This window comes from Ostrinia furnacalis, unplaced genomic scaffold, assembly GCF_004193835.3.
Source record: "Ostrinia furnacalis isolate ACB-3 unplaced genomic scaffold, ASM419383v2 OfSCF2054, whole genome shotgun sequence".
NCBI classification, from domain to species: Eukaryota; Metazoa; Arthropoda; class Insecta; order Lepidoptera; family Crambidae; genus Ostrinia; species Ostrinia furnacalis.
In genome coordinates, this window is record NW_021132293.1 from 808,902 (window position 1) to 869,849 (window position 60,948).

General features: G+C 35.9%; 1 protein-coding gene across 1 annotated transcript; it reads right to left on the reverse strand.

The window, feature by feature from the left end:
* Positions 1-20,227: 20,227 nt before the first annotated feature.
* On the reverse strand, positions 20,228-57,971 carry Schip1 (Schwannomin interacting protein 1). The gene is made up of 14 exons (XM_028306900.1): positions 57,732-57,971; positions 38,888-39,287; positions 38,280-38,440; positions 37,033-38,081; positions 36,447-36,562; positions 35,479-35,576; positions 34,216-34,342; positions 33,719-33,925; positions 33,049-33,221; positions 29,602-29,769; positions 26,246-26,265; positions 26,036-26,051; positions 24,513-24,586; positions 20,228-23,431 (listed from the first exon to the last, which is right to left on the reverse strand). Exons 2-14 carry the CDS (start codon positions 39,279-39,281, stop codon positions 23,350-23,352), a joined length of 2,685 nt encoding a protein of 894 aa, XP_028162701.1. The 5' UTR covers positions 39,282-39,287; positions 57,732-57,971; the 3' UTR covers positions 20,228-23,349.
* Between the last annotated feature and the right edge of the window lie 2,977 nt (positions 57,972-60,948).

Consider the following 60,948-nt stretch of genomic DNA (forward strand, 5'->3'; position numbering starts at 1 on the left):
AGCGTGGGGGTGCGGGTGGCAGGTGGCTCTACCTTAGGGATGCTACGGGAAGGTATCGACGTCGATTTTAGACCTAATACGAGATTTTCGGGATTTGTGATTTGATTTCTTGAATATAAAAAACATAAAAACAGGTAATATGTTGGTTTAAGTAACACTACGTATATACTTTACTTAAGATCATATCAAAAATCATAACACAAAAACTCTTTGCTCTACTTTTTATGGCTTGGCTATAAAAGCCAATTTTTTATTTATAACCTAACTTTACTACGCTGATGCATTTTTTAAACCGTACTGTCTGTTCCGTCAAAAACTAATGCCTCTTCAGACTTGCATTAGATGAATTTAGATTTTGATTAGAACTTCTTTCTTTAACTTTCACTTTAGAATTAAAAAAAGATGGAAAGTATCGATAAAAAACTAAATGTCTTGGCCGTTGCCTTTCGACAACGGGCAAGATTCTCGGCACGAGTCGCCCACGTCGCGGCATCTGCACTCTTAACCGATTTATTCAAACGTTTGCGCGTGCCACTGCCACGCTTGCGCCCGCGTCGCTCACCGTTCCTTGTCTTCATTTGTCTTGCCTCAGGGCTCAGAACTTATATCCTCAGTCTCTTCAAACCAATGTGTAAAACAAAACAACACACTGCTGTTACCCGAACTTTTCGTTATCGGTCAATGAACTGGTGATTTTTTCAAGAAATAGGTATGCCTACCTACATACTCGTCGGTAAAACAACATCATGAAATTCAATACAAAACATATCGAGTTTCTGATATTTGTAATAATAGTACCCAGTTTAAGAAGATAAACTAATTGTTTGTTTCGATTTAAAGTGAGGGTTATTGGGATCACAAAGTAGAGTTTTTTTTTTTTAAATACTGCATTTTATTTTGCAGCCCTGAATAGGTAGTAGGTATTAAATCATAACAACTGCGTTACAATCAAGTTATTATTCACATTTTCATATTTACAATGCAATCGATATGTAGACAAATATTTGGTGAGTACGGCACGTGTAGAGTAATGTCACCTAGCATTGCCAGCTATACGAAGTAATGTAAGGTAGGTAAATAATTTTGTAATGAGTTTGTATGACTGAAGATCAAATATTTTTTTGGCCTTGTCAACTTTTATTTTAGTATCCTCGCCGACATTTATTTAACCTATGTCCGAGTATGTCACTAGTATTTCGGTACAACGTCAACCCATACCTACAAATTGGTAGGTAATTTTATTTTTCCTCTAATATAACCAATTTTCGTTAAAGAGTAGGTACGTAGGAGGTTCGAACTTCCAACCCGTCTTAAATTCCATTACTTACCGAGCTAATCTCAATGTAGAGACGTGGATGTTGGTTAACAATTTGATCAACATACGTCGTATCTCAAGATAATTTAATAGTTAACGAACTATAGTTTAGTTTCGGTAATTGCGTATATACCTAAGCAGGAGGACAAATATAAACAGTTCAGAACTGATTCAGGTATCATACTTAATTACAATAAACTTAATGCTGAAAATTAGCATATCAACTAATTTAAATTACAAATTCACGAAGAAAATTAGTCATCGTATTTGTAAGGTAAATACATCTCATTTCTCAGTAAATACGACTTGAAAAAATAAGCCAGTGAATAGGTAGGTATGTATTGCATTACGTAAACATAATGATTTATTCGATCCATTGCCGCCGCGTCGGAGCCGACACTCCTTTGGTTTTTATTAACTTAAAAGCAATTTCTCAAACACTCTGATCCCAGTACCTATATTGAGACTAATTTGAGGTAGATAAACTCATTTACAGTAGGTTATTTATAACTAATGTTAACAATTTAAGATAAGGAAGCAATAATAAATGTGATTTGATGTATGAGTAACTAGGTATAGGAGAAACTTGAATGGCAATATATGTTTTTATCTTTATTTATTAATAACATAATAAGCTACGAGCACTAAATTAGCACCATGTTATGGAGCCTTTTGTGCGTTTCATAATAGAGTCGGTTGTATTTTTAATTTGCATGTGACTTATCTTTCATTATCAAGTTACTCGCATGCAATTGTCGTCAAAAGTGGTCGCATAATGAAGCAAGAATTATGACTAACAAAAGGATAAGTGACTATAATTTAAACTTAATCGATGGCAACAATCTTAAAGAAAGAAATCTTAAAGAAATAAATCAAATGTGGGTAGGTGGTTACTGAGGTTATAAAAGTACCCGCATTTATTACTATTGTATGACATCTGAATAGGCATGATATTTAACATTTTTTTCAATTATCTAGCTCTAAACTACGCATAGGTTGTACTTTTGTTTGATAAATGGGTAGAAAACATTTTATCTCCGGGTAGGCTCGTGTTTGTCATGCTTATACCGGGATTTGAATTGGCAAAACAGCTGGCTGTAGTCTGGTTCGATATCTACCAGGTCAGGCGTCTTTACAATTAACTCACAATTAAAAGTTTACAACTTAATAAGACGCAATAAAACGGTAATTTACCACTAAGGAGAACACTTGTCGACTCTACAAGTTACTATTGACACAGAATAAAGCTATTGAGTAAGAATGCCTTCTCAAATGATTATGAGATTTGCTGAAATGTAGAGCTTTTCATACCGAACATTGGAGCTGAGGCAGTAATCAAATGTGTAAGAAACCTTAGTATTCTAATCAAATTAGATGAGACCCATACGTACGGGTACACTCTTCTTATTTACAATAACTGACCACCCAAGTTCAATACCCTAACGGTGGGTTGATAAGTTATGAAAACTGGACAGTATAAGTGCGTGCGAGAACCTGCTTCGAATGACTTTATTACGATCCCGTAACCAAAAGTGAAAACGCGGAGCATCGGCGTAAGTAAGGAGTCAACAGTTAGGCGCGAGTCATATGGCGGGCGCGCGGAAACCTTAAAGCTTCGCAGGGGCACGCATGCGCCGCTCGCCGAACAAAGCTGCGCATTATCTACGGACTCGAGCCACGCCTGTCTAAGGCGTGCATCCACTGCAAGAGATAGTTTGGAAATGTGTAGCGTCCTATTACCTCTGTAGTCCCATTCTCATTACTATCTACTAAATAATTAATAATAATAATCTTTGGACAATTTCACACAGCGCCAGCTAGCCCCAAAGTAAGCAATTTAATGCTTGTGTTATGGGTGCTAGCTTAGCGGTTATACTACTTATATACTTTTTTTTTAAATACATACATAATATACATAGTAACACCCAGACCCGTCACAGAAATTAAAATTCATCATTTCAATTTCTGCCCGGCCGGGAATCGAACCCGGGACCTCTCGGCATAGTAGTCCGTTCTGAACCACTACACCAAACGGCCGACAGCTACTACTACGACATGTTTAATTTAAACGATCTCTAAAGGATATAATTATGTACGTCATTTGTTACAATTGAGTGGATTTGCACGACGACTTCGAGGTGCTTATCAATGGATTGACTTGACAAGATGACTAGAATTAACAGGCGTGAGATTGGCGACACGTGTTGCGGCAAGTAAGGCTTTTAATTGAATAAGGCTTTATTTACATGAATTTGAAGATGCGAAAAACAGAAATACCAATTTGTAGAGCACATTTTTATCCAACTTATAGCCTCCTGTTAAATACCTACTTTACTCATTTTTACGCTAAATTAATCTTATTTCACCTCTACGGACAATTAGAGCCCCATGACTGCAGTGGATGCCGCCCTTACGCCGCGAAACTGAGCTCTTCTCCGCTAATTGCAATCTTATGCGCTCCCATATTGAGTGAGCACATGTTCTGCCGAGGCCGCAGACTGCTGCTATGTTGCGGTTACTGATTACGGCGCTGTAATTGTGAAATGGCTACGCACACTCCCGGCAAAAACTTACGTTTACGCTATTCATATCTTATTTTATATCTTTTATTAATAATTTTTAAACACACAGCATTTACGGTTTTGCGGTGGCCGTTGCCGGGGTTTTGGCGCTGTGTGCGTAAAGTTCAAGCATGTGCAGCCTTTGAAAGAACGTAAGCGCTTGACTTTTGATATTGGTAGCTATCAGAGGCCTACACAGGCATGCGTACGTGTGTACTTTGACAATTTAATAGCATATGCAGTTGCACCTGCCATTGCAAAAAGTAGGCGCACGCTTCAGGCTGTGAAGCGCGGAATTCGTCGCCGCAGTCGCGTCCTAGCCTATCTTATACGCTATTTATTGGTAATTGATTGGAAAGGTGCGCTAGTCGTTTGCGATATGTTTTTATAACGTATAACCATACTTGGATTTTTGCTTTCGATCATTTGTTCTTCAAGAGACTTAAGTATTTATCTACTCATATTATTCTAACAGTACCAGAATTACATTGTAGATAGTATATTTATAAAATGCTGAATTATTATTGACTCATTTATCACATGTGGGTAGAGAACAAGAATTCTTTACTCTGTGGTTTTAGTATTTAAGTATTTATTAGTTTTAGCCAAAATATAAGACAAAATTTACATTACTCTACAGTCTACATACACGAAACACAAAACACTAACTAATAATAACATAATTACTAATATCAGCATCAGCATTATGTAGATACTTAAGCAGTAAACATATTGAGTATTGAGTAAATAAATGTGTCCATATTATTGCTCACAAGATAAATAGATATGTTGTCCACTATCACATGAATTAAAATGTAAATTTAATTATGTGTTTTTATTTAAATCCTTTACATTAGAGAGAAAGTAAAGTTTTTCTCTATCGTGACATTGCTTAACTTAAGAAAGGCCGTTATAATATCAGAATATGCTGAAACTTCGTAATATTTCCGAGACAAAAAGGTTTTTAACTGTAAAAGGATTCATAAAGATGGATCATAGTTACTTGTTACAAACAATTTCAGCGGACCTTACAAGCGTTAGGAATGCAAAATTTAAATGAGGAGTAGGTAATTCGTGCATTTTAACTGTGGCAGGTAGCATTCCTTAGTCTCTTCTTTTATATTTATCGATTTGCCGTAAAAGATTAAATTCCATCAAAATATGATAAGTTCTGGAAATACGATGGTGAATTCATTATAAAATCATGATGCAAACCGCATAAATGTGGATAAAAGTGGATGTGTAATGATGCATTTACGAGCGGAGGCTGAATTAAAAATGTCTCATTTTGTTTTCTCTGGGGCGATGCGGTGGCGCAGGCGCAGCCGATGCGCGGTGAAGACGTCGGCGGCTAACTGTGCCCGCGGGCTGCGGTCGCGGCCCTTGTCCGTTTAATGAGAGTTTTAACTACTGTTGGTAAATCATACTCCACATGCATATTACGCACTATATTTCCAATGAAACGTAATGTAGGTAGCTTACACGATAAAAAAAAAAAACAAATAATTGCCAAGGGAGTATTCAGTTACTTTACATAAAATATATTATTTAATTTCACCCTGGACAAGTTAATTCAAAACGGTTTGGTTTGAATAATTTATTAAATGCATAGCCAAGTACCTAAGATAGATATTGTTCCGTAGAAGTTTTCGCTTTACATGAGTCTCAAGATGTTTGGTAGGCTCTACCAATAACATTTATTTTAAAGTAAAAGAAACCCCGTTGCCATTACGAAAGTTTCCACATAATCAAGTTAAAGCTGAACAAAACAGCACACGCAATAACTCTGCTCGCCTCAAAAATATTTGGGTTACAGTTCGTAATTAAGGAATAAAGGTGCCATGATTCTGCATACAGATAATGAATGGGCAATCACGCTCTTCTTAGGTACGTGTCATCCAAAGTATTTTGGTCTCTTTATTTGTGAGCGTGTGCCCTTTAGTGGTGCGTGGAGGAGTGTTAAATGGGGGGCGGGGTAGGCCAAGTTTGGCTGGGTGGTGTTTCTCAGTAGGGCGCAGGCGCTGGCGCAGGCAGGTGGCGCGAAGGCCGGGGACCGGGAGCGCTTAATTGATTCCAATCTGAGACGAGCCCCGCGATAATTCACTCCGTAAGTACGACCACTCTCGCTCTCCAGCAATTATGAGACGGCCGCCCGATAGCGGTCTTTACGCCGCATTGATAAAAATATTTTTTAAAATACCTACGAGAATTCTTAGAGAATTTGAGAACATTTAATGTGTGCGTGTTTTAACATTTTTCTTACAGAACCCCAGTTCAGATTGATATCAATCGATTATAAAATTGAAAACTTATTTTATTATAATGAATTCATAATACCTATTTAATTATGTTCTGATCATAATTAATTATGGCTCAGAAATTTTTAAATACAAATCAATAGGGTATTTATTACTGTTACTAATTTATAGATCATAACAAATGAAAGTGGTAGCATAAAATCAAAAGTTTATCTACATTCCTAGCCAGGGCACTGACTAATTTCGTAGCCGTCTACGCTACACTACGCTACAAGACCTAACGTTGTGCTACGAAAGCTAACGCCTCCGCGGCCATTACACAACTCGTAGCAGCACACTGCGTTAGATGTAGCTCTGGAAAGTAGGAAACACACAAAACGATTGTTGTTCGACTCTATGGATTTTTTTTTAGTTTTAACGTGACTTGATCTTTGCTTATTAAGCTTTCAACTTCTTCATAATTTGAGAGACATATATAATAAGCCTCGAAAAATCTATGAAATTGTTTTGTTAAATATATCAACCAATACATCTCCTATTACATATGACATCTACTAAGTATGCTAAAAATGCAGCATCAAACCTGTCCCAAAGGAAAATATAAATCATATTTTTATTGCAATAAGTCATAAAAGTAACGTCGGACAACTGGACACGGGTACAGAAGCGAAAGAGCGTCGTTAAACGTAATCTGAGGAACAAAACGAGTCGGCCGCCGAAGTGAATCGATTTAATTGCACCCATTAATCCGCGGACATGGCCATTTCCTCTGCCCATTGATTATTTAAATCACACAACGTAGTTTTTTATAGTCATTTCTGTTTTAATGACAATGCCAATTTCATTTTATTCCATCTTTACCAGACAACTCTTGCCGCCGGCGTCTCCTCCGGCATTGTAGGTACCCACTTAACATATTTTGATCAAATCAACTCATTAAGAAATGTTTTTATGCACTTTTCAATCATTTAGCTCATTTCGATGACTGTACAAATAACAAAAATAGACAAAGATTCTTGTTTTAGCCTCTAATTATCTTTACAACTGTCAGTACTTGATAAAAGGACGAGAATAATTTTGCAACTTTTTGCGTAGATAAACGAACGATTGTGTTTTTAAAATACTGTTAATAGTTCGATTAAAATCAAACGCAAAAAATGCTAATCAAAGGGCGAGTGCGCTGTAAAGTAGCGCTTTCCATATCTGTCGTGCAGACAGCAGTCGCAGCTAGCCGGCTACAGTCACCACAAGTTATGTTTTTACGGGACGTCATCAACGAGCCACAGAATAAGTTTAAAAGATCAAATGAACACCTCATTTCAACTAACATCATCTACATCAATAAAAACGACAATGAAGACATTGGAATTCATGTTATTTTTGAGGTTTCAGTGTGTCTCTGTACATTCTAGTTGGGACTCGCATTGTTTTTATATCCTGAATTTTATGTTATTTTTTGGGTTTCACTGTCTATTTGTACACTAGATTAGACTCACACTGTTTATAGGGTTTATAGGAAATGGTAGAAATGCTTATTTCATTCAACAGAATATGCGATGCGTTGTAAGCCAGATCCCTGCGATTAACTATTGTTATGTCTTTGATTTATTTTAAGGTTAATGGTCTCAGGACTAGGTTGAAAGGTACATTTCCTTGAATGAAAAGTCCCGATACAGTGAAAACTGTTCCTGGCAACACTAGGACGTACGGGTTGCGCGGCTGCGTGCGTTTCGCGCACGCGCCTTGCAATTACGCGCAAAGGTCGCGCGCGCACATTGCGCCGCGGCAGCCCCACTCGCCGTGCCTCCGCCGCAGGCTCTACTGCCCTGATCGCCGGATATGAACGAGCCATTTCATTTAGATTCATGGATCTAGCGACAATTAGCGTATAGAGTAGCTATAGGTTACACATAACATGGTTATGATTATAAGTTTTTATGTTTCGCACACTAATTTGTACCCGCAAACGTCTCTATTATAGATTATTACCTTATTTATTACTTAATCGATGTTGAGAATAAGTAATCACCATAAATACAAAAGAACTTTCATCCTGTTAAATTGAATCTCCATATGGTAATTACAAGATGTTTTATTTCCTTAAAATATATTTAGGTTTAGGAATACCGTAGTACCTATACAAAACTATAAAATATTTTGTAAAATGTAGGTAGCTCTACCTAATTTAAGTGGAAGGGTTAAAATTATATTGAGATGAGTAAAATGATTTTTAAAAGGAAAATACAAATAAAACAAATGGAACACCAATACAGCTAGCAAGTAAACTAGGATTTCGATAGTCTATGAATTAATATTTACCCTCAGTACATCTGCCGTAGCAAAGATTTTATTAATAATTGTTAATAAATTCTGATGATCATTACGATACAGATTATGGCTAGTTGTATATCAAAACAATCTTGCATATATTTAACCATTTAATGAACAGGCTGCGTTCGCAACAAGATTCTATATTTCATTTAAATTATCATATTTTTGTCATATATGCTCAACTAAAGAAAGTATAGTTTAATGTTATTACATGACTTATTGCTCTGCTTAACATAAGAAAAATATAATAATATTGTTTGTTACGGTATAACGTCCTTTAAGATAATGATATGTGTCGGCTGTAGGTTGTAAGGTAGTCCGGCTTTTAGAGACGGCCAAACTTCATTGCTGTTTGCATTAAATATTTTGAAGCTTTTATAAACCATTTTCTAAACACTATTCGTAGATTAGCACAGTCATAATAAGTAAAATACTTTGTAACTACCTACGAGTTATTTTCAATATTATATGGGACGATAAAATTACATGAAAAGCTTTAGGAAAACTGCTAATTAGAAACTTGGATTTTATTATACCCTATTTGAAAAAAAAACGATATAAGATTGTTAAAGTTCGTACTAAGTTCAGTTTGTAAATCAAATGAAATTCGGATATAAGCGAATACTTGTCTACTTTATAAAATCGTATTTACTAACTTCTAAATTAATAAGTTATAAAATGTGTGTATTTACTAACTTCTAAATTAATAAGTTATAATATGTAAATGTTAATGTGTATGAAAGGCATATTAAACTTAATTCAACCTATATAATTTTTGATCAATTTAAGAGGTGATGTTCAAAATTAATTACAAAAATAACTCTACAAAATGTTTTTATCCATGCATTGGAATCTCCAGCAAAATATGATTTCATCTTAAGAGCCGTTGTCGTTTAACTTGGAACTGGTTTTTAATTCATTGATCAGAATTGCCGCGGGAGCATAATCTGTAATTTCGCTAGTGTCGTTTATGCGCCGAGGAGCTGCGATCATCTCGGTAATCCCGCGCTGTCCATCGAGCCGTCAACGGAACAATAAAGATGTTTTCCGATAAACTGTTCGGTCGCCACGGACGCTCGGTCCGGTTAATTATTAAAAGCCAATTGCAATTACGTGTCGGCGACGACGGCATGTGGTGGCACAACAAAGCCACAATTACGCACGACCATGAATTTCATGTGTTATGATTGTGGACGACGACCACTAGTAGCTAGTGCTGTTCCAGCTTTTTACATCGTTTAGCTAACGGTTTATCGATAAGTTTTACCGGTTAGTTATAAAGATGAAATTGGGTAATTAACACTTTCATTAGGTCGCAGTAAAAACAATTGTCACGAGCCGCCGGATAGTAACGCGATCAAATGTCAAGGCGTTATAAACCCTTTAAACCTGTAAATGATAATCTATACTAATATTATAAATGCTAAAGTAACTCTTGTTGGTCTGTGCTTTCACGCCTAAACCACTGAACCAATTTTAATGAAATTTGGCATAGAGATAGTTTGGGTCCCGGGAAAGGACATAGGATAGTTTTTATCTCGGTTTTTGAAAAACTGACGCGCGCGATAAAGTTTTTCTATCACAGACAAAATTCCACGGCGGCGAAGCCGCGGGCGGAAAGCTAGTGATTATATGTATATATTGCCAAGACTTACTGGGTAGGTAGGTACATTGTACAGATTAAGCTCCATTGATCAAGAGAGCCTCACAGCCTCAGGTGAGATCACATGAAATGATAATGATAAACGCTCGATATCATGCAATACTTACCATTTGAAGCTCAATTTAACCGTAATTTTAAATTTGTTTAATTAAGACGTTTTATTCGGATAGAAAAAATATGAAAGAATAACAACACTATTAGTACAATATTAATAAACCATGTCTCCACCAATACCAATACAGTGAAAATTCTGAAAATGTTCAGCATTGATTTTGCTTTACAGTTGAATGGAATGTTAGGTTATTTATTTCAAAACTAAGATCCGATTATAATTACGGGACTAAAAGGGACAGCGCAAGTGGTCAGACGACCAGAGTGGTTGCATCTGCCACCGCATCAAGTCGATAACAAACTTAATTATCTACTAATCTAGGCGTGTGTAGAAGACAATTTTATTTCTGCATCGATGCGAAACACGCAAAAAGATGCTTATTTAGGACTCCGCAAATATATACAATTGGCATCGTAATTAATTGTAGCCCAGGAGCTATGCACTACCCAGGAGTTCGCCTGCCCGAGTTTAAAGCTTGCATGAGGATTAATAAAATCACCGCATGTGGTGATGTGGTTCCATGGAAAATATTTTAACCGCTATCAATTCACAGGATAAAATTACACACTTTTATAAACCTTCAACTTATACACAGGTACCTGTTGTTGGTTTTTAATTGCTAATCATTCATTTTCAAGTTCGTAATGAGTAGACCAAAATAATCACCAACAATTAACAGGACGCTTCTGTTAATGGAAAGAGATAAACAGTTTAATTTCGATAAAAAGTTACTTTGTTTCAATGTCTCTTTGACGGCAAATGTAAACCAAGATAACTTTTACGACTGCAATCAAATAATTCTAAAATACTTAATATTGATACTCGTATCATGATTGTTTGTAAATAAGTATGTTTGTAAGAGGCAACGAACTAAAAGAGGTAAAAGTTTTCCATTCTAATAAAACTGGCAAGAGCTACTTGTTATTATCAAAAATAGCAAAAACTACTAACGTACGCTTAAGTTATTTGTGTAAATATTTATGTTTATGGTTAAACGCGTCGATATTTCTGGAAGTGGAACTTTCAAGTGTATTAACACTTGTACACATTTCCAGAAATATTTACACTGGCTTTCCTGGACAAAGGTCCACGTAGAGCCACGCGTCAAGTGCTAGTTTTTTTAACACGTAGACTGCCAAAGTAAATTTACGAATTCGCCAAAATTGAATTTTTTGTTATTCGATGTGTAATGGCTTGAAATGAATAGTTATTGATAAAAAATATTTTTTTACTATTTATATTGATATATTATAACCATAAAAAAACTGTCAGCCACCCGTGGCTGACGCGGCCCGAATCAGTCACAGCGCCATGTCAAGCATTTTGTCAGGCACAACAAAATCACGCTTCTGCGTGATTTGCGGGAACTACCGTGTCGCATCGCTTTCCTCGTTTTAGCCCTCGTGAATACTATCGCTCTGTCCGGCTGCTGTCGGTCAACTGTCAAATTTCGTGTCGTGTAAAGTCGAGAAAGACAGCAAGTTATAACTTACTCTATTCAAAGCCCTAATCAGCCTCATTTTTGTCTGTAATGTTTCAATTTTGTACACAAATAATAATTTTAATATTTATGCTTAATAATTTATTCTGAAATATATCGTAAACTTGTGATTTTCAAATATTTGTCGTGTTTTTACTAAAATTTTCATTAAAACCTGTGTTAATTTTTATTTAGGTACAAGAGTTGCAGGCCATGCTGAACATACTTTGTTGGGGGCCACGTCAGTCATTTAAAATAGGAAGTAACGCATTAAACGTGCCAGGCGGCCTACTGCGGTCGTTTGATTTAGATGCTTCAGTGTCAGGCTCCAGTGACTGACATGGCCCGAATAGGTTGCATGTTTGTCAGTCACCGGTGACTGTCATGGCAGTCTACGTGTTAATAAAGTCTATTCAATACAGTAGTACGTACCATATATCCAGTAAATCTGGTCGTAACACGACGATGAACCTTTGCAAGGCTTTATATTGTCCTCAACCATTATGCGGAAATGATTGCTTTTACAATAAATTCTAAATAAAATATTTAACATCTAGTTACATTTACTATACCTATTTAATAGATTTATATTTTTACTGTACTAAGTACATCACTAATCCGCATCGTTAGGAATATTTTTAGGAAATATTATTTCTAATAGTCGAAATGAACCTACGAAAAAAAGTTTTGTATATCAAATTGTTATGAAGTTAGCTAACTGAGTAATATGAATAACGAAACTAGTAGATTTTTATAAGCAGTGATAATGAAAGTGTATTAAGAATCATGGAGTAAAAAAGTTTTAATTTTAGCGTGAGGTGTTATTTTTACCAAATTACAAGGCTTTGTGACGAGTAATCGCTGCAACGCGGACGCACGCGGCTATAAATAAAAACTTTCGCAGCGCAAGCGCGTTAAATCGAATCCTGCGAAGAACTCGTCCCCGCGCACCTGCGACAATTTTTATAGTATAAATTTGCATTAATTCATTTAGTCCTGTTTTCAACGCAGCGTATAAATGGGTTAGCTGGTAAGTGAAGTGGTGGGATCTAGTCCTGCCAGTGCAACGGGTAATTGACGGGGCGCGCGCGCAGCCGCGTCGCTGGACTGACGACTGGTTCCGACGCATCTTGCAAATCTATTGCCACATTGCCATAGACGTGAATGCTGATGGCTTTACGGTAATGACTGTCTTTGTCCGACAGTTAGCTTTTGTTTGACAGCTTGTCCAGAAACACAGCTACGGTTCAGCACAGCCAGAAACGCGTTTCTATAATACAACTTAACATAAGTACGAGTACCTACTTTGATAATTTTTAGATTGCTAGAGAAAACAAGCTTTGTTTTTCACTTAATTTGAGTATCTACTTTTAAAACGATGTAGTACGTTTTCAACATGTGCATTTCCTTGTTTATCTAAGTATGTCCATTACATGATAATTATTAGAGTAGAAATCATCGAGTTCGTGAGAATTTTCGTCCAACGTTTCCACACGTGTTGTCTAACAAGAAAAAGCACTTAGACCGTGAGCCCTTATAAATAACGAATCGTTGTTGAGTTACACGTACGCAATAAAAGTTCAGTCGTTACAAGGATCCGGGCTAACCGACGCAGGCGACCACGTAATTGTGATGCAGAACTTGTATCATGAAACCAACACTTTCTCATGAACTACCACAAGGTAAGAATAGACGTTGGAAACTTACTTTTTCAGTCTATTGAGCTTTTCACTTTGTGAGAGTTGTTTAAATAGGCTTCTTACTCTTGATTGTATCAGCTGTTTGGTTAGAGAGACAACTTTTAATTAGTTACCTTTCATATAAATATTTTGAATAGTTATAAAAATCAGGTCGCTTTAATGTCGATTATAAAATTTAATGGCATGTCTTAAGCTTGTTAAATCTAGCAGGCACCTGCCGCCTCACGCGCTCTCTGCTCGTAAAGAAACCCGCTTAATCCATAAGTAATTTTATTTAAAGCTTACACGGTCAGCTTCGTTGGTGTAGTGACATTTTTTTACAAAATTATATTTTTGTTTTAAAATAACTTGTAACTACTTTCACAAATTACCAGCTATGCCATTGGAAGAGCTATATTAAGTTAAAACATAATGTAAATCATAACAAAACTTTAATATCAACCGGTATTAATGCAATTCTGAATTTCATGTATAAACGCAATTTCAAGCCATAAAAGTGTCTGCACTTCATATTGTCTATGCATGAGAATGCAGCTTTGATATCAGACGGCTGATACATTTTTTACGTTGCTGAGAATAAATCGTATGGGTGTTGGCGTTACTCGCGCTAAAAACGAGGTGCGAGGCGCCGCTGTCACCACGACGCGTCGCTGGCACCTGTGTGCTTCGAGCAAAAACCGTCAAAGTCCACCGATACATTGTAAGCTTTAGTTTTGAGCAGCTTTATGTTTCCTTTGATCAACATGCCCGTAGGTGACGTTTTCGATACCACTGCATATTTAAGTCACGCAACTTTTTACACATAATTTACTCAAGTTTTACTTATCTTTTAAACAAAACGTCCATATTTTAGTTCATTGAACACTGAATTCCAGAGAGAAACAAGTAAGAGTACCTACATCTGTAAATCTTTTGAAATAGCATCTGTAGAGCGAGGGTCGTGATGTACCGTGATTCGTTGATGTCTTTTGTACTGAGACGTTTTGTCGTGATTTTTTTTCGTTTCAATGACGCATGTTACCTACAGAAATTGATGTAATACGTTACGCGGTGGTTATTATACATATTAGGTAGTTATGAAAGTAAACAAAAGGCCTGACGTATTTCTCATCCTAACTTTTTGTGTTTTTATATCAAAAAACTTTCTCTTCGCATTAAAGGCATATGTAAAACAAAACCGCGACAGTTTTTATAAGACGCCTTATGATATTCGAAAAAGTTAAAGAAGTTTTTCGTTATGCTAAAAACTCTTGGGGTAGCACGTTCGTCATAGCTATAGGAGCGATACTCAAATTACTGGAAAGGACGTGAGTAGCAGTGATATTATCATTCAGAATCAGTCACTTCTTTAGAATTAGTGCCAGGGTAAAATGCAATGTATAGGCTCTACAAATAAATAAGTACTAACATTTGTAACAGTTTAGTCTGTAGTCTTAATTTGAAGCTTGCAATGCATCTAGGAATTTTGTATTTTTTGAGATTTACATTATCATCATTGTTTAATTATTTCAGTTTTAGCTGAGAAACATTCATCATCATCGTCATCATTTCAGCCATAGGATGTTCACTGCTGAACATAGGCCTCCCCTAATGCTTTCCACATTGATCGATTGGTAGCGGCCTGCATCCAGCGCTTCCCTGCTACCTTTACGATGTCGTCGGTCCACCTTGTAGGTGGACGTCGCACGCTGCGTTTTACGGTACGCGGCCTCCATTCCAGAACTTTGCTGTCCCATCGGCCGTCAGTTCTGCGTACTATATGCCCTGCCCATTGCCACTTCAGCTTGCTAATCCGTCGGGCTATGTCAGCGACTTTAGTTCGTTTACGGAATTCCTCATTAACATAGAAACATTAACTAATCATTTATCTCGCTGAAGTTTAAGTTATCATGAGTTTCAATTCAAAATCGAAAGTTTCCTATTAAAAACATGCGTTTCAGGAATAGTAAATTTTCAGTATAGGTACATAATACTCGTATATGTATTCCTGTCCTCCTTTGAACTTAATTTATTTATCTACCTTAATAGTAACTAGATGTCTATTCCAGTTTCTAACGCTATATCTAGTGCAAGGCTTAGCAGTGATCCATGGATCGCGCCATATGTCGCGACAGGCGCGGGCGCTCGTCGCGCGCTCAAATTGCAGGTTCCAGGGCCTCATTGAATTCGGGGGAAGTAACGTTTGATGCCAAAACGGTTGCCAACCAAATCTTATGATTTACGGTTATTTTACCTTTACTTTGTACAGGATGTCCAAGTAAACGGGACAGCTGCATATTGACCAAACACTGTATCCAGAAATATTAATGTAAAGGCATGTAACTAATGCGGCACGATTTTGGAGAACGCAAACCTATTTGCAAAGTGCAAATATATCTTTGTCGTTCTGAAATACATGAAGCAAACCTTAGGTAGGTCATGTTTTATGAATTTCAAGCTTTTTGCAATTTTGGTACTCGGTAGGTAACCATAACCAGTTAAGTGGCATGATATGAGTAGCGTTAGGAGGACCCGTAAATACATGTGTTATACCATGCTATAATCAAGCTGAAAAAATCCCCTATGCAATTTGCTACGAAATTAATAACATCTCGAATATCTGCCGAAAACCGTAACGAATCGTGCGCGAGAGTACCCTTGTCGACTTGTTAATTGTTGCACATTGTTTTAGATCGTATGCCGGAGGCGGTGGGCCGTTATCTGATGAGTTATGTCCGTTATGATTGGCAAACAAACAGTATGGCGCCGCCATATGTCGCGGCACGTGCGCCCGCGCATCGCGCCCGCTCTGCTCACTCATCGGTAAAACTATAGACTTAAATATGTGACTTCGATTTGTTTTTAGGATCAAACAATTTACATTTTTGCTACTTAGATATTAGAAAATGTATATTTAGGAAAAGTAAGTAAGTAACACAAGACAAGGCACAAAATTATAGGTAGGTACTCTACTTTCATTTTGTCTCGCTAACTTTACGTGGGTAAAATTGCATACCTACTTCTATTGCTAGAATAGGATCTTTATCAAGGTGAGGTTGAGTTCAAACGTTAACTTAGCCTCATGTAAAATAACAGTGCTTACTGCTTAGATCATTCCTCATTCTCGTTACCTATGTTTTGAATTTTTCAGTATTATCATTATTTCCATAACCCCCATCACACTGAAAAGACAGGGTGGCCATACATTACCTATGGTTCACACATTTTCATGTTCTTCGTAATATGTATGGATTTTATTTACTTCTTATTTTTAACAATTCACTGAACACATTTTAGCCAGCTCTAAACAGTGTTCAGTCTACGCAGAGAGAAGCCAGTGCGCGCGCGCCGCCCATCCGTCAGTGTAATCGCTTGTTAATCATTTTTCGGTTGATGGGGTTCATTGTGCTGCCCGCCACGGATTATAATATCACAAGCATGCAAAATTTTTCAAATTGCTACATCCACCCCTCATATATTTCATAATATTAAATATTGCCTATATTTCAGATATTATTTCCATTTTTTTTTTCAGAACCATTGATCTGAATAAATAAACAGTTCTGTTCGTGACATTTATTATATTTTAGAAAGTGGGATGCCCATGCTTATGATTAGAATTTTACTTTCAAATTTTTTACAATGCCTAGTTAATGGAACTGCAAAACTTAGTCTAATAAGAATGAGATAAACTTCTGAAAACTTGCTAGGAGTAACTTTAGGTTTTAGGTTACTCTATTCCATAGACTCGAGTTAGAAAAAATGAGGCAATGGAATTGTAAAGTATCCTTGTTTATTTTACTTACTAGAAGGTTCATTCAGCAAGAACTTGCATAAGAAATAGAGAGATGTAGCTTGCTTGGCGCCTTTGCACTCATTGGAACCTGTAATCCACTGCCTGGCATTTAATACTCGTATCACTGGAAGTTAAATAAACAAATCGAGTCAATTTATTTTGTTATCTTTTTTAAAAAAAACATTCGATGCTTGTTAAATGTTCAAAGTTATCGTGAGAACTTCTGAGTCTAGAATCTACGAGTTTTTATTATAAGGCGTTTTACAATCAACAAGTCAATGGAGGCGGGTAATCAAGTTACAGTGAGGAGCAATAAAATCGCGTCGAGCTTCGGTCGAGCCCGTATCCGCAGCCGCGAGTCGCGACCCTACCATTGACATTGAACTCGTATAATAGCTACCATCGAGTAGGATGGGGCGAAGGGTCAGTCAGGACAAAATGCTATTTACATTACTTTAAGCAACTGAAAAACTAAGGCTAAATCTAAACGCTTGAATTTGTTTGAATTCCTCATATTCAGTCCAGGTATGTGCTATTAATAATATCCTGAATATGACCAATCTTCATAGGAAAATGCGTTCATTTTCCTAGAATGTAGTCATAGTTAGGTGGTTCGCGTGCCGGACTACTATGCCAGAGGACGCGGGTTCAATCCTTGAACTTATGCTAGCTATATCAGTGTGGCCTGACACCCAAATACTCTACGTATAAATTAGGAATTGATAGCTTAGTGTAAAATGTCCAGATATTTGTTGAGTAACTTCCATATATTAACGTTTCCCGCAAGCTATCTAGAGCTTAAAAAACGCTGTTTTCTTCTCAAACTACGTTCCAAGGTGTTAGTTAAGAAGGCCAAAGCTTTCATTCTATATTGGAGCGAGATCAAACGCGAAGCTCAAGACTGAACGCGATGAAGGACTGTTGTGGACGCCGTCTGCCTCATCTAGGGGGGGACATAGGACTTTGTCAAGTAAGTCAAAACTTTTATACAGTAGGTAGGACTTAGTAACTTTTCTAGAAGGCTATTGTACTGTCTAAGAACAAACTTTCTTTGAATTTAAAGGAAGTTATTTGTTGAGTTGCAAACCTTCCCAAGCCTCCCCATGCGGTCGGCCGGGCCCGCATGTGGCCCGTGCCGCGGTGATTTGCATGCCCCGCGATACCATCGGCCATTACTCTATGTTTCACCGCTTTACGTTCCTAAAATAAAACATTTGCTCTTTTGTTTGCTACTATGCTTACGAGTACGCGGTTTTTTTTAAACATAATGCATTACCTACTGTTTATAACCAGTCATTTATTTTAATTTGATGAAACCTTCCACTATTAAATATCTTGTAAATATGTTAGCTTACAAACTTCTTTAGTGTTTTTCTAATATTAGCAATCAATATATTATCACTCATTAATTAAAATGTCGAGACACCTAATAAAAGGCCTACTCATAAAATATAGACCCATTACACCTTCCTATATCTAATTTAAAAATATTGATTCCCACAGGAAATCAATTTGCCCAAACAACAGTATCCAATAAACAGATAAGATTGCAAATGTCCTTTCTCACAATTAATACCACCCTATAAAAGCACTTCAATGTCGATTAAGATTAAATGTGGGGCAATATAGGGGAGAATATAATAAATATTTGCGAGAAAGGAAGCATTTATCTTGGTTAAAAGGGTCTTAAGCGAAAGTCCTAGAGTGCGATGAGGACAATAAAACAAATAAATTGTGAGGTGTATCTATTATTAGAGGATGGTATTAATTGCGCAAGCGCACCTGGGCGCGCAGGTGACCGCTTCAATTTGGGGTCACGGAGTTTTGGCGCGCGCGCCTGTCGCGGCATCGTGGTCGCATCGCTGTGGGAACGACCCGTTAGGACATCACTGCTAATTGTCCCCTTTGTGGTTATTACAAATAATCACGCAATAATAAACATTATAGTAATCTATTTTTATCAGTATCGTAAATTACAACCAAATCCAGTAGATATAAAAATACGTGGGATCCTATGAGACAATTCCTACTGTTACGCAAGATTTTTCACGTTTTCCAAAAAGTTTTTCATTCAATTTTACAAATTCATAATTATTACGAGCTTTGAGGATTTTTTCTTAAAACTATTTATCGATGCATCTGCTGTTGTATAAAAATAAAACGACAATTTAAACACTTTCCCCTTTATTTAGAATAGTACAATAGTATTTATCACATGTCGGTAAGATTTTTTAAGCGCGCCAAGCATTCTTTTCGCTAACTGTAGTTAACGACGTACCTACTCTCAGCTGCTTAGTTCAATACCTTAAAATACAGAGACAAAGTTTAACCTGAATTTACTATGATGGTCAAAGAACAAAGAATAGTCAGATAAACCACAACCGATTACTTTACGAAGATATTATCTGAAAATTAGTCACTGAGATATAAAAGTAGTTTGAGGTACACGTAATTAACATAAGTTTCGTCGATTTAAAATGAAATAAAGGTAGAAAAGAATTCTTAGCAGCAGTTTAAAAACTTTTAATGTCAACGCAGTCACGTTTTAATCTTTAACGGCTTGTAAATGTGATAGGTTTTGATCGAAGATACGAGCCCGCAGGGCTATCTTATTAAATATTACCAAACCGTAAGTACAGATGCGTACACTCCATTTGTATAGGAGACAAGTCAAGTAAACTGCAGCTGCGTCGCATGCACCTACTCGCCGCGATGTATACATATAGGTACCCAGTGGGGTTACAGCGGAGGCATGTGGGTACTACCCACATGCCTCCGCTGTAACCCCATCGTGAATAATTAGAATAAGAAGTCTACAGTGAGTATCAATAAGAATTTAATACGATCCATTAATGAAGTATAAAAATCCTTTGACAGAACGAATGCCTGCAATGAATATTTTAAAAACATGATTGAGACCGACTTATTAAGATCGTAAAACTAAGGGGAAAATAAATCAAAAAATATCGAAGTACGGCTCTGCCTTTTGCATGTTGGTGATTTACTTCACATCATTTATAGCTGTTTACACATTTTTTTTTATTATACAGTTATTATTTGCTCCCATGTTATAAAGATAGAGGGACGAATATTTAACCGAAATGAAACATAATGATGTTAAAATAAATTCCAACAAGTAGGCAAAGGGTAATCAAATTAATAAAGAAAAAGCTAATACATATTCTTAGATAGAAAATAATTTGGGAGCAAAGAACTAATTAATCCCACTAAAGTAACACACAAGAAAGGTAACTACACATTGAATCAATCTAGCAAACTAAATTAACAACAACCTAAGGATGTACATAAATTTAAATTTCAGTAAGTTTAAGGAACTCCGAGAAATATCATATAATATCAAGTAGAAAAAACTAAGAGATCTGGAATTGTTTAACTTTATATACATACAAACAAGTAAAACAGTACATAAAGAACATCGTTTAAAATAACTAATTAATGTATGGAATATAAACCTAAATAAATTCGGTTGGGAGAACGCTTGTATGTATATTTAAATAATATAATAAAATTAACTTATCATGCTGCAGTTTTAGATTTTTTGAAATACATCGAGTTATGTTATCGATTGGGAATGCAATTTATGAATAACGAAAAACGTCATAAACTATCAGGAAAAAATATAACGTAAAATTATCCTATGTATATTGGTCTAATTAACAACTATTAATTGGGCTTTGCACAGGCGTCTTTTAAGAGCACTAGGAGAGGCGTCGAGATTTTTAGAATGAGGTAATTATTATGTTACTACAAAGTCGTATTATTTTATATTTTCCTAGTTTCAAATATTCAACTTGAGCTGGTTACTATTTTAATTTAACGAAGAATCACTGGGAACTACTGGGAAAAAGTTTGATTAATCAATGTCCTATAAAGCTGAACAAAGTGTTAGGCCTGCGCAAACGCCACGAGACTACAGATCCAAAATAACGGGTAACAACGTGATAGAAAAAGTATATCATCAGCAGTTTTATTGCCTATGCATTTTACTCAAACTGCAACACAGATTAACAGATTTATAAGTTACTTAGTCTTAGGTTTTCGTACGAAGATATTTTTCTCTTCAATTAAAGTCTGTAGTGCTTTTCTGTGATAGTTAACTGTCTATTCGAAACAGTTCATTGTGATTTTAGATATCCACAGGTAACTCTGATTGCGTATCGGATTTTAAGGGGGTTTAAAACAAAAGCCATCTACAGAAAAAGTCCGCAGTAAAAACTGGTAAAGTTTCACGGACCCATTAACTTTGTAAATCAGGATCAAGCTACCAAATGTGGTAAATGTTGGGAACGCAAGTAAAAATATTCATTCGACCACTTTTTATGCAGCTGCTATTTTATATTCGCATTCGTTTTGTGAGAGTCGATGACGATATAGATAGATTTTATTTTATTCCTTCATTGTTTTGAACACGCAGTATATCAGATTGCACAAGTACAGTAAATGTACTTTTTAATTAAGCGTGGAGGTTTAATGAGCTGATCTAATGTTATAAAATTTTCGTGCCAGTGTTTGTAATAAAACTGCTCGAAACGGCTTGACCGATTCTTATGAAATTTTGTGTATTAAGTAGGTCTGAGAATAGAATGATTAGAACTTAGTAACTTGTAAATCTGTTAGATGTTGCAATTCGACGCCATTCATCGTCTTTACGATCTACATTTTTAAAGAACAAGCCTCTTGTAATAGTAAGATTTAGGCATGTGCATCACTACATGCCTACCTAATATAAGTGAATATACTACATATCGCCGGTAGGTTTGAATTCGCCTGTGAACTCTACTAAATTAAACCGTATATCTATTCACTACCTATGCAAACGCGCACCTAGATTGATTAGCACGAGATATAATTTCATAAGAGATAAAATTGATGTCTATCTAAGTATGTAGCATACGGTCATAAGATTCTTAAGTCTTTCCAATACGCATTGGTGTTACTTTGTCTATGTAGGGTAAATTTTGGAGTTTTTGTCCAGTATACGGTGATAAACTCCCTATGAAAGAAATCAGAAGAATGTTGCTACCTATCCTTATCACGGCATGTAACTGGGTAAAATTCCATTTAATTCTTTTCATAGGACTGAAAAAAAAAGAGTTCAATCAGAATTATGCTGGGCGATAACTAAATCATTTACCCTAATTACTAAGTGGCACGATATGAAATGTTAGGTTAAGAATTTGTTATTAATAGTAAATATACGAAATATCACGATTATATTAGTACACATATTACATACGTGTCACGATTACATAATATGAGAACTTTAAATTGCTTTTTGTTTCAACAGACGAAACCAAACCTCCGGCAATTTATAACAATGAGCACTATATTGAAAAAATATTTCTTCTAATCTGCGAATAATCACAAAATATTTAATATCTCTAGGTGGGCTAGTATCTATTTTAAAGCGGACATAATATATGTGAATATATATGTATTTCAAAATGTATACAACGATATACGCAATTTTAGATATAGACATGAAACTGTGACGGAATAACATTAAGATTACGAGTAGGAGAAACCTTATACGTAATATAATATGTAGGTAACATTTAGAAACAGTAAAATGTAGGGTTTATGTAATTACAGTAAAATGTAGGGTTTATATAATTACATTAAAATCCAGTATACGTCAAGAAAGTTTTCATGCAAACTGTAGCCTCGAAGATTGTTAAGATTTGCATGAAAATCTGTTCGGATTATATTATGTTTTTAAAGCAACCTATTTTAGGCGAATAAATAGTAGTGATACAGTCTACAAATTCAATTTAGTAATATCTGTCACTGAATAGTATATCTGACATACAATATTTAAAATTATCGTTTATACAAAGTACATAATGTTGGATCCCACTTTAATCGAATACCATATTTCACCGTACCTAAACATACATACGCCGCTTTGCATGTACTATATAGGATGACGTGTATAGCTGCTATATTTCTTTAAGAACATTTTACAGTACGACATTTATCTTAAAAAATAGAAGCACAGGCTCATCATAGGTTTTCACTGGTCTTTTCTGATGTGGTTGTACTGTACAATGTTAAAAATTTATAGCAACCATTCAGTCAGTACTTAAAATTAGAACAAATTGCCGTAATAAATCTAACATTAAACATTGTGTACTTATTTGTGCACCAGGGACGTGAGCCTTCTCATTCCGGACTTTGTGGATCCTTTGGTCTTCTTAGACTGCTCCTTAACGCCCCTGCAACAAAGAAAAAGCACACGGTGAAGTACAAACGACAGTTCATAAAAATACACATTTTTTTTTTTTTTTTTTCACACAGCGCCAGCTAGCCCCAAAGTAAGCAACTTAATGCTTGTGTTATGGGTGCTAGCTTGACGGATACACTACTTATATACTTTTTTTTTTAAATACATACATATTATACATAGTAACACCCAGACCCGTCACAGAAATTAAAATTCATCATTTCAATTTCTGCCCGGCCGGGAATCGAACCCGGGACCTCTCGGCATAGTAGTCCGTTCTGAACCACTGCACCAAACGGCCGACATTGCTGATGCAAAATCTAATCTATAACAACTACTTAAGGTACTTTATTAATAGTGACTATTTCTATTATCTACATGTTCTGCTGGCGGTTGTAATAATTTATGTTTCTAATCTATGGTTAACAAAAGTACATTAAGATATTGTTGAGTTGGTGATGATGATGAGCTACATAAGAAACGCTTACGCTTTCTTGTCTTGAAAAATATGGTTTAAATTATGTTTTTCAAATTTATGTATCTTTAAAAAATAGATCATAAGAAAATCAAAGCCACTAACAAAATAACTTTCATCCTTTAATTCTTCTTCGTCTCCTTTATTATCTTGATTATTGAAAGTATTCGAAGACAAGACAATGGGCCCAGGTCTAATGGAAATAAGTTTTAAATTGTTAGTTTCTATAATAAAAAAAAAACAGTCAGTTTCATTTAATGGCTACCTTTTTGTGAACCGTTACTACTAGATTTAGTTGTAATCAGAAAACTATTTGAAGTTTCCAACTTAACGATTTTTGCAATTCCTTGCGCGTGTTTATAGCACACTTATCTGTACCGGGATAATAATCAGTGATTATTAATCACCCCGGGAGTGAACAGCCAAAGACAGTTCAATTTAAACATCTACCTCTAAAAATTCGGGTTCCGAACATTGCAACTTATTTTTTGCAGCTCGTCGCGCGCTATCAGCAGCTTCACCAGCGAGTCGTCCAGCGACGCGACTGCGAGTGCAGCTCGTTCACTATAGGGTGCTGTAGTGAGCGGCGGGCCCTTACAAGTATCTGGTGAGGTCCTCGATGTCCACGAGCATGGAGTCCTGGCCCATGTGCAGCTCGTCGCGCGCCATCAGCTTCACNGACTTTTATTAACATCAGACCCCTTGATCAGCTCCAGGAGACACATTAAGACCTTCTCGCATAGCTTTCCTTCCTAAAACAATGGAAATGTTGATGTCTGCCAAGCCAAGTAGCAAGTAGTGACCCAATGAGGAATGCTCTCAAAGTGAGATTGATATACCTCCCTACTTATTGTTATTTTATAAAAATACAAAAAATTGACAAGTGCATGTCGTTCTAAGCGCAGTGTAGGGTTCCGTAGTTGTCAGTCGTTACCATAATATATTTCATAAGCAAGCAATTACTTCATCTAAAGTCACTTTTAATATTTTCTTCTAAGGATTTTGTATTAAGTATGAAATTTTACAGGAGTTAAACGACTATTACTCTTGAACTAACTGATCTATCTTAACCGTCATAGTTTTCCTTAAAAGTTCATGAAAAGCACTATTATTATGAATTTTTCCAGATTTTTCAAACCAACACTTTAGTTTTTAGAGGGGGGGACGCCATATTCGAAAAAAAAATTATCACTTTAAACTTTAATATTTTGCAAACGGATCACTAAATCAAAAAATAGTCTTAGAAACCCCTAAGTCATTTTAAATGACCTATCCAACGATACCACACACGATGGGGTATCAATGATAACAATGAAACTGTTTAATATATATATTTTTTAAATTTCTATATTTAAGTGAAATAATGTTTTATTATCATTAATAATAAAAGAAATCAGTCAAAAATGGTTTATTTTAATTTAATTTTGTACTTATAACTAATTTCAAGCAAAAAATATTTTTGGCCGCCTAAATCATTGAAATCTACCTATGTGGGACGGAGAAGTAATGGTATTAAAATCTAAGTGCACAGGTATAGAAATAAGAACGACTATGATTTGAATAGTAATTATAACAAAAGTTCACGTAGCATTGTTTTATGTGCGAATGATCAATGAGTTGCAGTTTCTTCTCAGCAAACGTGACATTTATTTTAGATACGTGGGTGGTGGCTACCGATGATTTCTAAAATGCAGTGTAGTCAGGGCCATTTAGGTTTTCAATACTAACAAAATCATACGAGTCACTTAAGAAAGTAGTTTTCTATTGTGTCCTGTTTCGCTAGAATTTAAACGTCTCTTTTAATCTCACCGGTATCTGTGCTAGTTAGCTCTAATTAAATTTAGATTCGGAACTTATCATTTCAAATATCGGAGCAAAATATGAATGTACATGAATTCAAATTACACTACACGGCGAGACGCCACAGGAGCCAAAGCGTAACAAATTGAAACGTAAATCTGTTAACAGAGTCAGGGTCAGTTCCGTGGTTTTTTCTAGCTGTTCAGTGGTTTACTTTAGCAATAAACCAACCGCGATTTCTTTTAAACGACATAAGTATAATAAACCTAATTTATAACGTGAGGAAATTACTGTTTGTTCAGAAATTAGTATTAATTGCACATATTTAATTAGAAGTCTCACTCCATTTCCTATCAACTAACATTGCCTAGAAACGAAATAAGTTATCTGTTTATATGTATGTAAGTAGTAGTAATCAACACGAGTGTAAGTTATGGATAAATAAAGAGAACAATCATATTTTCTGAACATAAGAAAGAAATGAGGACGATCTAATGATGCGCGATAATTAATAACGATAGCAATATTTACCGGTTAAGCAATTCAATTGACTTTAATGAAAACATAAAATTTTTATGGGAACATTTATTCTGTGCTCATAAACGTAGATTGAGCGTTGACGTAAAAAGTGGGACTCGCTGACAAAAAACTTAGGCTTAATTACACAATAGGTATTGTTATTTGAGAATAAATCCATTGTGGCTAATGGTCTTTATGCATGAGTCAGCCAGCAGTCGGCCGCGCAAGGTTGCCAAGTAATGCATTTTGATACATGTTAAATGAACACATCTACAGCTATTTTTACTTTACGGGCTTCACATGTTTTGTGCTGAAGATTAAATAATTATTTGGATTAGCATAATAGCCAGCATCATCAGCACAATCTTGCCTGAGGCTTATGTATAGGTTGATTGAGATTAATTTAGATCGTTATTTCCAGTGCATTTAAGATTAAATTATTCTTTTTGCGATTGTGCCCCATAAAATGTTAAAAGCTATGAAGCGTAAACATAAGATAACAGAAATGCAAGTTATAGTATATCTACGAGACGTCTTTATAACATTCGGGAAGAACTTGTTTCTTTATTAAAAGTAACAAACCGGATCACGTACAAAATAAAATAGTTTAACGCTAATTAGGTACGTTTAATTTATTATTGGCATTGTAGTACTACTAAATTCAGTTTCTCCCAGAAACATAAATTAAACATTAGTGAATTCATTAGTAAAAAATTCTGTGAAGTAATGTGTCAAAAGTAGCTATCATTAATGATTAACCAAACATGAACTATAGACATTAACCAATAGGCACTACAATTTTGACACAAAATATATCAGAAAAATGCCAATTCTACAATTACTAATATGAATAGTTGGACCTTAACCTTAATGCCCTTCATGCTGTTTATATTAAATTATTATGTCAATAATTATCTTACAGATGTATGCTCGCAGTGGCGTAAGAACGAACTTAAACTAATGAAAAGTCATTTTGCTAATTATGCACTCGGCATCAATAGCAATCGCTTGATTTCAGTTTAAAATTTAAGTCAAGCGGAAATCAAATCACTCACCGCTGAATTTATAAGACATTGATGGACGTACATATTTTGTCATATTGAAAGCAATTCAGTTGAACAATTAGGCCCCAGATATAACAAGTACATTTGAGATATTTTATTTATTCTTGTCTGCGTCAACTATTTGCTAGCTAGAAATCAGACGAATAATCTATTTAAGTATGTAAAAGCAAATATCACTCACTGATTAATCACGAAATCTTAGTAGCTAGGTATAACACCTACAAACTTGAAATTTGGGCAGGTTCCTTATAGGGTGTGGACATCCGCTAAGAACGGATTTTACGAAATTCCACCCCTAAGGAGATAAAACGGGGTGCACGCGTACTAAGTCGCGGGCAGCCGCTAGTCAAGCATATAAGTTTAATACCTTGAATTTTGGCGGCCTTTATCTAGCAGTGGACGTCTTTCGGCTGAAACGAACCTTGAATGGTTTAGCTAGATAGTCTGGTCTGATGTAGGTAATTATACTACAAAAAAAGTAAAAATTAAGACCGTCGCCCACGGCGACTTTTTGTAGTGATGCTGCGACAGCTTCGCTACTAAAGTGCATTAGTCACATTTGCAATGCAACGCGCTACAGAAGTGATGCGAAGGCGCTACTAACGCGCTACAGTATCGCGACTGTATAGAAATGTAAAAAGCAGCAAATGCACGGTTGAAAGAAGTAAATTAAACAATGGCTGCGGAAGTTAAGTACTGTCGGTAGCAGAAAGAGGTGCCTCAAATTAGTTACACAGTTGAAGATTGCTTCGATAGTTTTCGATAGTTCAGGCAGTACCTGAGGTATGGAAGCGGCACGGGAGAGTGTGTTTTGTTACGTCAAATGTCAGCGAGATTTCAAATTTATATGCTCTGTCATGTCATAATATGTCAAAATCACCCCTCCCGTCCCACTCCCATATCTCAGACACTGTCTGAGTTACCGCTAGAAAAAGTTATAAATACGAAAGTCGAATTATAAATAAGTAAGTAAGCATGTATATTATTGTATATTACACACATCATGCAGGAAATATTCTTCTACTTGTAACTACTTTTGTTTGTTTTATGCATGCTTATATCGCATTCTGCTGTATTCTATTCTTTTCTTATTATTGTTATCCTGCAACTTTACTAAGTATTTCATGTGTTAAGTGTATGCAAATAAATGATTTATCTATCTATCTATATGTATAAATAAAACCGTAGTAAAATTAAGAGGTCAACTTGTGTAGTCACTTCGTTTAAGTACAAAATTATAGTTAGATATGAAACAAAGCGATCTCGGTAGCGAATCGGAGACTGAAAAACTATCCCTACCACGATATCGCTATCTAGCGATAGCAGAAGGCATTACCGCCTGCAATATTTTAGTACGTTTTTTTAGCAATAGATCCCTGACATATCGAACGTCATTTAAATAAGAAAACAATAAAATGGAGTTAATGCAAATATATTCATTTTCTAGGTTTATAAACTGAAAGAACAAAACGAAAGAAGAGAAGCGGACTAAACTGTCGAAACGTGACAGTTTTCATCTCGAAATCGATTCAAAGAGCGAAGTAACTCCATACAAAAAACGCAAGAGCGAAGCGATTTCGGAATTCCAACTGTCACGTTTTATAACTTGTCTAGGGAGGCTGGTAGTATTAAAACATACCTGTAACTGTGCGATGTTCATGTCGGTGAAAAAATTACAACTGTCACGTCTTTATAACTTGTCTAGGGAGGCTGGTATAGTCTGGTCTGTGAGCACGTATAATTTTGTCCAATGACCCCAAGCTACCCATCCTTATCGCTCGTGCGTAATTATGTTGCTATCGCGCTCGCACACTGACTGCGGGTGCCAGTTGCAGTCGCGACAGCAATATAATTACGCGCGAGCGATAAGGGTGGGTAGCTAGGGGTCATTGGACAAAATTCTACGTGCTCACAGACCGGGCTTTAGTATTAAAACATACCTGTAACTGTGCGATGTTCATGTCGGTGAAAAAATTACAACTGTCACGTTTTATAACTTGTCTAGGGAGGCTGGTAGTATTAAAACATACCTGTAACTGTGCGATGTTCATGTCGGTGAAAAAATTACAACTGTCACGTCTTTATAACTTGTCTAGGGAGGCTGGTATAGTCTGGTCTATGAGCACGTATAATTTTGTCCAATGACCCCAAGCTACCCATCCTTATCGCTCGTGCGTAATTATGTTGCTATCGCGCTCACACACTCACTGTGGGTGCCAGTCGCAGTCGCGACAGCAATATAATTACGCGCGAGCGATAAGGTTGGGTAGCTAGGGGTCATTGGACAAAATTCTACGTGCTCACAGACCGGGCTTTAGTATTAAAACATACCTGTAACTGTGCGATGTTCATGTCGGTGAGCAGCTGCCGCGACACGCGGCGGCGGTCGGGCGCGAGCGGCGCGCTGGCCTTCTCCATGCTCCGGCGCAGCATCTCCGTCACCGGCGACACGGCCCGGCTGCGGCGCTCGCGCTGCGGACGCGTGACATAAGCACGGTTAACACACTTAAGATAGCATTCGGATCAAGACGACCGCGACGAGAGACCACGACCCGAGACCGCGACAGGCAACCGGTCGCAGGTCGCAGGGCGACAGCTACTTACGANTCAGCGACTCGATCTGCGAGTGCAGCTCGTTAACTATCACCTGCGAAAGGAAAAACGTAAATTACTTAGTACATCAAATCCTAAGCATTTTGGTTGTACAGACAAAGGGAAAGACGGCGCATTAATCTAAGACACAATTTGCTGTGGATATACTTTATCAATGTACAAATAAAACATGACCTAAATAGCTTCATAATACGTATACATATGTATTTTTCGAATGAATCANAACACAATTTGCTGTCGATATACTTTATCAATGTACAAATAAAACATGACCCAAATAGCTTCATAATACTTATACATATCGTCAGTGGAAAGGAAAAAGGACTAAAGCGCCATTTTGGCCAAAATGAGTTATATACATTGTTGGATAGGATTTTTTTTTCTGCGTCGATCTATCTAGGTTTCAACTCAATCCGATGACTNAAGATAGCATTCGGATCAAGACGACCGCGACGAGAGACCACGACCCGAGACCGCGACAGGCAACCGGTCGCAGGTCGCAGGGCGACAGCTACTTACGAATCTTCGCGACACGAGTCGTGCGACTCATACGAAACTTACTAATTCTATTAAAATTTCGTCTTCGTGCGAAGAAAACACGGCCATTTTGCATCTGTCGCGCCACGGCACTGCCTTGTGAGCGACCGAGTCCCGCGACGCAAGTAGCCGGCAGGCCACGCCCACACGTCGCGCGACTCGGTCGCTTGCATCCGTCAGCACTTCCTATTAATTCATATAAAGCAGTGGGTCGCGGTCGCCGGTCGCGGTCTCGAGTCGCGGTCTCGCGTCGCGGTCGTCTTGATCCGAATGCTACCTTTAGTGTGAGTCTACATCAAACGTATTCGATATCGAGTGCGTAAAAGTGACATTTATCCCCTTATTAACCCTTAAATGCATGATTTTTTATTTAGTTATGAAAAAAAAATTTCAATTAGATTTTTAGTCAGATAGGGGGAAAAATAATTAAAAAAATCGTAGTACGAAAAAAAAGTATATTTTTGAAAATTAACAGTATGTAGCCAAATGTCTACACCATGCGTTTGTATGCCGTAAAATTGTTCTATGGTTTGTTTATTTGGCTTTTTTTTTCAGCATGTTTGGCTCGCTATCTGAAAAGGAAATTGAGGCAGCTCTTGCTGCTTTAAATGATGGTGCAGTCTCAGAAGATGATGAAAATTTAGATGATGATAACATCGATTATTACCCAAACGTATGGGATTTGTTGCATGATCAGGATGAGGAGTCCATAGATCATAATCTACCCTTGGAACATAACGAAGACCCTGGAACATAACCCTCCCATAGTCATAAGAGGAGCTTATATTAGATCAGATCTTCGTTATGTTCCAAGGGTAGATTATGATCTATGGACTCCTCATCCAGATCATGCAATAAATCCCGTACGTTTGGGTAAAAATCGATATTATCATCATTTTCATCATCTTCTGAGACTGCACCATCATTCAAAGCAGCAAGAGCTGCCTCAATTTCTTTTTCAGATAGCGAGCCAAACATGCTGAAAAGAAAAGCCAAATAAGCAAACCATAGAACAATTTTATGGCATAAACGCATGGTGTAGACATTTGGCTACATACACAAAAATCAAGTCGAAGGCACATTCGGGATAGATTACCAAAAAAATAAGTTATAATAATGAATTCTTAATTATTTCTAACACGTATGTATTTTTTTCCAATCGTTTTAGCAATTAATTCTCACTGAATCCGAAATTCAAATACCACAAATTTTAACACTACTAATTTTTTCTCTTTCGCAATCGCTACGTCAAATATCGGTTAATTTTTTTTCAACTCTACCTTCATTTGCGTTTTTTTCATTTTTATTATGATGTTTTCTATGATATTAGCGTACGTTCAGAAACGCTTATATAATGTGTTACTTTTTATAATTAAAAAAGTACTTCGTAGACATATGGCAACACTATGCATTTAAGGGTTAGTAAAAAGTTACACCTATAGTCTGGTCTGCAAGCACGTAGAATTTTGTCCAATGACCCCAAGCTACCCTTACTTATAGCTCGCGCGTAATTATGTTGCTGTTGCGTTCGCACATTCACTTCGGGCGCCCGTCGCACAGTCGCGACAGCAATATAATTACGCGCGAGCGATGAGGATGGGTAGCTTGGGGTCATTGGACAAAATTCTACGTGCTCACAGACCAGGCTTTAGACAACTTAAGCCAGAGTTCAACTAGGGCGTAACTTTTATTAATAAGGCCGTAACTTTTATTAATAAGGCCGTAAATGTATTGTACAGCACCCCCAGCGGAAACTTTCAAGGACTAAAATCTTCATAATTATATTTTTTAACGCAGTCGATATCGAATGCGTTTGACATAAACTCGCACTACGCCCCCAGGACGCGATAGTAAAATAGGCGTGTATTGTGTATACTCAATGCTGAAGAGTTAACACAACCTGGTCGAGTTAACTGCATACCTGGCAGCTGTGACGTCACATCGACGCTCTGGCACAACGGGACGAACGCGGGGAGATGTGCGGGTAGTGGAAGGGAGTCGTATTCCAGCGAGGTGCGCAGTTAACCGATCGAGTTAACGTACGATATACCATCGTAATTTAAATAGTAAACAGTGTACGCAAATGCATTAACACTTTATGACGAAATAGAATGTTTTCGTCGAGTGTTGGCGCGCTTTAACGCCACGTCCTGACATCACACTATATGTATAATCCCTAGACAAAGTAATATTAGTAACAGATTCGATTGCGATCGCTGCAGAGCGAAGCAGTAAAGTACGTTAAAAAACATACTGAATCGATATCCGTCCGATACGGTCTTAGTAAATAATACAGCACAAGTGCTGTAGCTTCTTAGTGTGGTAGGAATAACTGAAGTCACTTAAAATAAAAATAAATTAGAATAGATATTGCTTTCCAGCGTTGGATAAATTCTTCGGCAAAACCACAATGCAACACATTGAAAAGATATTGATACATAATTGTAAAGATTAGTAAGAAAAATATAGTTTTTACAACTTTCAAATGTAATTACTGCAGATAATGTTTATTATCATTCGTTAACAATTTTAATTGGCAATAAATATAACAAATTGACAAAAAACATCAAATAATATTACAGTTTCGCAATTAGATCTTACCTCCATCTGTATGCGGGCCATTTCTTTAGCTTGTGCTAATGCAATTCTGGCTTCTGTCTGTAGTGTTGCTTGTAGAGCGTAAAAATCTGACTCCTTTAGCTCAATGTGACCCAACGAATGTGAAGATCGGGACTTTTTTTGCATTGATAAAGATGTGGGTCGCAGTTTTGCACCTGTAATGTTTACCAATTTGTGCTATACTATACTATGATGACTTTACTATTACAGATAAAGTCCCACAACTACTGGTACTAATACTAAATACTACATTACTACATTAATAATCATGTAAGTCATGCTATTAACATATTTTTAATTCTCCCAAGAATAGCCTAAAATCTACTGACTTATGACATTGAATATTATCTTGTGTAAAATAAAAGCAAAAAAAATGTTGAAAGCATGTCCATAGTGCAACGATCAGATCAAAATTATATTGTTGACTGGTTAGACTTCAATAGCAACAGTGTTAAATGATTATTATTTTGTACCTTTAACAATACAAATATGTATTTTGAATTTTTGAAAAATATGTACTTCCCATATAAAAGTAACATATTAATATCTTATAGAACAATACAAAAAAAAACATAAAAGGAACAAGTAAGCAGATACGCTATCAAAAATGGTAGTTTGAAATTAAGATGAAGACTAGCATGGCAATACTTACCACTTTGAACAGTGCTAATTTTGTCTTGTTTTGTGATATTTACTGATAATGGTCTTGTTTGGTAAGGATGATTATAGCTGGATTTGCTGATAAGACTTGATCGGGATGAACTTTTGCTATTATAGTTTGAATTTTTCTCTACGTCTGACGTTTGAGACTCATTGTCTGATGCTGTCTCATTCATGAAACAAATTTGTAGATTCATCCCTGCGCATTATGGCACAACACAAGAAATGATTAATCACACAAATGGAAATTAAAAAGGCTGTAAATATTATATCATGATAAAAACACAAAGAAATTAGTTTCCTGGATTTATTATATAGAATTAAATTCTGCTTGTAATTTATTTTACAGCCTTTTTTTATAATAGAAACTACACATACCTACATAATGGTACAACACAACCCTTCACACTAACACAACAATTTCCATAACCATCCCATGGTAGTAAATTTACCCTTTCCCAAATTATTAATTATAAAGTTATTACTCACCATTTTGTAACCGGGAATGTAAGCTAGGTTTCTTCCCTGGGCGATCTGTGTGGCCCATACTATAATATTCCTCACTATCAACACCCATTGCCAATCTTCTTCTAATTTCCTCTCGATCATTGCGTTTCTACAAAAAAATGTGCCTTACTTAAAATCTTTTTAACTTTAAAAATATTTAAAAAAAATTAAATTAAGTTACTTTGGTATCGAATACATCTGCTTTGGTAACAATGCGGGTAAATTTATCTAAAATATTTGGATTCTTATCAACGAGATCTGGCCACTCTATCTCTGTTTGAGCGCACTCCGCCTCAGCCGTGCCTGCAGCTCTTGGGCTCAGGGCAGTATCATCACAATAGCTCACAGGTACGAGCGACACAGGTTCAGGCTTCTGAAGTTTCGACTTAAACAGGTACAAACGCCGTTTTATAGAAGACTTGTCCGAGTCTTTATTGTCAACAACATCGTCAGAAGTTTTGCTTAATCGACGTTTTATGTTAGAAATCAAACTCTCAAACATCTTAAATCTAGTCAGTCTTCAGTTTTTGGCAAAAATATGGCACAGCTATGGCAAGCTCGTGTTTGTTAGTGAAAATCGTAAACTCGTTTGTAAAAAATAACCTTTGTCAAATTTATTGTCAATGTGTCAAATCCTGATCCTGTCACTGTGACATTTAGGACAAGGTCAAGTGTGTTACTGTGTGTTCCATTTTTCTATTTTGTCCATAAATTCTTTGCATCTACACAGTTAAATAAATTTAAAAAAACTTACAAGGCAGCAAATGTTGTCGACTGATTCATGATTATCATAGGTAATTGTGTATAAATCCAAAAGAAATCTGGTATCCTTTTTATAGTGTCTTTGTTCAGGATTAAAATATGGCATTGACGCCATCACTTTAACACAATAGAAACGTAAAATACAACCGTCGCACGCGCACGTTGCGAAGTTAACTGGTGTCAAGAGACTGGCAGTCTGTCTGCACTGTTCACTACACCGTTGAATCACCTTAGAAAGCTGGTCCCACTACTTATTGGTAGCTGATTAATAACTGTTACACATGGTCGCTTCGAACGTGGACTCTAACGCGAATGTACAGTTACACTACTAGCCGCGGAATTCAAAACAATATTCTGTTTTGTTTGTATAAACAGACAGAATAATCAACGGTTAGTTTGTAGTTCAGTACGTAATTAGTCTGTACTTATCCTGTAATTTAGCTTGAAAGTTTACACTTTTATCAGAAGGTCTTGGTAACTTACTCGTCTTTCTGCTTCTTTAGCCGCTCTTATGTGATTTTCAATTGCATCCAAATCTAATTTGGGTAATGCAGTTTCTATATTGTACACATCAAAACTTCCTGAAACACAAAATAAAAATGAATAAGTAAAATACCTCTAATAGATAGGTTTAGCATTTGTTTACCACTTTAGATAAACGCTCTTTAGATCAACCAGGTCAATTTTATTGTTATTGAGTTTCCTCCACTCCCTTCTCAGCCTTAATTGACAATCCTCACACGATTCATCCATCTCTGCTTCCGTCCTACATTTCTTCTAAATAGGATCTATTAAATTTAATCCCTTTCTTATCTTAATGTGCCCCAATTTATTTTTGTGTGTTTCTTCTTTTCTGTCACTGGTGCGATACCCACGGCCGTAGTCCAGCGTAGAGCAAGTAAAGTCTAACTCATTTCATTATTCAAGCAGTTTTATGTTGTTACCTCTTAATATTTTGAAACGGTTAATTTAACATTTAGGCTACGATACTTGGTGCATGCTAAGTACCTACATTTACTTTTCCTATGCAGATTATTTTTATAATTCATACGTTTAGAAAAGATAACATAGACTGCTGCTGCTGCTGTGCTGCTTATTTTTTATATTAACTAGTTCTCTACAACTGACATCCTCAACGTTTTCTCCTTTTTCTAACCGTTAAAGAAAAATTATGGAAAGTCATTATTGGACTCTTCGTCCTTCTTTTTTAATTGTTCCCTGTGGGTTAGGGTCCTGAATTTTTATATGTATTGTGAAAGCATCTACGTAAATATGACCTTTTAAGCAACCCACCTCAAAATGGTAAAGTTATGACTAACATAACTATATCCTAGCTATTATACCCACTTACCTAGCTGTTATTAGTTTCAGCAGGTAGGTTCACTTGTATGCACATAAATATTTTAAAACACAGGATTATGACAAAAAATAAACAAATAAGTAATATTTACCTAGATCACATTCCTTAGCACTGTTATTACGGACGGATATTTTGTTTTGAGCGGTTCGTGCACTTTCCCTAGGTGAGATTATTTCCTTTTGACGTTCTCTCGATGCTCTTGATTCGCTAAAATCACAAAACATATTTATGTAGAGTTAGAGAAACCACCTGTTTGGGGTACCACGCCTCAAAGATGAGTAAAACTGAAATTAGTCTAGCGAACTTCACAAATCCCCGGCTAAATTGAACAGACACAAGGCCCGAAACAAATTTACAAAGGAAGTTTGCTCCTAAATTTGTTAGATTAAGTCATGCGGAGTCAAATCTATTTTAAAAATGTTGCGTTGTGGTATACGAGTGTACATGCCTAAATCTACACACGTTATAACACTTAGTTTCTTTCATGATCTCATGTAGGATGACGTTCGCAGTCCCATGTTCAAATCATTTTTAACAACATTATTAATGAGAGTTTATTGTAGAACGGTAAACGCAATAACAGTATAAATACCTACTAGTTATTATAATAAAATCGAGTGTTAATTATCTACATGTAAGCCCTTTTAATACTACCTACGTGTACGTGTAATGCTTACCTTTTTGGTTTCAATGGACTCCTGCATTTAATGTAATCATCGTCTCTATTGTGAACAGTTATATTAATTTCAGAGTTGGTTTCCCTTGAGTTAACCAAATGACACGAAGAAGAAGCTACTTCGTTGGAGTTTCCATCTGTGACTATAGACCTTGTATCCGTGTTAGTTATACCCCATAATTTATCCCTTTCTCGCATTTCATCCAGTTTTGGAATTATCTTTCTCAATTCTGTACTTAGTTGCTTAATTGTTTTCTCAACGTCATTGCTTAGCTTATCGGTGTCATACTCTTTTTCATCAATAGAGATTTCATCTTTACCATCTGATAAGTGAGCATCTACAATATTAGTGTTGGTATTTTCAATTAGTAAAAATGTAGGCCTACTGAGATTCATTTCTGTTCTTGTGTTTGTTTCATTATCTTTATCTACATCATCTCTTTCCTTGTCATAAGCACTTTCATTCCCATAATTATCTGTACAATCATCTACTTGTTCGGAACTATTAGTTTCAACTAATTTCTTTATTACGTGATTAACCACTTCACTTATATTATTAATGGTATTTTCTATAGGCTTCGCAAACGTATCTTTAATATCTTTTCTTAATTCTTCTAAGTCGTCTTGAATATTGATGTTATAATTAAGCAATTGTTTTATTTCATCTTCAATCTCTTTATTGAAATCGCCTATTATATCTTTTGTATCAAAATTGTTTTCTATATCTGTGTCTGTACAATTAAAGTCACAGTTGATTGAGTTAATATTATTATTATTTTGAGATATAGTTTTTATAATATCTGGAATATCATTAGTTTTGTGACTATCTAATAATGTGTTTGCTAACAAGTCATTCTCAGACGTCTGAAAATCTGAACAAACTATTGAATTTTCATTATTATTGTTGTTATTAATATTTGTATTCTCTAATAAAGTGTTGTTTTGAATGGGTTCATTTTCATATGCTAATTCTGTTATTTCTATATCTACATCATCGTCAGTCATTTCATTTTCCGAGTGGTAAAAATTTTCTATGGTTGAAGAATAATCCTGAAAAGTAAACAATGATAATTATATTATAAGTATTTAATTGCAACAACATTTTTCAGGTCATTTAATACCATAGGACTGATTATTACAGGTAGGTGCGTCCCGTAACAGGTAAGTTACTGGTATGGCTTCTCTTGTGCCCTTATTTCAAATAAGTAGTAACACTTTCAAGGTTTCTTTGGCCGATGGAAACTTTACCTGCAAAGTGTGCGCCAAGTGTTGGAAACCAGGGTAGTTTGGATTTACAATGCCTCGTGGTAAAGCTTGTATACCGTTTTCAGACATCTCATCTGTGTCAGAGTGCTCAAACGCCCTGTCTTCTTCAATGGGTGATGTATTGGAATATTCATTAGAGTCTTCTGAAATAAATCCAATTTAAATGTAAGTAGGTATTTATTAAGGCACCTTATTGAATAAGGACTCAAACATATAAGTAGGTACTCAACGAGAAATTATGTCAAACGAGAGCACGTACTAAATTCGTGAATGGGATGTTCAATTACAATATTGCCTTTAATAGCCTTATGATAGAAAAGTTTTCGTCCTACCCATTGAGCTTGAGTAGACGGTGTTCATATTCGTAAGCAAGGCAAAATATATTCATGTTTTTTTTAATGATAAATAAATTGTTTTCGCGGTGCCCTAATATAGAGATCGTTAGTGCTACCTTATTATGAAATCTTTTATGAGTTAAACGACAAAAGCAACAGGTAGGTGTACAAAATCTTAAAGTGAAAGTGTATTTTGCTCGTTAACGTGTTTGTGGTTTGGGTTGATTATTAGGAAAGATGGAATCAAAAACACACCTTTAAATATTTCTCTGTGGATGTTAGTACTAACAACACTTCCCGCCAGATTGGCTGTTTGAATATTGTTGCTAGTGTTTACGTTTAAGTTGTTTTGGGAGTATATTCTGTATTGCCGATTACACACTTCTTTTACATGAGAGTCACTATCTATAATGTTAGTTGACTCAGAAGTTGCAGTGTTATTTTCAAAAACTCCGTGACTGTCTAGCGTTTCTTGGTGGTTGTAGTTAGAGTTGAGATTATATTGCAAATTATGGCTTTGATATTGATTATTAGACTGGATATTATTAGATAAATGCCAACTTCGATTGTTTATGTTAACGTGTGGTACATTATCATAAGGATTGATGGCTGCCACATTCCCGTTGTCAATTCCTTGGTCGATCCTCATGTTTACCTGCAACAAAAGCAAAGTAAAATTTTAAAAACCGCTAAAGCTAAAGAGGACAGCTAGATAGGTACCTACATTATTACTATACTTGATTCACACTTTCGCCACTTTAATACTAGCCGTACCTACTTATTCAGAGCGTTCCACACAACTATTCTTAAAAGGCAAATACCGTGCGTCGCTATTTCTATGTAAAATGAGATATATTATTGTATCAAGGCTGAATTTTGCTGCGGTAAAAAATACAATATTACTTACGACCCCAAAGCTTTTGCAATAAAGGCTGTTATTGCTTATTTCTATACGTATGGGGAGTAATGTTATTATGCTTGTACTACTTACGGATTTGCTCTATAAGAGAGTCGTTAGTCTACACAATGTATTGTGATTAATGAGGTTGTAGTAAGTAGGTACCTAATTTCTGATGGCGTTGTGTAGAGACGTTATTCCAGGGAGTTAATTTGAGAATTTTTTTGACGACATGTCGATCAACTTTAACTATTTGTCAATACAGGATGAGGCTAAAACCACCTACACCGCAAACACTTTACTAATCTTCGGTAATATCATTTACAGCAGTCATATAAAAATAGATTACCATCATAACGCTATCATATTAGATATGTTGCTATGCTTTATATGGTTATGTTATAATCATTGAATTTTATGTCCTAAATCCATACAGAGCGATATTGGGGATCAGGGCGGATATTGCAAGTCCCGCTCCCGCCTCTCCGGCGGAGGCACGCGGCACCGACCGCAATCCGATTATGTACACCCTCCTTACAACCTGACCTCAGCCGTTTTTGCTAAAGATAACATTCTAAGAACTGCCTACTACTTGCCTAACGTCTTAAGTGTGTTGTGTATACCATATTTTCCTACTCATATCCAAGTTCGTCAAATACTTAGTGCAATGTACCAACTTGGGCTGAGTGAAATAATTAACCAATTCGCATGATAATAAAAGCAACAAGCATAATAAAGATAACAGTAGATGGTTCTTATGATAAACATTTTAAAGACCTCATTCATTTCGTGGAAGCGAAAATGATGTTTCTAATTTCAAAATTCACCAAACATGATATTGTAAAAATTGGTGTTTCCTTTTTATTTAAGAACTTTTTTTGTCTCTTTCTACTCTAATGGCAAGTCGAGAAAGTCGATCCAAAACGCTAGAAAGCGTTCTTATGTTAATGGAAAGAAGATACACAATTATAAACACATTTGCCTACACCAAGTTTTGCATACTTAGTTGATAACATCTTACTTCATAACAATATAAATTATGATATCAGCGCTTGCATTGCCCGCTTAGTCAAATTAACATCTTATCGTCTTGCGAATCTAGTTATGTCTACTTTACCTACTTGAAGAGAAACTCTATACTTATTCAAAATCTAGTTGACTGAGTCGTTGTTCCACATTATTTAGTTCATCACAGATCCTAGACCTGAGTAGGTAAGGGACGTGCCAGGGTCTCGTGTCAGATTTTATAAGTTGCCTTACGCGTGTAAGTAACGATTACTGTCGCAAAAGGTTACAATGTATCGAAAGTTTGACATTGGTACTCTACGTTTTCTATAAAGTATTCAACTTATCCAAAAATCAAGATTTCCCAGGATATGGGGATCAAAGAAAAATACTCTGTGTCTAACTAACTCTACCTGGTCAAAGTGTCCTCCAAGCTAGAGGAAAAACAAATCAAGTTTGAATTATGCCATCGAGCTGTAAAATATTCTCTCCTGAAATAAATTTTGGAAATTAAAACAATAGGGTAGACATAGTAAGGTACAGAACTCTGAACATTAGTGAAGTTTCAAAATAGATTGGAATGCCTAAAGTATCTCGATTTCCAAAGTTTGGGCCCAGAAGGAAAGTTTCAATTCTATATCTCCGGGAAGCGAACTCTTTAGATAAGTAGGAGATTTAATTAAATTTGACTTTAGCAGGCACTCGTGGTAACGGTTCTCGTGAATTTCTCTGCGAGAAATAAACAGGGTTATTATCTTAGTTAACGATATCTAATCTCTCCCTTTTGTAAAGAGCGAACAATACCACCTTGAGATATAGAAATCCTGAAAGCTATATCTAATATCAATAAAATTTATCTAAATTACTTATCTATGTAACTAGTTACTCTTCATTCTAGTACATTTTGATTAAAGAGTATTTTGCTATATCACATAGGTAATACCTATTATAATACAACATTTACGTTAGGTAATATGAATGTTGGATAAAGCTGACATCAACCCCTGGAAGTAGACCAAGTACGGCTCAACACATGTACAATGTGACCTCAAAGCTCTAAAGCCTGCCAGAACACTAAACTAAGAGTAAGGAACTCGTAAGGGATTTTGCGAACGGCTCCTCATAACATAACCCGCCGGCGCCGGTCGACCTACAAAATATGGTACTTAGTCGTATTTTGACTTAGAGTTGTGTCCTATAAAAACTTTTCAATAGCTTTTTTATTACTTTTCTTAATTCCGATTGAAAAAATGTTAGTTCATTATTGTAGAGATCATTGAATTAAATTTTTGTGAAGCCTATATTTTTAAAGAATTTATGTAGACTGAAGCTCAAACATAGTTTATTGCTAAGTATCTACTTGATCCAGCTCGGTCCCTTCACCGTATTATCAAAATATTACTTATCGTTATAACGCCCTGCTCATGACAAGGAAAGTAGTCTTATAAGAAACAGTAACATCTGCCACTCGACATATTTTCAGGCAAGAGTGTGCAAGAGACGGTGTACTGGGGTCAAGCTAACGCGCCCTTCTCGTCTATAAATACCCTCTACGCCCTCCTGGGCCTTATATTAACCCGGCAATAGGCGGATGTTTGTATAAACTCTTCCCTATTTTTGTGCGAATTCCATTTAGTGAAAGTAATTTCTAGCTTTCCCAATCAGACGAAGAAGTCAATATTTGTAGCTTCCCAACTCAAGCTCTTTATCTGAAGAAAATTAATGAAAGATAGGGGTCGTTTAAAACTGAAAGTCTACAAAATTTATTGATTTTAAATATCTTACTTGCTTAGCTATGGCTTAATAAATTCGCATTCCATTTTTTCTCAGTTTTCAGTATTTTCGATGATTTAACTTACATTTTGAAATGTTTCTCTCTCGTACGCATCTAGCAATATTGATTTAATAATTTTGTTTCCATACCTAATTGATTTTGTTTTTTCAAATGTTAGTGCATTACCATTTATACATATTTTAAATGTAAATCATTTAACATTTCTTTAATTAATTAATTTAATGTTATATCCGTAAAAAAGTTACAAACCTAATTCGTCCCTGAGGAAATCGAATGTGACCGACTAACAGATTGACTGAAACGTTTATGTTCAGTTTTTACGGGTTTTGGACTGATATATTTTCTCCAGAAATAACTAGAAAATATCTTATCCTTTGACTACTCATAAAACCGACGAATAAAACCAGGTTATAGACCTCAAACAAAGTGGAAAGCAATCGCTTGTATCGGCGATTTCCATTAGGTATGTTCCATACACTTTTATTGTGTGCTGTACTAAAAGAAAGGCTGCTGTTTATTTACTGTAATTTGATTGAAGCAATTACTTAGCTCTACATAAGCGTCTTATTATGTTATGTTAGTTATTAACTTGGGTAAGGTAATGAGATTAATCATGCGGCTATTTCGAGAGTAATCGATTTACAATTTCTTAAACACGCAAGACCATTGGTCGTGGCTAATTTTATAGATTACTCTATCTTAAATGATCCATTCTCTTAAGTTGGAAATTTGTTTCTAGTCAGAAAGTGCTAATTACAAATTACCACGTGTGATAGGAAACGTCAAACGTAGGATAGTTTAAGAACTGCAGAGCTCCTATTACCCCATAATAGTAGATCGGGTGTCGGTTCGGTCTATTGGTTGCACTAATTCGTTGGTGCCGCGAATACACCGTGTACCGGCGCATGGCCGCTAACAAATTGATTTTTCACTTCAAACCGGAAAAGAACCTTAATAACGCGGAAAACCTTCCGTCTCTCACCAAAACTCATTAACGCAACTCTTAGGTCCACTGTTCTTAAAAACAAACAAGCCTTTTTGCACCCAGCGTGCCGCGGAAGCGCCGTTTGCATCCCTTATAACATCATTTAGCCCGAATAAAGCAGTAACCGCTTGTATTTGTAAACTGTTTTCGTGTTATGATCATTGTTTAGTATAATTTAAGCGCAAAACAACGAAACAGAGTTTTATGTCGTATTCCTGAGGCAAAAGGCGATTACGACCAGTCGCAAACAAACCCAAGTGGTGGCTTATGTTTGCCTACTTTAATTTGACGCAGAACACAAACGACCTCAAGACTTTGTCGCATGACCACGAAATCCTATTACCAAGAATTTATGGTGCAAATCTAATTTCCTTTTAAACTAGACATTTTTGAATGAATAGGTAATGAATTCTTGTTACATTTATTGTAGGTACTTACTTGCTCGTACTTAGTGGTAACCTTTGTTACCACTAAGATTCTTAAAACATTCGAAATTCAAATCGCGTACTAATCTGGACAAAATTGTGTGATTTCGTAAGCGAATGGAAATACTAACGCTCCAAAAATACATGTTTCCAACAACTTTGTAACTGAATTAAAATCATTTTATTTGCAGGAGAAAAAATAACATATTTCCTACATATCCGGTAAATCTGATAACAAAAACGTTCGATAGCCGTGCTGAGCCGTTCTATCGATCAAACTGCGAACTTATCTCATTATGAGGCTCTATACGCGCTAAAACGTACTCGCACCGACTTAACAAAAAGGAAATTTTATCCCTGTACAATTTTATTTTGCCACAAATGCTGTCCAAAAGGTCTCTCAGATGCCTCGGAATGTTAAGGTAAATTATGCGTCTTATTAAAAAGGGTGAGATATTTTAGTGGCTCATATGGTATTATAAATATTGATTCCCTGACTGTTTCATTTCCGACTTCTTCCCGTTAACGATTGAGGGCTGCCGACTTAAGAAAAATAGCTGGTTGTCAGGTTTTAAGGAGAAGTTATGGGAACCAATTTAGTGACTGTGTAGGATGCTAAGTTAATTCGTTTTATTACTTATTTTTAGAAGATGTGGACTTAATTTAAAAAAATACGGGACTTTTATACATAAAAGTCCTGTATTTTTTCTAAGGCCGTCTAACTTTGACCGTAACTAAACGATAACCGGTAGTTTTTGTATGGAGTTTGACAGATTATTGACGTTTGTCAAAGTTAAAGTAAGATGGTGCAAGCAACCCAGCCTAGTAAACAAGAAGTAATGATATTGACATTGGTGAAGTTAGTTAACTACTTACCTACGAATACTTTAGCAATTTTAATTCTACTGTCAAAAAGTGTAAGCGAACAGTAACCCAAAGCAACGTCACGACATATTTGGGTGAAATGACTCGTAGGAAAGATCAATGACCGAATACAACAGGTAAAACGATCTTAGACATAGATACGAAACGTATAATATGCTATACATGTATCATTTTGTTTGGTATCGAAGACTGAACTAATCACACAACTCGGAAATATACTCGATATTGCGTTAGTATTCCTTTCGTAAATCAACTATTATCGCTCAAAGAAGAGGTAACTTTAGTGATAGTAAAAATCATACCGAGTACATGCCGCAAATGGGTTACGTGAAATCAGGTCAGCGCTATCCTTAATTAAAACAAATGGGGTTTTCATCATTCTGCCGTTGTCTATGCTGTCGAGGAAAATCAACAGGAAAAGTAGGTTGTCTATAATTTTCATTTATTCAACAGATGGGTAGACATCATGAAGTATAACATGACCGAATATTGATTTTTATAAAACAGGTTTATGTTCCCAAGCGTCGCAGTACTTACTCACTGTAGTGGCAGTCTGTTTCCCGCCTGAAAAATGTGGAACGTTGAGAATTTTTAAAAGTTTTGCCAATAACTTCTCATTCCAGATTATTTCCAAATTTATGAGATAGATGGACGCAAGGCAACCCTAGCAATGCCCTTCGCGTCTGCATCAAATATTTATATAGGGAGATAGAGGGTGGTGTTCCCACGGAGTGCGAGTGGACGACGCCTATCGGATCGTAAGACGACCCCCATCAATCGTGTGGAATATCATAGGCCGGCGGTGGATAAATTGGTACCGGTAACCGTATTTTAAGAGAGACCCCGTCTACCACTGGCTATTCGAGTTAATGCCACAAAGGGCACAACAGAAACGACGTGCTCCAACTCATTGGACTGTGTAATACGTTCAGTCAATCGAAAACTCCGCTTTTTATCGTCCGTTTATTGTTTCTCTTAGGCCGAACGACTTTCATATATTTAGGATATGGACCCAAACGGTTAATCAGCTTCAGTAATAATAATTGAATCGTTTTAGCTTCTCTCTCGAGACTTAATTAATGTTTCTTTATTTGCAAGTTAATGAAGCCTCTTAGGAAATTATAGAGCAAGCAATATCTGAACAAAATCAAGATTTGATGCCGTATAATTACATAGTGCCTACAATCATTAAATTAAACAAGTAAGGCTTGGAAAATGTAGGCACAATATCTTATTTTAAGGGCTTGGTGGGTAGCGCTGTAGATGTGAAATTACTCCTCCATAAAAAGGGGCTGTTGAATAAGCTCATTTATTATTCTAAGATATCATTAACTCCATTGCCAGAATACATAACTTAAGTAAATTTGAATCAAAATATCTGCTGAAATAAGAGCTTGTAAGCTCACTTCATCATAGGTAGGTACAATACTTGTAGGTACTTTACAACATGCTAGCTGAAACAAAAATATCGTGTAACTGTTTTAAAATTGTTCGAACAAAAAAACAACAACGGCTATTTTTAAATGACCTGTAGTTTTATTTGGGGCTATATTTTTGATACACAGGATAATTATCGCTATCGATGTTCGTTTGATATGAAACTATACCTACCTAAGTATAGGTCTCGGGTTTTATGCCGGACAAAGTCAATACAGAACATTCTAATAGAATAAAAAAACGGTTTAGAAATAAGTAGGAATCTTTATCTAAGTTCAATGTTGTCCTTGCTAGAATTCATTACACAATATCGTGGCGTGGGCTGCGGCTAAGTGTGTTTAGTTATTAAGGCCGGTTTATTATACACCACTTAATTTTCTTAGCTCGACATAATGAATAAACGGAAAAATCCATACTTTGCTTTGAACAGTATTTTTGCGGCAGCTTTCAGGTTTCATTAAAACTGAAAACGTTTGAAAACTAGCAAGTATTTTAAATTAATGCTACTTAAGATTTTCTACTTGAAAAACGATTCCTTCTCAAACTGACTTCAAATGTATTAAGTGGTAGCTTAAGTAATGATGACAAGCCATTTATCCAAGGTCAGATTCTGATATTGCTAGTACAATTTATTTTGTTATTAAAAACACCTGATATGAAACGTACACTCGCGAGCAAAACTATGGAATCACTTACATGAAGTTGTTTCCACGCGATCTTGTGTACTAACGAATTTGTTAGTAACAAAAAAGTGGCACCATTTTAAAGATTAAACTTTCACCTTTAAATTGATACCAAATTCATTTAAATCACACCAGTATTTAAAAAGATATCGCGGCTGATGTGAAGAAGTAAGGAAAAAGATATGTATCAACTGTTTGATACGTCGCGAGTTGCGGCCCATTTACCCCTATAAAAGCACGTGTTTTCCGATTTTTGCTTTCACACGTTGATCCATACACATCTCAGCTTCTTTTGACACTTTACCTGGGATTCTACACCTACAGAAGCAGCACAGCACAAATCCTTGCACTATTGCAAGCAGGGCTCAGTCAGCGGGCTGTCGCATGTCAGCTCCACATAAGCCAGTCCTGGGTTTCGAAAGTTTTAAGACGCTTTCGGGAGACTAGTGGCTTTATCCCGAGACCAAGCTCTGAACAGCGCCAGTGCACATCGCAGAAGGATGACCGTTTTTTCATTCAACCTCTCTATGAAATCGTCATTTGACTGGTATCGACGTCCAGCAAGAGCTCAGAAATGTTCGTAGGATAGCTGTTAGCGTGTGGACAGTTTGTCTAAGATATAAGCAATAGAATTTGACTCCAAAAAGGCCTGCCACAGGCTCGAAACTGACGGCAGGTTACCGATAAGCACGCTTTTAATTTGCTCGAATCGAAAATATTGACGAAGCTTATTTAAAAAATAACTAACAACCGGCAATAATGGGATGATTACAAATATGATAATGGGAGCTTAATAACAAGCTTTTTTTTTTACTAATGTGGAATGAATAAACATATAAACAACTAGAAATATCCTGACAAACAAACTTGGATTTATATAGAAAATTGGATTCTATTTACTTACTACAGAAAAGCCTTTGCTTAGCTTCATCGTTATTCAAGATATCTCGAGTGTCTAGCCTAGTTACTATGTATAGGCGTATCTTTCGTAGCTAAATCTACTTTTGGGTTAAAAGTAACATCGAAATGTATGCGATAGTGGCGTGACCCGCCGCACCCAAAACCTTTGCCACGCTAATGGCCGCCGAAATGATGGATCGGTGGAACACTAGCGACACAATCACGGTTGAACACATCGCTTACGAAAAGTAATAAAATTATTAAAAATCTACTGAACAAAACCCATAGTAGGTACCTAATTTCAATAACTAACTATGTACTTGAAAACTTAAATAAAAATAGCGGCAAAAGCAACATGGTACAATCACCTACAATCAGACGAATGACTACAAAGCTTCCATCTTTAAGGGGTCTTTCAGCAGCAAGTATCAATTTGTAAATATCAGTTTTCAGTAAGTATTACCTAATTTACCTACACTTAAGAATAAAGTATTTTTAAATGCTTAAAAACGAAATCGAATTTAGACGTTCAATCGAGTTTAGGGAGTTTCGTGTCAAAAAACGTTTTCATTGAGAACTCTTTGAATTAGTGATGAAATAAAATTACCAACTTAGTGTATTTCATAAAATAAATTTAAAATCACGACTCTGATGATAGCAATCACTTCTACGACCCTGAAATCCATCAAGCCTGTCTATCCCTAGCAGGCAACGGAACGAAAAACGCAAGTAACATTGTTACTAACAAGAATGAAGCTATATACATATTTAGGTTCTCTACACGTTAGGTAAATACAGACGGGTCCTAAATTTAATCTAACAAAGTGGAGAATCTGCTAGTTACGTTTGTTGTAATGTTCAAAACTTTCATAAAGGACACAGTAGGTATTTACATAAAAACTTTTAATAAAGAAAATAGTTTTAGTAATGTATCTAAATATGTTCAAATATGATATTGATGATAATTTATTTGTGGAATTGCTTATTTCTAAAGGAGACCACAGTGACGAAAAGGATCTAGCCAGAGTCTACATAATAAATAGTAAATAGTTCGTCGACGCATAATATTATAATAATGCTTCTGCTGATGTCGGCTCACATGTGATTCCCCAATACTTGTACATATCCGAGCATAAATGTAAGAAAAGTAGAGATTTTTTACATTTTATAACTCCATGCTTCGAAGTTAGAAAATTTATCTTCTCATTTAGGTAGTCAACAGAGATTCTTTTACAACATCTAGCATCATCAATAGCATAGCAAGTGGTTACGTTGAACCATCCATCTTCGAACTACAAGACGTAGTAGGTAAGTACCTACGGGTACTACTGGGTACTGCTTTTCTTCTTTTAGTGGCGGGATAGACATCACCATTTGATTTTAGAATTGTTACGGATGTAATTATTCTGGACGTCATCTGAAGAAGCGATATAGGCACAAGCTTGCGTGAGAATTTTATTTCTACAAAAACTGAACTGTGTGTAACTACCTAAATTAAATGAAAATTCGTAAATTACCAACCTCGGAACCCAAAAAATAAAGGTATAATTTAAAAGCAATTATGTAAGGCTGGTGAGTGAGTGTGGGGGTGAAAACAATCAATTTAAATTCCCTTCATTCCTCCACGTCACATCCCACCTACACGATTTGTGGAAATGGGTCTTAGTGCAGACACATGGGATAAATCACTTTAGTTAGTACTAAATTAATTCTTCGGTGGAAATGGAAAAGCATGGCGCCGCTTCGACGCCATCTGTGTCTGCGTTATGTTCTAGACGTCGACGTCGACGGCCATTATGTTCAATTTTATCTTCGTTTGACAGATATTGACTCAAGCTTTTTCTTTGGACATCTAAACACTGATGTTTTTCATAAATATCATTCATGTTTAGAGTACCTAGCTATAAATTTTTCATAACATTATTTAATAATAAAATAATCAAACACAGAGTCGATTTTCATAAACATGTTGTTGAATATTGTACAATATGTATTTTGACTAGACTAGTCACGTTAGGTAATGTATTTTGTAACATGGTTTCGTACAAAAACATAAACCACAAGAACGTGTCCACTTAATTCATAAACAAGGCAAAGTTCTACACAATATCTCGTGCTGTTTCAGTAGATTGTGCTCGAGAACCTCTAATTTGATTATGTGGGTAAATAAAAGCGACATCCGCAGCAAAGAAGTTCTTAATTGTAAATTATTAACGGCATTAACTGGACCTTCTCGACCCACTTTCTTCAGGAGGCAATCAATTAATTTTGCGGATTAGCTTCGGAAGGCGTCCTGCTTTCATTGTCCTCGAAACAAACGTTGGGCTTCAAGAATAAGAGACAATAGAACGCCATTGTTCCATTTCTTGGTAGAAATATTATGTGAGAAATATCAATTTAGCTTTGTTATTTACATAAAGCAGTAATTTAGTACGCAGGTCTAGGTAAGTAAGTAGTCACTACGTTTTATACTATACAGATAGGGACTTGTCACATTTCACTACTAACTTATTGATTGAAGAACATTCAATAATTTCTTGAATCATCGCGTATACCTAATTAAAATATAGAGTCTATATATTTTACACTATCAAGCACCATCCTTGAAATAAAGTTAGTTACGAATCAAGATGACAGTTTTTATGCAACGTGCAACACGCAAAACATTTGCAAACGTGGCTCATCATACATGAAATGAAAAACAAGCACATAATGTCACTCTTCTACAGAGCTAAAGCCTACACACGTTGATGCACTGTGCCATATCACTGACGAGCAAAAGCACTCTTCGTGAACACGAGGCGAAAAAGAAAAAAATACAAAACAGAAAAACTAGGGCCGAGGCCGACAGACGCGCAAAGCTAGGCCACAACATCTAAGTAGGTACAAATGCACATAAAATATATGAGTGTGTACCTATTATGTGCTTTTTTCTTATTCACCAATTGACGGTCCGGTCCGACTTTTCTATTTTAGGCGACTCTCAGCTTCTGATTGCCTTCACAATATGCTTTATAACATTTCATAGGCTGGTAATACTAAATAATTATATATTATTACTGCGAACTTTTCAATCTACCACCGAAATTATAAAGAACGATTTATTAGTTTAGGCGTCCGAATCAACAAGAAACCCTTATAGTTTGACCATGTCTGGTCGGCTTAGCTAAGAGTCTTTTGGAGTTCCAAGAGTACTAGAAACTTTGGAGCATTTGCCAGAACGTAGCTGTTATTTGAAAGGAATAAATTGGATATACAAAATTAAGGCTAAACTTGTGGCTAAACCATCTAATACGCGATGTTTTTATCTCGTCTACCCTGTGATGTTGAGAATATATAGATTTGGATGGGATTTTTTTTTAATGTTGGGTGTGCGTGAAGACCGTTTGTCGATGTAGAATTCAGTTTGATAATATTAAAGTATAGAATGAATTTGTTCCAGTTTTCTTTTATGTATTGTGTCAAGCAACACGATGCATTACAAACTGGCAACAACTACAAACAGGCTGTACATACGGAACAAATGTGTACGGAACATGGAGAGTGTTACCCCCTTTACATTGAATATTCTTATTAAAAATACATTTCACAGTAGTATACCAACTTTTATCGTAATGTTAATTTACATGTATGTATTTAACAGGTCATGGTCATGTCAACGATCCAGACGGTTTAACCCGCCTGTGAAACCGAGTCTCGACACTACGTCGCGACGGCAACATTACTAAAACTGCTTCATGCTCAGTAAAATGTGAGAAGCTCTAGTTAGTTATTTGTTACATTGTTTACTTAAGAGGAGCATGTCATCAAAGCTACAGGGGCCAAATTCGATAAATTAGGTAAATCGAAAGCTTAGGTATTTGATACAAAATGAACAGAGTGATAAAGTTTCTACTCATACAAAAAACAAGCTTTTATGTATAATATACGTCTCTCAAATCCATTGATTAACAATAAATAATACGTCTCATGTGTAGAGATGGGTTTGTAGCCAGCTAGTTTGGATAATAACTGATTATTATCTATTAATAGCCATTAATAGCCATCCATTGGCTAGTAACCCTGCTATTAATAGTTTCTTACGTTTTTTCTTCTACCTTTAAAATCAAATCAATATTAAAATCAAATATTACTCAAAGAAACAAAAAAGAACTAAAAAAACATCAATTTAATTTATATAAACGACATTGTAGTCAAAAAAGAATCTAAATATATAAAAAGGAGAAACTGACTGGCTTAGTGACAGATCAACGCACAGCCTAAACGGCTAAACGTAGGCACTCGAAAGGAAGGGACGTAGCTTAAATACCGTAGAGGTGCACTAAGAAAGGAATTACCGAAATTCCCAAGGGAACGGGAATTAGCGGGAAAATCCTTTTGTATGAAAAATCTAAACCGCTTAAGTCAGACGCTTGAAATTTGGCATGTAGGTACATTAGTAAACTTAAAGCTTAGTTACAACAAGGAATTCCCGAAATTTCCACGGGAACGGGAATTATCTGGAAAATCCTTTTGTATGAAAAAAGTATACCGCTTAAGTTAGACGCTTCAAATTTGCCATGTAGGTACCTTAGTAAACTTAAAGCTTAGTTACATAAAGGAATTCCCGAAATTACCACGGGAACGGGAATTAGCGGGAAACTCCTTTTGTATGAAAAATCTAAACCGCTTAAGTTAGACGCTTGAAATTTGGCATGGAGGTACCTTAGTAAACTTAAAGCTTAGTTACAACAGGATTTTCCAAAATTCCCACGGGAACGGGAGTTAGCGGGAAAAACCATTTGTATGAAAAAATCTAAACCGCGTAAGATAGATGAAGGGGTAAAACGGGATCCACGCGTACGAAGTCGCGGGCGGCCGTTAGTGCTTAATAACAGGCGATACTAAAAAAATACGTACATAAAATACCCAGAAAATGTCCATAAATAGTGGTTTAGATTTTTTCATACAAATGTTTTTTCCCGCTAACTCCCGTTCCCGTGGGAATTTTGCAATATCCTCTTGTAACTAAGCTTTGAGTTTACTAAGGTACCTGCATGCCAAATTTCAAGCGTCTATCTTACGTGGTTTAGATTTTTTCATACAACTGTTTTTTCCCGCTAACTCGTGTTCTCGTGGGAATTTTTCAATATCCTCTTATAATTAAGCTTTGAGTTTACTAAGGTACCTGCATGCCAAATTCCAAGCGTCTATCTTACGTGGTTTAGATTTTTTCATACAAATGTTTTTTCCCGCTAACTCCCGTTCCCGTGGGAAGTTTGCAATATTCTCTTGTTACTAAGCTTTGAGTTTACTAAGGTACCTGCATGCCAAATTTCAAGCGTCTATCTTACATGGTTTAGATTTTTCATACAAAAGGATTTTCCAGCTAATTCCCGTGCCCGTGGGAATTTCGGGTATTCCTTTCTTAATGCACCTCTACGGTACCTAAGCTACGTCCCTTCCAAATTTCAAGTGCTAAATTTGTAAACTATGAAGGGATATGTTTAATCATTAGTATAACATTAATAGCAGGGTTACCATCTGAAATCGGCTATTATTAGCTATTAATGGCTAATAACTGCTTTTAATCCGTTATTAGCCAATTGCTATTAATCGGATTATTAGCACTTACCCATCTCTACTCATGTGTTATATCAAAAAGAAGTATAGAATAATATATGCGTTGATGTAACCCATGAAACAATAAGTTGTTTGGAATAAAACGAGTCCTAAAAATATGCTTTATCGTAGGTGCATGTTATTGTATTTCTTGGTAAATGTTACTATTAAGAATCAGTCAATCCAACCACATAAACAATGTATAGTACATTAAACAAAAAACGTTTGGTTTTTCAGGTGTAATTACCAGCATGCTAAAGTCGTTACGTGATTGTAAGTTTACGATTTTTCCATGGCATTGTCCTTACCGTGTGTAACAAACTCACGCAAACACTCGACCTATATTCAAGTAATAAACTGAATATCAATTGGTATCCTGAATGACGTGTTATATATGAATAAAAATAAGTAATCACTAAGTAACCGTTTTAATAGATTTCTAAAGTGAATTATGTATGTACGTACCTATGTATTGTACCTAGTGAGTTAAATGTTAAATATACAAAACAATATAGGTATAGAAGTGATGTTACCATTGTAAAGTAGTTTTGTAAAAGTTCGGAAACAGTTCGATAATTTTGTGACCTATAAGATATTTACTGGCGAATATAGAACTGAATCTTGTGAAAGAGCCAATATTTTGCTTGAGGGTTTATGCCTAGGTACCTATATCTAGATTTATACCAAATTTTGAGAACATGGAATGAAAAACTGAAAACTACTGAAAATATTTTCCGCTCCGTGAAAAATTCGATCTAGATGCTTAATCTAGAAAGAAATGGAACCATGCCGGGACGAACGGGTCTGGGGAATGCACTCGGGAAATAGGGAATTGCTATTTGCAACACAATGGCCGCCGTAAGACGACCCACTCGGATTGTGCCGCTCTGGGCTGGCGACGGATGCCTTTTTGAACGCTCGAATTGGAGTGTAAAACATCAACCTAAATAACAATTTCCTTGATCCTTTTCTTTTTTACTCGAGGCCTCGATCAATGATCACAAAATTGACTTAACTCTATGCTAAAGGCATTTAGAATCTTGAACTGTTGTGACTTTTGACCTAAGGCTATAATAATATAATGTAGGTACTTAGCGCAAACAATTTTTGCTTGCGGAATTCGAACTTGACACTGCTCTGAAGTTCGTAACCCGAGGATTACCGCAAATTATATTAACTATACTTTCCCAACATTCAATATTACGAGTATTAATGGGTAGTTGGAGTAGTCAGGCTGTCTGCTCATTAGTTAAGTTTACCTGTAGGTACCTCTAGATATTATTTCGACGCTTCTTCATACAACGTATAATAGTTAGGGAACCTTAGAGTAATTTAATTTTATAAAAGTAAAGCATTATTTTTAGAACGAGATGATCCAAACTGCGAAAGTTCACAGTATCTGAATAAACTTACATATTATCATAACTTTCCATCAATATTATATTATTAACTACTTAGGCACTCACTGTGTTCAGTGACCTTCTCGTAAATGTAGTCACGGGAATATTTGCGCTTTCAAATAGAAAAGGCACGAGTAAAGTTCTTTTATTAAGTCATTCGTTCTCGTTATCTTTTCATAGATATCCCTTATGAAACGATTCTAAAGATTTGCCCTGTAGATCCTTGTTAAAATGTTTAACAGCTGCTAATAACGATTGTAACAAAGTAAGCGGCATAACTTGAAACGTAACATGTAATGCGTCGTCGTTAGTACTCATCTATTGTTATTTCACGACTAAAATAAAACTACAATAAACTTTTATTTGTACTAAACGGTAGGTAGAGCGTGGGTGGCTACAGCATGTTCGTAATTACGTTTCAAATGAATCAGGTTGGTAGCGCTATTGCGGCCCGTGACGGTGTGCTTTAAGTGAAACTCGCGCTGGCAGTAAAGTGACCGAGGGCAAATGAGGCGTTCCGCCCTTAAATAGCTGTAGTGCCTTCAGATTGTGGTACTATCGGGAAAAGCGTGGTAACAAAAATAACGTAAAAAGTGGTTCCAACTATCGGAAAAATTGCCGTAACAAAAAATACGTAGGTATGTGATGATTTTTATAACTGAAGTAAAAATTGTACCTACATTTAAATGTACATTACCTACTCGTACAAATACATATGTCTTCTGTATAACTATCTCTACTTAAATGGGTATTATTGTTATACGGTACCGAGGGCTTATAAGCGTGGATTCGTGGGTGTTTCGTAGGCGTGTATTTATAAATACATTATACTTAATCTCCGTCATACTTACTTTGTTGTTGTGGAAGAACAAAATAATAAGAGTATTTCAGAATCACATCTATTTACTGTTTGTTTGTACTAAACCCCCATTCAGCTCTCAGATCAATAACATAGGGTGGAAAGAAAGGGGATGTCCTTGGTTTTAGTTAGCGAGTTTTGGCAACACTACTACCGACCCCAAAGGGCACCTGTACCGACCGAACGATGGCTTGTTCTGTAATCGTTTGCACAGCACCCGTTTGATGGCACCTTTTGGAGACATTGCCCGTTTGATTGGGCCCGCGGCCTTTTGTTGGTTGTGTAGTGGCTCCAACATTTGCCAATCAAAGTTCGTAATGCCATTAATGTTTGTTTCTCATTTGTTCTCGGTTTTTCGGTGTACTGTTTCGAGTTATAGGATTATTTCTGTTGTTAGATTAGAATGTTGTTACTACGGAGATATATTGACTCCATTTAGTTATATCATACCTACGCTTTCTATACAAGACAACTAAAATGATATATTATATTGTATTGTAGTTGAAGTACCTAGTAGTCTTATCTGGGGTTTACTTGTTCGGACATACTATGTACAAATTAGCGATTTACACGTGCAAATTTTGCACATTTGTAAGTTTGAACAAAACGTTAAAATAAATTATCCGAAAAATATTCACTTGCGAAAGAGTCCATTAAGCCGACTCAAAACATTTCAAATCCTATTATCAACTTTCCTTTTAAACTTTTGTGAATATAACCAATAAAAAGCGAGGCCGACGATTTCATTATCCGATTTGAATGCCATTACGTAGCCGATTTCTATAAGACTGTCTTTGGGGACTCGATAGCATTGTAGATATTAAATATTTCAACAATCTGAGTGAGTATATTTGTTTAGGAAGTTCAAGTTTAAAAAAACAACTCTATTTCAAACGTTTAGAGTTAATTTATGCCATTAAAAATAACCAGTTAACTTTTCAGCTTAAATTATACTAAAAGATAACAAAAATAACGATCTAAAATGTAAAATTCCAAGTAAGATTTTATGGTAACATTACCATGAAAATTATTTCTCCATGTCGCGGAAACACGGCCACTTCAGCGCTTGTAAGTGGAATACAAAAAAAAACCGGCCAAGTGCGTGTCGGACTCACGCACAAAGGGTTCCGTACCATTGATTTATGATTTTATTTTTTAATTTAAGTTATTTGTATGAAAGATTACGCGGTAATAAGCGGTTTTCAATTTACGAGGTATTAAAAAAAACTACTTACTAGATCTTGTTCAAAACAATTTTTGTTGGTAGTTTTTATAGTAATGTACATCATATGTTTTTTTTTTAGATTTTTCATTTTCTTATTTTAGAAGATAGAGGGGGGGGACCAACTTTTTTCCACATTGGAAGCGTCTGTCACGCAAACTATTCGGTTTAGAAAAAAAGTATTTTAGAAACGTCGATATCATTTTTGAAGACCTATCCATAGATACCCCACACGTATGTGTTTGATGAAAAAAAAATTTTTGAGATTCAATTCCAAGTATGGGGAGCCCCCAATATTTATTATTATTTTTTTATTTTTGCATCAAAATCTTAATGCGGTTCACAGAATACATCTACCTGCCAAGTTTCAACAGTATAGCTCTTATAGTTTCGGAAAAAATGGCTGTGACATACGGACGGACAGACAGACAGACATGACGAATCTATAAGGGTTCCGTTTTTTGCCATTTGGCTACGGAACCCTAAAAAGTGGCGCTGCTAAGTGCACTCGTATTTGTACTTCATTAGTGTCGGTAAATATAAGGTTGAGGAGTGTATCTAATGGAATTAAGGTTCCAAATTGCATGAAATGAGGTTACATACAACCTATTTCGTCGTCTAAAAGACTCAACAGTCCGCGTGGTATTGTACCTTTCCTAATGAAAGGATGATGTTATTACAAAAAAGCAAACGATTCTTCAGTATACTTAGTTGTTGTAATGGTCTTAAAATTAAAAAAGTCATAAAATTAATTTATTTTTGCAAATAGGCTTTTAAAAAGCGCTTTTACACGTCCCAATATTAACCCTGCCACTAACTAGGATAATAGGATACCATACTTAGATCCGTACTGGCTAGTATGCGGTACATTGTGGTTTCAAACGTCATTTGCATCGCATTGCGAGAGTACAATGCAGATCTGAATAAATAGTAATTATAGTAGAAGTACCTTTGTAAGCTACATTTGGAAATAATATAATAGTAATGGAATGCAAGATTCGTACCTGTAAAGGGCGCCATCCTTGCTAAAGCTTAGCGCAGTCACTGAATAATAAATGCAGCGAGCAAGGTTATCTGTCGTAGCACTGGTACTGTTCCGTAGCACTGGTACCGGTCGGTGCAGCTACGCGCTTCGCGACGTCCGTCTGTGTTCACTATAAGTATGTAGTCGTGGTTTACGTCACGGCTAACGAGGTTATGGTATAGATGAGGGAATTCAGACGCAGGACGTGCACCCGGGCCGCGGGTCGTGGCGGAGTGATCGCGTGGCGAGCACGCACCCCCGCGCGCGCCGCAGGGCTGGGCGGCGCAGTAAATGCAAAGGCGACAGATAAAACATAAACACTTTACGTTTTCTATGTTGGACGAAAGACTTATACATTTTTTCTAAAACAGTTTTTTTAGGAACAGAATTATTAATACAATGTAATGTTAAATTGCTTTTTTGTGATTAGGTACTATTGTTTGAGTTTGCCCAATTTAACAAAAATACTCGACTTTAGGAGTTAATTTACTTAGATATAAAACGTTATCGAGAGGAAAATTCCTGCCTAAAAGTTCCAAATACCTACACACTAAGTAATTACAGCAAACGCAATTAACAAATGAGGTCGACGATTCTGAAGCGGGTGAAGTGCCCTTGAAACTTGGTGACTTTGGCTTTAAAGTTGGTCTTCATTTGTATCAGACTAATGTAAAGGCGAGCACGGCCTAGGTCACCGCGCAGGTCTATAACAATAGACTTGCATTCGAATACTGCACATAGCTGTACGTTCAGGACGTTACACAACCGTTCATGCCCTATTAGTGCTAAGAATCTAAAGGTAGACATTATTGAGTTTATTTTTGTACATTGACGTACCTACATTATTTGCGGTAGACATTATGCTTGTGATGATTGTGAAAAAAGGGAAATAATATGATTACGTAAAGATAGAAAAGTCTTAGTAAGCTTGTATTGAAATCGTTTGTAAACTCCACTCCACAATCCACATATAGATTTTCAATTTATAATTTAATATCACAATGGATTAAATGGTTAAAACTATTACTAAACTAACTATCAACCCATGGTTACAATTGTGTGTGATTAATTTGAACGGTAGGCACATTGAAATATTTTTCCATTGGAAAAATTACCAATACGAGTACAACCCAAACTAAATACAAAAAATACATTTGTCCAGGATGGAAGAAGGACAAGCAAACACAGTTTAACACATCTATACATGTTTATGAAAATTCTCATAATGGTAAAATGCTTAAAGAATCTTTGATCCTCTAAACTATAGTTCGACACTAAGTGCTACCTAAAATATGAGTATTTTAATCCCGTAAGTAACTTTACGCTGAAAATGAAGTCGTTGTACCTACTACAGGGAATTGAATGGGTTCATTCATGTTTACATTACAGCAACGCCACCTAGATATCGTGACTGTCTTCGAGTGAAATGAATCGTGCAGTCCTGAAAAAGTAACTACCTTCTACGCTACGGACCAAACAAATAAAAAGCTATGTTGCTAGATGTCGCTACAAGAGGTTTTTCACACACTTCCATTTTCACTTGTAGCCGAAAACTGACAAGAGATGGCGCTTCTAAGCGTTACAATAATGCTACGGTATTCGCCGCGATGTGGCGCTACGAGACTACGAACCGTGCTACGAACTACGAATGCGACCCCTTGGAGCTACGAAATTGTAAAGCGTAGCAGTAGTCATGCAGTAGTGGGAAGTGGTCATAAAATCTAATGATATTTAGTCATTTTTCGAGAAAAATATGAATTATGAAATTGTATAACGTAAAATGTTACGAACGTGGACTAAAAAACCTAAAAAGGATTTAGGACGCTATTTGGATCAAATATGTAATTGCTCAATAATGAATAATAAATAAATAAATAAATAAATAAATGGTAGTTCCTTTCTCAGATAACTTAATCAATAAAATAAATCCATTGATAAAAAATAAAAATCAAAACTATTTGTGAATGTGTTTATAATTAAGAAAAATTGTTGCAAATACACAAATACATTAACCTCTGCTTACTCTGTATTGTTACAGGTAAACCCAATCACTTAAGTATGACATAATTCACAATTTAAAGTTAAATGTACTAATGAAAAATTCACTCATTTATCATGTTACATTACATACCTTTATATCTGTAGCTATACATTTGAATCCGCTTTTGTTTACTTTATCTTGAAAATTTAGGAATAAATTGTGTGGGTTCAACAAAATCTGAGGGCGTAATGTTTACGATAAGTGGGGCGCTACTCCGGCAAGCACATTATAACCGGCTATCCCGCTAAATAACTTTATTTTCTTAAGCAAACAACCCCTCGCTCTGGGATTTAGCATTGCGCCACCAAACGAGTTTCACTAAGAGAAAGGAAAACTAGAACGGTGGAATAATGTTTTTCTGCAATGGCAAAACCTCAGTCTGTTGTTATTATAAATGTTGAAAGAATTGATTATTCTGGAAAATATTCATACGTGTAGTCGTTAACTTGGATAAATTGGAATCTATCCAAGAAAAAGTGGCGCCGCAATGTGACATATTAGTGACCAACAATATGATCTAACGTCCTTTACTACAGACCAAAACTGAAAATTTCTCCATTTGTATTGATTTTTTCCCCTCGTGTTACACCCATCAAACAGAGGGAAAAAGTTTTTCAAACGCCTCTTCCTGTTTCTAATCATTGAAATGATTTTTAAATTATTTGTGTAGAAAATAGCGACATTTGTTACGGTAGGTTTTTTTTTTCACAAATAGCTGACCGGGCGAATTTCGTACCACATAAATATTATGTTCATCAAAAATAATGTAGAATTTTAACGGAGAAAGAATTTTTCAAATCGGTTCAGTTTTTTTGGATCCTACTCAATACAAACAAACGAACAATTATGATATTAGTGTAGATTATAATAATTCTGAATATACTCGTAGGTACATGTATCTCTAAGTAAAACAACAGGCACATTTAAAGGAATAACATCACCCCAATTTAAAACTTCGTTGTATACCCGTATGACGACATAACAAACGGCAATTGGAATTGGGAAATTTTGCGTATTGGCTCCGAAAAACTTTCTGTTACCAAGTCAAATTAGATCGCTGGAATAAAAGCCCCAATTTGTTTGACTTTTTGAATAAGCCTCACGCCTATGTAATATCTAAAAAATGTGTTAAGAAATGTTTTTCTTTACCCATTTC

Bases quoted from the DNA above. Each gene is read 5' to 3' on its own strand.
- Schip1 (XM_028306900.1), bottom strand. From the start codon at position 39,281: ATGAGGATCGACCAAGGAATTGACAACGGGAATGTGGCAGCCATCAAT. The intron at 33,926-34,215 runs GTGAGTAATAAC...CATAATGCGCAG, and splicing joins ACATTCCCGGTTACAAAATG to GGATGAATCTACAAATTTGT. The intron at 26,266-29,601 runs GTGAGCACGTAG...TTTTCATTAAAG, and splicing joins TTAATACTAAAGCCCGGTCT to TCAATTGAATTGCTTAACCG.